The 72,089-nt window shown below is 36.0% G+C and overlaps 3 protein-coding genes across 3 annotated transcripts; all 3 read right to left on the minus strand.

Moving 5' to 3' along the window:
• Positions 1-19,031: 19,031 nt before the first annotated feature.
• LOC100030476 (olfactory receptor 10R2-like) lies at positions 19,032-34,287 on the minus strand. The gene is made up of 3 exons (XM_056814640.1): positions 34,213-34,287; positions 22,237-23,163; positions 19,032-19,121 (listed from the first exon to the last, which is right to left on the minus strand). Exons 1-3 carry the CDS (start codon positions 34,285-34,287, stop codon positions 19,032-19,034), a joined length of 1,092 nt encoding a protein of 363 aa, XP_056670618.1.
• A 10,754-nt stretch (positions 34,288-45,041) lies between these two features.
• Positions 45,042-46,016, minus strand: LOC100030486 (olfactory receptor 10R2-like). Its single transcript, XM_007481737.2, has one exon. The coding sequence runs from the start codon at positions 46,009-46,011 to the stop codon at positions 45,076-45,078; it is 936 nt and encodes a 311-aa protein (XP_007481799.1). The 5' UTR covers positions 46,012-46,016; the 3' UTR covers positions 45,042-45,075.
• Positions 46,017-62,515: 16,499 nt separating this feature from the next.
• On the minus strand, positions 62,516-69,693 carry LOC100030495 (olfactory receptor 10R2-like). Its single transcript, XM_007481738.2, has 2 exons — positions 69,634-69,693; positions 62,516-63,472 (listed from the first exon to the last, which is right to left on the minus strand). The coding sequence occupies exons 1-2, from the start codon at positions 69,691-69,693 to the stop codon at positions 62,516-62,518; spliced, it is 1,017 nt and encodes a 338-aa protein (XP_007481800.2).
• Positions 69,694-72,089: the final 2,396 nt, after the last annotated feature.

Raw genomic sequence — 72,089 nt, forward strand, 5'->3', positions numbered from 1 at the left:
ACTAGAAATCCTAAAAATTAAGGGAGAAATTAATAAAATCGAAAGTGATAGAACTATTGATTTAATAAATAAGACAAGAAGCTGGTACTTTGAAAAAACAAACAAAATAGACAAAGTACTGGTCAATCTGATTAAAAAAAGGAAAGAAGAAAAGCAAATTAACAGCATCAAAGACGAAAAGGGACATCACCTCCAATAAAGAGGAAATTAAGGCAATCATTAAAAATTACTTTGCCCAATTATATGGCAATAAATACACCAATTTAGGTGATATGGATGAATATATACAACAATACAAACTGCCTAGACTAACAGAAGAAGAAATAGAATTCTTAAATAATCCCATATCAGAAAATGAAATCCAACAAGCCATCAAAGAACTTCCTAAGAAAAAATCCCCAGGGCCCGATGGATTCACCAGTGAATTCTATCAAACATTCAGAGAACAGTTAATCCCAATACTATACAAACTATTTGACATAATAAGCAAAGAGGGAGTTCTACCAAACTCCTTTTATGACACAAACATGGTACTGATTTCAAAACCAGGCAGGTCAAAAACAGAGAAAGAAAACTATAGACCAATCTCCCTAATGAATATAGATGCAAAAATCTTAAATAGGATACTAGCAAAAAGACGCCAGCAAGTGATCAGAAGGGTCATCCACCATGATCAAGTAGGATTTATACCAGGGATACAGGGCTGGTTCAATATTAGGAAAACCATCCACATAATTGACCACATCAACAAGCAAACCAACAATAATCATATGATTATCTCAATAGATGCAGAAAAAGCCTTTGATAAAATACAACACCCATTCCTATTGAAAACACTAGAAAGCATAGGAATAGAAGGGTCATTCCTAAAAATAATAAACAGTATATATATAAAACCATCAGCTAATATCATCTGCAATGGGGATAAACTAGAAGTATTCCCAATAAGATCAGGAGTGAAACAAGAATGCCCATTATCACCGCTACTATTTGACATTGTACTAGAAACACTAGCAGTAGCAATTAGAGAAGAAAAAGAAATTGAAGGCATCAAAATAGGCAAGGAGGAGATCAAGTTATCACTCTTTGCAGATGACATGATGGTCTACTTAAAGAATCCTAGAGATTCAACCAAAAAGCGAATTGAAATAATCAACAACTTTAGCAAAGTTGCAGGATACAAATAAACCCACATAAGTCATCAGCATTTCTATATATCTCCAACACAGCTCAGCAGCAACAACTAGAAAGAGAAATCCCATTCAAAATCACCTTAGACAAAATAAAATACCTAGGAATCTATCTCCCGAGACAAACGCAGGAACTATATGAACACAACTACAAAACACTCTCCACACAACTAAAACTAGACTTGAGCAATTGGAAAAATATTAACTGCTCATGGATAGGACGAGCCAATATAATAAAAATGACCATCCTACCCAAACTTATTTATCTATTTAGTGCCATACCCATGGAACTCCCAAAATATTTCTTTACTGATTTAGAAAAAACCATAACAAAGTTCATTTGGAATAACAAAAGATCAAGGATATCCAGGGAAATAATGAAAAAAAAAACACAAATGATGGGGGCCTTGCAGTCCCAGACCTTAAACTATATTACAAAGCAGCAGTCATCAAAACAATTTGGTACTGGATAAGAGACAGAAAGGAGGATCAGTGGAATAAACTGGGGGTAAGAGACCTCAGCAAGACAGTATATGATAAACCCAAAGATCCCAGCTTTTGGGACAAAAATCCACTATTCGATAAAAACTGCTGGGAAAATTGGAAGACAGTATGGGAGAGATTAGGAATTGATCAACACCTCACACCCTACACCAAGATAAATTCAAAATGGGTGAATGACTTAAACATAAAGAAGGAAACCATAAATAAATTGGGTAAACACAGAATAGTATACATGTCAGACCTTTGGGAGGGCAAAGACTTTAAAACCAAGCAAGACATAGAGTCACAAAATGTAAAATAAATAATTTTGACTACATCAAATTAAAAAGGTTTTGTCCAAAAAAAACAGTGTAACTAAAATCAGAAGGGAGACAACAAATTGGGAAAAAATCTTCATAAAAACCTCTGACAAAGGTTTAATTACTCAAATTTATAAAGAGCTAAATCTATTGTACAAAAATCCAAGCCATTCTCCAATTGATAAATGGGCAAGGAACATGGATGAGCAGTTTTCAGATAAAGAAATCAAAACTATTAACAAGCACATGAAGAAGTGTTCTAAATCTCTTACAATCAGAGAGATGCAAATCAAAACAACTCTGGGGTATCACCTCACACCTAGCAGATTGGCTAACATGATAGCAAAGGAAAGTAATAAATGCTGGAGGGGATATGGAAAAGTAGGGCCATTAATTCATTGCTGGTGGAGTTGTGAACTGATCCAACCATTCTGGAGGGCAATTTGGAACTATGCCCTATGGATGATAAAAGAATGTCTACCCTTTGATCCAGCAATAGCATTGCTGGGTCTGTACCCCAAAGAAATAATGGACAAAAAGACTTGTACATAAAGATTCATAGCTGCGCTCCAAAAATTGGGAAACGAGGGGATGCCCATCAATTGGGGAATGGCTGAACAAATTGTGGTATATGTTGGTGATGGAATACTATTGTGCATAAAGGAATAATAAAGTGGAGGAATTCCATGGAGACTGGAATGACCTCCAGGAAGTGATGCAGAGCGAGAGGAGCAGAACCAGGAGAACATTGTACACAGAGACTAATACACTGTGGTATAATCGAACAGAGGAGAGACTCTAAAGGAACACTGTAATGCAAAAACAACATGACAATGGGTTCAACTCAAGAACACATGTGATACCCAGTGGAATCACGCATCAGCTATGGGGGGTGGGGGGTTTAGGAAAAGAAAATGATCTTTGTCTTTAATTAATAATGCTTGGAAATGATCAAATAAAATATTATTTTAAAAAAATACAATAAATCCATTACATTCATATATCACAATTTATTTAGCTATTCCTCAATAGAAGGATAACTCCTTAGATTTTACAGCTGAGGCTACCATGAAAAGAGCTACTGTAAATATTTGATACATATAATCATTTCATCTTTTTTTAATGTCTTAAGGGGTATTGACCCAATAAAATTAAAACTAAACCAAAGTGAATGAACTTTCTGGGCATAATTCCAAATTGATTCCCAGAATGAATTTACCAATTTGCAACTCTACCAACAGTGAACCTGTGTTCCTATAACCCCACTAATTTTTTGTCATTTTCTCATTTTGCCATATTTACCAGTCAGATGGAAGCTGATCTTAAAACATGGTGTAAGATGTTGGTCTAAACCAAATTTATGCCAGACAGCTATTTAGAAGTTCTATCCTAAAAGTTTATTATTATTATTATTATTATTATTATTATTAAGTGAATTCTTTCCTTAATTAATTAGGCATTTGGATTTGTTAACACTATGCAATTTTGTTAATTTCTATATATTAGGTGCCTAATGTTTGTCCCACTGAAGTAGTTCTTCCCACCTAGTGTTATGTATATAACATTTGTTCCACTGAACTTTTTTTAGAATACTAAATCACTTTAACAATTACAGTTTTATGAGATTTGATAATGATGGACACCTCTTCCCCTTCCTTCTAGTTTTTCTTATTTCTCTTGATATTCTTGATCTTTTGTTCCTCCACATGAATTTCATTATAAATTTTCTATCTATAAACTGTTCTTTTGGGAATATCATGCAGCACTGAATTGACAAATTAACTTGGGAACTTTTATCATCTTTACTATATTGGCTCAACCGCTCTATGAATAAGAAATGTTTCTCTAATTATTTAAATCTCTTAATTTCTACAATGATTGTTTTATATTTAGATAATACCCAGATATTTCAAGACTTCAGCAGTGACTTTGAATGGAATTTCTCTTTCAATCTTTTACTGTGTTTAATATAATTGATAATGATTTATGTGAATTTATCTTATCTACACTGCATCTCAATCTTTTTCAATTAATTTTAGTTGATTCTCAAGGGTTCCCCAAGTATATCATTATATTATATTCAAAAAGCAATATTTTTATTTTGCCTCAATTTCTTTTTCTTATCTTATTATGGGACTTAATGCTTCCAGAAGTATATTAAATAAGAGTGATGATAATTGGCATCTTTAACTACCTCATTCCTCAATTGCTAGCACCCTCCTATTTTCATCATCCCAGTGATTCTATCCTAACTAATTTGTTTAAAAAATCCTATTCCCTGTCTCCTACCATCATTAGTCTCATCTTTCTCAAGTTCCTCCTCCATTGTGCTTTCTAAAATGTCTGTTCCATTCAAGTTAAAAACTTGTTTTATCTGAAACCTTTTTCTTTTTTTTTTACTCCTTTTTACTCCATTTTTACTCCTCCCATTTTCTCGAACTCATTAAGACCTGAATCTCTTCCAATGACTAAATACCACTGGTCATCCCTTCAGCACTAGTTACACTCTCACTCATATCCTTAATTCACAGGTTGATATGGAAGAGTCTGAATACACTCTGTTCCCCATTACCATTTCCAGACTCTCCCTTTAGTATCTTCATTCAGTAACATCTCAACCTCATTCAATCCATTCTTATTTACCAATAGAGATTGTGGTAGTTGTTGTCTACTGACCTTGAGAACACCTCTTTCCTCAAAGAGTTTTATGATTAGCTCAAGGTTTTCTATCCTCATTAACATCTGCTCTCATACTAGGGGTCTTCATCAAATATGTTGATGCTCCCTCAAAAGTGATACATTTCTAGGGCTTCCATTTACTCATTTCCTGAGGTACTTCTCTTATATACCTCAGCTACACACACAGATAGCCATACCCTGGATCTTGGTGCCACCTAAAAGTTATCTATCTTGTCATCATCTACTTTTATATTCATGAACTCTGAAATTTCCTTATAGGATCATAATGTCTTATTCCATCATTACCTCTGCTTTACAACCATTAATTCTGTTCTTTGTCCTCACCATTATCTAAAAGACCTCAATTCTTTCATAACCCACAATTTCTGTAATACCTACATGACCCTCCTTTCCCCATTTTGATACCTGGTGAATCCATTCAACTTTTTATCATCCTTTTCTCTCAAGAGTCTGTCAACGTTTGCCCTATCATCAATTATACTTTTTCAATCGCTAAATATAAATTTCTGTTGTGTAATCTCAAGGAAGCTCTCAATGCAGCAAAGCAATCTTTAACATCTCCTTATTCAATTTGCTATCCCACCCAGTGAGCCCCAGCACACTTATTTTTATCTGTTTTTATTCCTCCTCAGATCTCCAATGGATTTCACCCTCTCAGCTGAGAACTTTGCCTCATTCTTCATTTAGTTTTAGAAACCAATCACTGTGTTTTCCTCTCCTTGTGGAAAGAATGCATTTTTTCCTTCTTTCTAAAATTATTATACTGTTTAAATCCAACTTTATGTGATTCAATATTGCTTGTTACATTAATTAGAATGTCATTTTGACCTCATCTCTCTAGGAATACCAAAGAAAGCTATAAAAATTTTGGATTTCCCCCAGTTCCTAGACCCACCCAAGTTTTTTTTTTTATTTAGGCCCCATAAATGTTACTTGTTTGGGGGTAACCCAAGCTTGTGTTTTGGGCTCTCTTCATGTGATCCATATGCAATAATTTTGTCAGATGATTCATGTGTGACTGTACCAAATCCTCTGTTAAAATCCTACATGTAAACCTTACAGAATGTAGGAAAAAGGAGTCGCTCCTTCTGTCTCTCTGCCTCTATCTATCTATCTATCTATCTATCTATCTATCTATCCATCTATCTAAAACATTAAGAGAATATGGCAGCTTAGAGACAGAAACAATTCAGACCTCCATAAACCCTTCCTCATCAGTCAAAATCACAGCACTTCCAGGGGACTAAAAACCAAATGTGACAACAGGAGAAAACTAGGGAACACTCCTTCTGGACCCAACTTAAAAAGTACACCCCCCACAAAAGCCTGAACTCTAGAAAATGTGGGTTTAAGGGGAAGGAAGAAGGAAGGTCCCAGGACCCCTCCCCCACCTACAGCTCTGACCCTCGAGTGGTGGATGGAATCTCTGGGTGGGCAAGGGCTCTAGTCCGAAGGGAGTACCTTGCTGCAAAGCAGTGCCAGGCTCAGGGTGGAGAATACAGGCAGCATAGAGGAAGCTGAAGGAGAAGCACAGAGCAGGTAGCCCAGTCTCAGTGGAAACACTCTATCTCCCCCACCCTTTTCTGAAGGTTTTGGTCTCAGGCAGAGCCACCTTTGCAGATAAACTCCTCCACCCTGGCTGAATCTCATCAATAAGTGCAAATAAGAAGCCTTCAGAGGGCAAAGAAGCTCAACCTCCAACATCCTCCCCCCACAGACTGATCTGAGAGCCTCGTTGACTGAGCTCCAAGGGGCAAAGGTAGCAATAAACTATTGGCAACAACACTGACCACAGGGCAGGAAGTTCAGCTCCTTCTCAGGTTCTGCTGTCAGCTGGGGAAGATCAGACTACCTGACCAATCATCAGAACACAGAAGAAGCCCGTTCCAGATAGAACATCCCAAACTCATGGATCCAGCACAAAATTAGAGGAACAAGACTACAGGCAACAACAGGGGAGAAACAAGGGGGAAATATGAGTAAACAACAGAAAAAGTAAAAAGAAATTACAATCTATAGCTTCTATCCAGACAATGAACAAAGAACAAATGAAAAAGAGGAGGATCAAGGAACACCAAGTAAAAACACAGAAACTCCAGTGAAGTTGGACACAGGCTTTGGAAGATCTCAAAATACAATTCAAAAAACAATTAAGAGAGACTGAAGAAAACTGGGAAAAGAATTTAAAAAGAAAAATAAATCATCTGGAAACAGAAAATAATGCCTTGAAAGCCAAAATTAATCAGCTTGAAAATGAGGCAAAGGAGATGAAAGATGAGGCAAAGAAAATAAAAGATGAGGTGAAGATGAAAGATGACCTCCAAAGAATATCAGACCAGAAGGAGAAGGATGACCAAAAAGTCAGGAATGAAATTCAGACTTTAAAAACTAGAATACAACAACTAGAAGCAAGTGACTTCACAAGGCAGCAGGAAACTATAAAACAAAATCAAAAGAATGAAAAATTTGAGGAAAATATGAAGCACCTCATCCATAAAACAGAAGATTTAGAAAACAGTTCAAGGAGAGACGACTTAAGAATCATGAGTCTACTGGAAGATCATAACAAAAGAAAAAGCCTGGATATCATTCCACAGGAATTTATCCAAAAAAACTGCCCCAACAATCTAGAGCAAGATGGAAAAGTGGAGATAGAAAGAATCCACAGATCACTTCCTGTACCTAATCCCCAACTGACAACACCCAGGAATGTTATAGCCAAATTCAAGAACTACCAGACCAAGGAAAAAATATCATAAGCTGCTAAGAAAAAGTCATTCAGATACCATAGAACCACAGTGAGGATAACACAGGATCTGGCTTAATCAACACTGAAAGACTGACAGGCATGGAATATGATATTCCAGAAAGCAAGGGAACTAGGTCTACAACCAATAATCAAATACCCAGCAAAACTGACTATATTCTTACAGGGGAAATTATGGTCATTCAATAAAATAAAAGACATCCAAGCATTCGTAAAGAAAAGACCAGACCTGAACAGAAATTTTGATGCCTAAACTCAGAACTCAAGAGAATCACCAAAAGGTAATTAAGAAAGGAGAAAAAAAACAACAACAACAGAACTTTTTTAAGGGACCCAATAAGTTAAAATGATATGTATCCCTACAAGAAAACAGGATATTGGTAATACTTAAAAATTGTTATTATCACCTGGGTAGCTAGAAGAATTATTCTTGGAGGGAACAGTGACTAACTATATATAGGCTAAAATGCCAAGACAAAAATATGTATATAGATATATGTATACATAAATATATATATGTATGTATATAAATAGAGGTAAAAAAGGTTAATACTAAGAGAAAAGGGGAAAGAAACAAAATGAGGTAAATTTATATGTCATAAAGAAGCACATGGTGGGAGTAGGAGAGAACACCAATACACTGGAAGGGTAAAGAGGATGGAAATAGGAAATATTTAGTTCTTATGTGCATTGAAATTGACTCCAAAAGGGAGACATTGGGGCAGAGAATTTATTTTAGCCCTATAGAGAAGTAGAAGGGTAACAAGCATACTGGTAGGGAGGGAAGCAATACAAGGGAGGGAGAGGGTGGGGGTAGTTTTTAAAAAAAGACTGTTACGAAAATAAGAGGGGAATAAGAATGAAGGGAGGTAGAAAGACCTAAAATAAGGGTAGGAATTAGGGGAATTGATTAAAAACAAAACAGTGGTGTAGGAGGAAACAGTGAAAGAAGAAAGGACAGGGCTAGGAGTGGAAATAAAAATATTGGAAAATACAGAGCTGGTAATCATAACTCTGAATGTGAATGGAATGAACTCACCCATAAAACACAAGCAAATAGGAGAGTGTCTTAGAAACAAAAAATCTTACCATATGTTGTCTACAAGAAACAAACACGAGGAAAGTAGATACACATAGGCTAAAGGTAAGCATATGGAGCAGAATCTATTGGGCATCAACTGAGAAAAAGAAGGCAGAAATCGCAATCATGATATCTGACAAAGCCAAAGTAAAAATAGATCTAGTCAAAAGAGATAGGGAAGGCAATTACATCCTGATAAAATGTAGTATAGACAATGAGAAAATATCAGTACTTAACATGTATGCTCCAAATGGCATAGCATGCACATTTCTAAAGGAGAAATTAGTAGAGCTCAAGGATGCAATAGAAAAATTATACTAGTGGGAGACCTGAACCTTCCTCTATCAGAAATAGATAAATCAAACCAAAAAATAAATAATAAAGAGGTAAAAGAAGTGAATGAAATCTTAGAAAAATTAGACTTATTAGATATGTGGAGAAAAATCAGTAGGGACAAAAAGGAATACACTTTCTTTTCAGCAGCAGATGATACATTCACAAAGACTGACCATGTACTGAGTCATAAAAGTATTGCAAACAAGTGCAAAAGAGAAGAAATAATAAAAGCAACCTTTTCAGATCAGAATGCAATGAAAATAATAATTAGTAAGGGTAAAATGGAGAGATAAATCAAAAATTAATTGGAAATTAAACAATACAATTCTCCAAAACTGGTTAGTGAAAAAACAAATCATAGAAACAATAAGTCCATTGAAGAAAATTACATCAAAGAACTCCCTAAGAAAAAACCCAAAGGACCAGATGGATTCACAAATGAATTCTATCAAACATTCAAAGAACAACTAATCCCAATATTATACAAGCTATCTGATAGAATAAGCAAAGACTGTAAACCTCAAAATTTCTCAGACTTATGAATGTTAGGGGTTTCCCCCATTGGGGAATCTTCTACTTTAAAAAAATTCCCTAGCAGATGGTGAGAACTCTACTTGAGTGTGGGGGCTCCTAGCTATGGGAATTTCCCTGCTCCACCCTACTTAAGACTGCTTTAGGACAGAAAACTGCTTGCTAAACAATGAAAGTACTTTGATCCATGCTTATGGAAGGGACAGGAAGTTCTTTGAGTCATGACTGTTTTAGAATTGATACAATGGGATACTAAGTACCTATAAAGGTGGGACAACTTGTAAACTACCTAAACCTAAAAGGGTGATAACTTATTCAGAGGTTTTTTCTTAACAAAATTTGTCAACACAGCAGCATTTTTTCCTGACTTACTAAAGAGATTAAAACTACTCAGCTGTGAATTCAAAATGGGCGGTCCTTTAGAAACATCTACAGTGATTGGTAAATGTAAGGACTTAGGGGAGATGACAGAGGAAATTTCGCCCTTAAAAATAAGAGCTTGGATCTCATTGAGGGATCTCAATTTCTGACTCTCATTTCTGGAGGAGAGCTCCTTGAGAAGCTCCTCTGAGGGGCTCTGTCCCTCTGGAGTAGGAGCTCTGGAGGCTCTTGAGAGAGGCCCTTTGAAACAATCTCTGGCTGGAAGACTCTTTGAGGAAGGACACTGGCCTGGTGTCACTAGTATCCTTGTTTAGTCAGACCTTGTGGTGAGTGTTAAAAAACTGACTGATTTCTCTTTTAAGACTCAGGTCTAGGCCATATTGGCTTGAGGCCCTTCATACTTATTCCTTTCTTACCCTCTCTCTCTTTCTTTGATTAGTCATTGTATTGTTAATTAAAATCTCTATAAAACCCAATTGACTTGGGTATTTGAATAATTGGGAATATTTCCCTGGCGACCACCTTATATTTGATTTTAAAACCCAAGATGCTGTAGTGAAACATATTTCTGCGGTCAAATTTACTCACCCTCTCTTATATCTATCACAATTTATATCTTCCACTATTTTAATCACTACAGTTTAAGACCTCAACCATTTTAAATCTCACATGTTTTTTCTTAAAGATACAAAACATTTTTTATTTCTTAAAATTTGAGAAATAATTTTCATATAGAACAGAAACGGGCAAAAACACCTATTTGTCCTTATATTTACATTAATACTATATTTGTCAAATATTTACATTATCCAACATTTTAGGCAGTAAGGTTAAGGCTGTTTCTTACAAGGCATCAAGCCTCGTAGTAGTGTAGACCATGGCTAAAGGCTCAGGGTGTAGTGCCAGCTACAGGCTGCCCAGGGTAGAGTCCAGTTATATATGTCACTTCACATGCAGGGAAAGGTGGTCAGACCCAGAAAAGGCTCGGTCATAGAGGTGACCCTGAAACGACTGGTGCCCTATGTGTTTTCTGTAGTACCAGGTTAGCTCATCAGATCAAGCAAACTTCCAACCGCAGCTATGCCAATTACAGTAATAGGGTTTCTCACCTGTGTGTGAACTCAGGTGTGCCTTGAGGTGCGCGCTTTCGGTGTATGTCTTTCCGCAGCCCAAGTTGCTGTACCTGAGCGTGGTGGTCTGCTTAAGAGGCCACGAACGCTGGCTGCTCTCGTGGTTGGCCTCTAGCAGCTCCAGGGGTGACGAGAGGGGCATGAGCAGCCCTGGGGGGGGGAGGGGGGGCGGGTCCCGTGGTGCTCAGGGCTGCCAGCCCTGGCCTCTGGTCGAAGAGCCCGAAGGGGCCCTCGGGGTAGTGCAACAGGGGGTGTGTGTCTAGGGAAAGTGGTGAGGCTGAAGGCGCCCTGGGGCCCAAAGCGGTGAGACGCAGGCAACCTCAGGTGGAGGTCCTGGAGTGGGCTAAGTTCGTCGGGGCTCGGCGGAGATTTGTCGGGGTCGGGCCCGGGACCCAGTATGCTGGGGCTGCCGCCTTCCCGCTTCACTCAACACGGGGACCGACCCAGGGTGGCCGCAAAGGCTCCGCTGTCCAACTCGGGCTCAGCCTTGATGCCATTGGCGAAGGCGCTGCGCGCCGGGGGGCCGAGGCCGACGGGGACTCCGGGGGCTCCCCTACAGGGGACGGCTGCTGCTGCTGTGGTAGCTGCGGGGCCATAGCTAGCTAGGCCGAGACTGGGATGGCTGGGCCGCGACCGAGGGGTGCTCTAGGTAGCAGCTGGGGGAGGGGGGGAGGCAGGGGAGGGGAGTAGAAAGTGGCCGAGGGCGAACCCTTCCGAGTCCAGCCTGTCCAGGCCCATGGAGAGGATGAAGTCGAGTACGGTATTGAGGTCTCGGTAGGAGCCGCCTGACTCGGGCTCCATGCGGGGCCAGAACTCCTGGAAGCCGAGCTCCAGGCATGGGCTGGTGAAGGTGGCGAAGTACGGTGGAATGGTAGTCAGTCAGTGCAGTAGGTGCTGGGCGTAGGGGGTGGTAGTGGATGGATGGATAGTGTTTGCAGGCCCTGCCCAGCTGCCCTTGTTGTCGGCTGGGAGGACTGACTTGACTGTCTCTGACTGACAGGCGCATGGCATGTGCGGAGCCCCACAAATTGATTGAGAGAGACTGAGGGACAATTGGACAGGGTGACAGCCTGGGCTAGGAACTGACCAGCTGGAAGTTGAGAAAATGTTTAATGCAAACGTGTGATCTTTAGAATTCCTTTGAGATAAGATCCCATCCCTATTCACTGCATCCTTTCTCCTCTATGATACACACCATCCGTGGCCATCCCATTCCATCATCCCTTTTCAAGTTCTCTCACTTCCCCGTATATAAATTAATATTTATAAAAGAGTGGATTAACAATCTTAGTGTAATTTTAAGCTACTAACTCTTTTTTTAAAAAAATAATATTTTATTTGATCATTTCCAAGCATTATTCATTAAAGACAAAGATCATTTTCTTTTCCTCCCCCCCACCCCCCATAGCTGACTCGTGATTCCACTTGGTATCACATGTGTTCTTGATTCGAACCCATTTCCATGTTGTTAATATTTGCATTAGAGTTTCGTTTAGAGTCTCTCCTCTGTCATGTCCCCTCAACCGCTGGAGTCAGGCAGTTGCTTTTCCTCGGTGTTTCTATTCCCATAGTTTAACCTTTGCTTATGAATAGTGTTTTTTTCTCCTGGATCCCTGCAAATTGTTCAGGGATATTACACCACTACTAATGGAGAAGTCCATTACGTTCGATTATACCACAGTGTATTAGTCTCTGTGTACAATGTTCTCCTGGTTCTGCTCCTCTCGCTCTGCATCACTTCCTGGAGGTTGTTCCAGTCTCCATGGAATTCCTCCACTTTATTATTCCTTTTAGCACAATAGTATTCCATCACCAACATATACCACAATTTGCTCAGCCATTCCCCAATTGATGGGCATCCCCTCGTTTTCCAGTTTTTGGCCACCACAAAGAGAGCAGCTATGAATATTTTTGTACAAGTCTTTTTGTCCATTATCTCTTTGGGGTACAGACCCAGCAATGCTATGGCTGGATTAAAGGGTAGACCTTCTTTTGTCACCCTTTGGGCATAGTTCCAAATTGCCCTCCAGAATGGTTGGATCAGTTCACAACTCCACCAGCAATGAATTAATGTCCCTACTTTTCCACATTCCCTCCAGCATTCATTACTTTCCTTTGCTATCGTGCTAGCCAGTCTGCTAGGTGTGAGGTGATACCTCAGGGTTGTTTTGATTTGCATCTCTCTGATTATAAGAGATTTAGAACACTTCTTCATGTGCTTATTAATAGTTTTGATTTATTTATCTGAGAACTGCCTATCCATGTCTCTTGCCCATTTATCAATTGGAGAATGGCTTGATTTTTTGTGCAATTGATTTAGCTCTTTATAAATTTGAAAAATTAAACCTTTGTCAGAGGTTTCTATAAAGATTTTTTCCCAATTTGTTGTCTCCCTTCTGATTTTAGTTACACTGGTTTTTTTGGACAAAACCTTTTTAATTTGATGTAGTCAAAATTATTTATTTTACATTTTGTGATTCTTTCTATGTCTTGCTTGGTTTTAAAGTCTTTGCCCTCCCAAAGGTCTGACATGTATACTATTCTGTTTACCCAATTTACTTATGGTTTCCTTCTTTATGTTTAAGTCATTCACCCATTTTGAATTTATCTTGGTGTAGGGTGTGAGGTGTTCATCTATTCCTAATCTCTCCCACACTGTCTTCCAATTTTCCCAGCAGTTTTTATCGAATAGTGGATTTTTGTCCCAAAAGCTGGGATCTTTGGGTTTATAGTATACTGTCTTGCTGAGGTCTCTTGCCCCCAGTCTATTCCACTGATCTTCCTTTCTGTCTCTTAGCCAGCACCAAATTGTTTTGATGACTGCTGCTTTGTAATATAGTTTAAGGTCTGGGACTGCAAGGCCCCTATCATATGTGTTTTTTTTTTCATTATTTCCCTGGATATCCTTGATCTTTTGTTACTCCAAATGAACTTTGTTATGGTTTTTTCTAAATCAGTGAAGAAGTATTTTGGTAGTTCAATGGATATGGCACTAAATAGATAAATAAGTTTGGGTAGAAGGGTCATTTTTATTATATTGGCTCGTCCTATCCATGAGCAGTTAATGTTTTTTCAATTGTTCAAGTCTAGTTTTAGTTGTGTGGAGAGTGTTTTGTAGTTGTGTTCATATAGTTCCTGTGTTTGTCTCGGGAGATAGATTCCTAGGTATTTTATTTTGTCTAAGGTGATTTTGAATGGGATTTCTCTTTCTAGTTGTTGCTGCTGAGCTGTTAGAGATATATAGAAAAGCTGATGATTTATGTGGGTTTATTTTGTATCCTGCAACTTTGCTAAAGTTGTTGATTATTTCAATTAGCTTTTTGGTTGAATCTCTAGGATTCTATAAGTAGACCATCAAGTCATCTGCTAAGAGTGATCACTTGGTCTCCTCCTTGCCTATTTTGATGCCTTCAATTTCTTTTTCTTCTCTAATTGCTATTGCTAGTATTTCTAGTACAATGTCTAATAGTAGAGGTGATAATGGGCATCCTTGTTTCACTCCTTATCTTATTGGGAATGCATCTAGTTTATCCCCATTGCAGATGATATTAGCTGATGGTTTTAGATATATACTGTTTATTATTTTTAGGAATGACCCTTCTATTCCTATGCTTTCTAGTGTTTTCAATAGGAATGGGTGTTGTATTTTATCAAAGGCTTTTTCTGCATCTATTGAGATAATCATGTGATTCTTGTTGGTTTGTTTGTTGATGTGTTCAATTATGTGGATGGTTTTCCTAATATTGAACCAGCCCTGCATCCCTGGTATAAATCCTACTTGATCATGGTGGATGACCCTTCTGATCACTTGCTGGAGTCTTTTTGCTAGTATCCTATTTAAGATTTTTGCATCTATGTTCATTAGGGAGATTGGTCTATAGTTTTCTTTCTCTGTTTTTGACCTGCCTGGTTTTGAAATCAGTACCATGTTTGTGTCATAAAAGGAGTTTGGTAGAACTCCCTCTTTGCTTATTATGTCAAATAGTTTGTATAGTATTGGGATTAGCTGTTCTCTGAATGTTTGATAGAATTCACCGGTGAATCCATCGGGCCCTGGGGATTTTTTCTTAGGAAGTTCTTTGATGGCTTGTTGGATTTCATTTTCTGATATGGGATTATTTAAGAATTCTATTTCTTCTTCTGTTAGTCTAGGCCTTTTGTATTTTTGTATATATTCATCCATATCCCCTAAATTGGTGTATTTATTGCCATATAACTGGGCAAAGTAATTTCTAATGATTGCCTTAATTTCCTCTTCATTGGAGGTGCTGTCCCCCTTTTCATCTTTGATGCTTTAATTTGCTTTTCTTCCTTCCTTTTTTTAATTAGATTGACCAGTACTTTGTCTATTTTGTCTGTTTTTTCAAAGTACCAGCTTCTAGTCTTGTTTATTAGCTCAATAGTTCTGTCACTTTTGATTTTATTAATTTCTCCCTTAATTTTTAGGATTTCTAGTTTGGTTTTCTGCTGGGGGGGTTTAATTTGATCGCTTTTGAGTTTTTTATTTGCATTTCCAATTGATTGATCTCTGCTCTCCCTAGTTTGTTGATATATGCACTCAGGGATATGAATTTATCTCTGATTACCGCTTTGGCTGCATCCCAAAAGGTTTGAAAGGATGTCTCGCCATTGTCATTTTCCTCGGTGAAATTATTAATTGTTTCTATGATTTCTTCTCAAACTAAACGATTTTGGAGTATCATATTGTTTAATTTCCAATTAGTTTTTTATTTGGTTTTCCATGTACCTTTACTGATCATTATTTTTATTGCCTTGTGATCTGAGAAAGCTGCATTTATTATTTCTGCTTTTCTGCATTTTTGTGCTATGTTTCTGTGACCTAATGTATGGTCAATTTTTGTGAATGTGCCATGTGGTGCTGAGAAGAAGGTGTATTCCTTTTTATCCCTATTTATTTTTCTCCATATGTCTATTAATTCTAATTTTTCTAAGATTTCATTCACTTCTTTCACCTCTTTCTTGTTTATTTTTTGGTTTGATTTATCTAAATTTGATAATGGTTGGTTTAAGTCTCCCACTAATATAGTTTTACTGTCTATTTCTTCCTTCAATTCTCCTAGTTTCTCCATTAGAAATTTGGGTGTTATATTATTTGGTGCATACATGTTGATTAGTGATATTTCTTCATTATCTAAAGTCCCTTTTAACAAAATATAATTACCTTCCCTATCCCTTTTGATCAGTCTATTTTTGCTTTGGCTTTATCAGATATCATGATTACCACTCCTGCCTTCTTTCTATCAGTTGAGGCCCAGAAGGTCTTACTCTATCCTTTAATTCTGACCTTGTGGGTGTCAACCCGCCTCATGTGTGTTTCTTGAAGACAACATATGGTAGGGTTTTGGATTTTAATCCATTCTGCTATTCGTCTACATTTTATGAGTGAGTTCATCCCATTCACGTTCAAAGTTATGACTGTCATTTGTGGACTCCCTGGCATTTTGATATCCTTCCCTGGTTCTAACCTTTTCTTCTTCGGCTCTACCTTTTAGTCCAGTGATTTACTTTAAATTGGTCCTCCTTGTCCCCTCCCTTGATACGTTTCCCTCTTTAGTCCCTCCCTTTTTGTTCCCTCCCCTCCCCCCTTCTTTTTCCCTCCCCTTTTGTTTTCCCTCTCCCCCTACCCCCTTGGTTTTCCCTTCTCCCTACCCTTGTTGGGTAAGATAGAATTCAAGATCCCAATGGATCTGGATGTTTTTCCCTCTCAGAGTTGATTTCCCTGTGAGTAAGGTTTCAGTAAAAATTCTCTTCCTCTCCTTCTTATAGGAGTTTTCTTCCACTTCCCTTCCCGTGTGAATCTTTGTGTGAGAAAGATTATTCTATTTGGTCTTTCTTTTCCCCCTATTTACACATTACATTTTCCCCATATGTTAGTATACATAGATTGATATAAATGTAGTCCTTATAGAAGAGAGTTTGAGTAAAAGAAGAAGATAACATTTTTCTCCTTTTCCCTTTCCTTCATATTTACCTTTTCAGGTATTCCATGCTCTTTGATTTTCGATATCAAACTTTCCACAGAGCTCTGGTCTTTCCATTGCAAAAAGTTGGAAATCTTCTATTTTGTTGAATGCCCATAATTTCCCTTGGAAGTATATAGTCAGTTTTTCTGGATAGCTGATTCTTGGTTGAAGACCCAGCTCTCTTGCCTTTCTGAAGATCATGTTCCATGCCTTATGATCATTTAGAATAGAACTTGCAAGGTCTTGTGTGACCCTGATTGGCATTCCTTTACATCTAAATCGTCTTTTTTCTGGCTTCTTGTAGGATTTTTTCTTTCGTTTGAGAGTTTTTGAATTTGGCAATTACATTCCTGGGAGCTGTCTTTTGGGGGTTTAGTGTAGAGGGTATTCTGTGAGCTCTGTCAGTGGCTGTATTGCCCCCTTATTCTAGAATCTCTGGGCAATTTTCTTTGATTATATCTTGTATTACGATGTCGAGTTTGCTGTTTATTTCTGGCTTTTCTGGAAGTCCAATTATTCTTAAATTATCTCTTCTACCTCTATTTTCCAAATCTGTCACTTTGTCAGTGAGATATTTTATGTTCTCTTCTAATTTCTTGGTCTTTTGGCTTTGCTTTATTAGTTCTTGCTTTAAAGCCTGGTTTTCTTTTACAGTTTGGTCAAACTGGTTTTATAGATGCGTGAATTTCTTTTGCATTATTTCCCACTTTTCCTCTCAGAAGGCTTCCATCTTTTTGATCATTTCAGATTCAAATTCTTCCTGGGTTTCTGGAGAGTTTCCATTTCCTTTGGAAGGTTTTGGAGCATTTGCTTGTGTTTCCTCTTCTATCTCCTCTGTGTTTTGTATTTTTGCTCCATAAAATGTGTACAAAGTCGCCCCCTTCTTCTTGTATTTTTTTGGAATTTGGGGGCTTTTGTGCTTCTGTGGAGTTTACCATCTCTATCTGAGTGGGGGGGGACTAGCTTTTCTTATCTCTGTCTGGCGTTCAGAGGTTTTAGCCCTAGGCAGATTGTCTGTTCTATACAGTTGTTGCTCTGTCTTCCCGGGAAGCCAGGAATTGCTGGTATGTCCCTGTTACTGCCCTCTTCTCCTCGGCACCCTCCTGATGCTTCTCCTTTGCCTTACTTCCACACTCTAAGCCTGGCTTGGCCCTTGTTTCTGTGCCTTAGCTGGCCAGCGGCAGCACTCTGCTGGGGGAGGGGCCGCAGCTTCCTGGAGCTCCGAGGGCTTCTAATGAGATTAGATTTCCCTGGGTTGAATTTAGTATGCCTTAAGGCAGGGACTTTTTTCGTGAGACTCCAATGGAAGGATCCAGCCAGGGGGTTACAAGTTCCCTCCTCTCTCTCTGTTTCCCTGCTGTCTGGGTGTCCCCTCAACTGGGTCAGGTTGTTTTCAGGATGTGGCCTTCAGAATAGCCGGCTCCCGAGGCCCTTTTACCAGCCCTGAGGGTTGCTGTTGTTCCAGATGACCCTGCTCTCTGAGGGGGAGGGGCCGCGGCTTCCCGGAGCTCCGAGGGCTCCTCCCAGGGGGTTACAAGCTCCCCTGTCTCTCTCTGTTTCCCTGCTGTCTGGGTGCCCCCTCGACTGGGTCAGGTTGTTTTCAGGAAGCGGCCTTCAGAATAGCAGGCTGTGGGGCTCTGAGGTTGCCTCTGCTGCCTTGGACTCGGACTCGGCGCTCTGGGTTGGGGGGGATGGGTCCTAGGACCTTCCTTCTGCCTACCCCTTAGGTCCGAGTGGTCTCGGGTTCTGGCTTTTGGGGGGTGTTGTACCTTTTGATCCAGGTCCAGGTCCAGGAGGAGGACTCCCAGGGTCTATGCTGTTGATCGTTTTGAATTTTGGTGCCCTAGGAGCATTCGGTTTGAGATCGGTAAGGAAGGGTTTCGGGAGATCTGGACTTTAGCTTTCTCTAAGCCGCCATCTTGACCAGAAGTGTAAGCTACTAACTCTTAAAAGGTATTATGTCCAACTATTAAAACTTAAAAATTTATTAAGACTTTTGAGCCATCCTGTGAGGACAGCCAGAGGCACTCATGGAGCAAAATTCTGGAAAGCCTAATGCTACATTCAGCAAAGCTGTGAAGAAGAACCGACCACAGTAGATCCCAGTAAAATCAAAGCCATAGCTTAGTTAAAGCCAGACATGTAGCCTCGTTACTTTGCTTGAGGTTTCTAACTCCTCCATGCTGTACTTTGTAGAAACTGGATTTCCTACAAAAACCTACTGAAGAAAGCATTCTCTGGGAATCTGGGTTGGGTGGTTACACATTGACATGTTGATTTATCAGCCTATATAAAACTCTGTCTAGATTCAATGAGGTAAACCAAATCCATTGTACCAATTTTGTAAACCATTAATATCCATTGTGTAAGTGAAAAGCTTACCTAATCCCTTAGCTTCTGTAACTTTCTCTAACACTAGCTGTGATCAATAAATTTTTGCTGTGGTTTGCTATCATCTTGGTTTTGGCCCTCCTGATCCCAGCTTATTACTCATCTCTCCCACTAAATAACCTTGAGAGCAAGATCTATCACCATCCTATGCAACCATTTAAAGCTTTCTAAGTACTTTACGTATATTATCTCATTTGAGTCTTATAACAATCCTGTGAAGAAGGTGATGGGAAGATCCCTTCTTTATAGATAAAGAAATTGTATCTCAGAGAGGTTAAGTGATATCTCTGTGATTACATAATAAAATAGTTATATTTTAACCCAAGTCTTCTTGACTCCTAAACTAGCCCCCTGTACCCTAAGCTAGTGTTCTCAAATGTGAAGAATCTCACCCTCTGGAGTTTTGGCACAGCACTAAGGGCTGTATGGACAATGGTTTTGGTATATCCTTGAAAGTTTAAAAAAAAACAACTTCATCAATAAAATTTACCTTCTACAAATCTTCATTTACTTTAGGTTTATATGATTATGCCTATGACAAACACTGTGAGGATTATTATTCTAGTTTTCTTTATAGATTATAAAGCTTTTTTTTCTATTCTCCCTGTTTTTCTATAATACTACAAATGAATCATAATGATCTGTCCCCAGATTAGATTCCTTCCTCTGGAGACCTTTGCTTATTTTGTACAGAAAACTAGGCTGTTTTGTAGCAAAAATTTGTCAGTTCTAAATATTTTTTCATTATCCATGGTATTTCTCTTTTCATTTCAGTATGATTGATCTTGTTTCATTAAAGTCTTGAATGATTACTCAAACACTTGACTACTTTATACCAATATCTGCTACACTAATAGGTATTAAAATGTGCTCTTTAAGAGCTATAACTTTATATTTATATATATTATTTATATATATATATATTTATATATTTACTTAAAACGTTTTTAATTATTTAACACCACAGAATCAAAAATACAACAAAAGAGAGCAATGAACATGTACATGTAGCATAAATTCCAAAACTCAACTGACAAAGAACTAAAGTCAAGAAAATCATCTCAATGTGATCTAGTCAGATGTTTTAGGTCAGTATAGTTATAGCAGAAGCACATATGCATGAACCTCATTTTCACAAAATAAATCAAAAGTTTCTTTGTTTTAGATAATACTTATTGAGGGCTTTACATCCTTCCAGTCACCAAAGTTCAAAATCTTAATGTTATCTTTGGTTCACCCATATAACATATACAAGCATTAGTCAAATCTTATTTCTAACTCTCTAAAGACTCTAATTTTAATCCCCTCCTCTGCATCAGCCACTGCCACAGTTTAGACCCTCATCACATCTCCTTTGGACTATTATATCAGTCTCTTAATTCATCTGCCTACATCATATCTCTCCCTACTTCAATCTATTGTCCCCATTCCTAAGAAGGTGATTATTGTAAAGCACTAGGATGACCATCTCACCTCTTGTGCTCTATATGGACTTCAGAGTCAGATATAAACTCTTATGTTTAAAGTCCTATATGACCTGGTTGCAACCTACTTTTCAAGCCTTAGTATGCATTTTACTATTTCCTGCACTTACAGATCAAAGGAGTTGACTTCTTTCTTGTCTTCCCACTCATACAGAAACACAAGTAAAATATTCAAATATTAATAAGAGATGTGATAGCATCCATTAAGCAGAATTCTATAAGGAGGGATAAATTCATATTCAAAAATATTTTGCTGAAGTGAAATAAAAAATTCACATTTCCTTGTTGTTTTTACATTGCATACAATGAATATATAAACAGATATGACTCCTGTTGAAAAGCTGTTATTTTAACTGGCTACTCTTCAGTTATTTGATTGTTTTACTGAATATATTTAAATTTTTTATATATCTAGAAAAAATGAATTTACTTTTCACAAATTACAATTATTTAAACATTTACCCAAACCTTCAATACATTCATGAGAATTTTTCAAAACTAATAGGTTCAATTAATTGCACTGATCATTGGTGTCACTAAAATTTTTAATTATTTTAGTAATGATTTTAATGAAATAAAAAAATTTTCCATGGATGTTCCTCCTCAACCTGAAACATACCTAGGTTCCTACATCCCCCTTGTCCCAAAAACTCCATTTTGAAAAAGAAAAAGGCTTAGGCCTGTCATCTTTCATTTTTCTCAGTATAGAAGTTCCTTCTCATATTGAAACCTTCCTCTATCCCTGAATCCTTTTTACCCCTCTAATGAACTCCTTCTGGAGCCTCCATTTTAAAGAAGAGCCTAGGCTAGTCATCCTTCATTCTTCATTCAGCTCTACTTCTGATTCCAATATTCACCACAGTATACTTCCATTTGGGTATTTTCTTTTCCCTTTGTTTTTTAGCTCCTTTATATATGTATGCCCTCTCTTGAAAATATAAGTTCTTTGAGGGCAAGAATTATGTTTTTGCATGTATTTGTATATCTAGTACTTAGACCAGTGTCTTGCATATGATAAGCACTTTATTTAAAAAATATTGCTTTTTTACATATACTATTAATCCACAAAATAAAAAATATATTAGTGTATAATTCTTTATCTCTTTTTAATTTCTATTTTATATTCCACATAATATTAGTATACTATGTCAATAAATATACATATATTAGGCATGCATACTCAAAAACTCCTATAAAGATGTGATTTTGTTATAAAATTGGACAATGCTACTTTACAACCTATCATCCCATAGTATGTGGTACTCTTATCACTGTTAATTACTCTCCATAGATTTCTTAAAATCCTTAAACAAGTTTTTAAAAGCATGTAGCCATGGGAGTAGCATATAACTCATAGCTCTGTCAAAATAAACAATATCTCTAGTACAACTGTTTATCCACAATTATGTGAATTAGAAATTATATAGTTTTAAGGGAAAACCCTTCCCAGCTAATTACTTTCCGGATGGCTAGCTGGACATCCCTATTCCTTAGGCTATAAACCATGGGGTTCAACAAGGGAGTGACAATGGTGTAAGTCACTGTCACCAACTGGTCTTTACTTGATGTGATCCTGGATGTGGGCCGTAGGTAGACAAAGGAGGCACATCCATAGTGGACTACAACCACAGTGAGATGGGAGGCACAGGTAGAAAAAGCTTTCCGCTTCCCCTCAGCAGATGGAATCTTCAAGATGGTGCTAATAATGAAACCATAGGAGATGCAGATGAAGGACAGAGGGAATACGAGCACCAGGATGCCACAGATGAATATGATGAGCTCATTGATATGAGCATCACCACAGGCAAGGTGAATAACAGGTGAAATATCACAGAAGTAGTGTTCAACCTTGTTGGAGTTGCAGAAGGGTAAAATGAAGACCAAAGTTGTGCCTATCAATGAGATTAGGAAGCCACTCACTCCACAAGAGGCTGCTAACAATCTGCAAACCCTCCAGTTCATGAGGATTGGGTAGCGCAAAGGGTGACAGATGGCAGCATAGCGATCATAACCCATCACACCAAGGAGTAGGCAGTTGGTGACACCAAAGCCAAGGAAGAAGAACATCTGGATAGCGCAGCTAGTGAAGGAGATGGTCCTGAGCACAGAGAACAAATTGATAAGCATCTTGGGCAAGACAACAAATGTATAACAGGTCTCTGAGACAGAGAGGACCCCTAGGAAAAAGTACATGGGAATGTGGAGGCTGTGCTCTAGGCAGATGACAGTGACAATGATGATATTCCCACAAAGGATGAGTAGGTAGAGGCAAAGGAAGATAGGAAAAAGTACAAGCTGCTTTTCCTGGAGACTGGAGAATCCAAGCAACAGAAATTCGTTGACTGTGGTGAGGTTCTCTGAAGAAAATCGTTCCCAGGGAATAATCTGCAGAGAGGAGTGGGGGGGGGGGGGAAGGATACATAATTCTATGATCTAGAGAAGCTGAGAGATTTTGTTCTGAATTTTCTAGATAATTGTTTGTTTTCTGATTTATTTTAATAATTATTTAAGGGGGGGGGGGGTGCCAAGATGGTGAAGAAGGTATACCGACCCCTTGATCTCTACCAAATTACCCTCTAAAAAACTATGACATAAAATGAATTTTTTGAATTCTAAATTTTGAATTCTGAATGACATCAGAATGAATTCTTGAGCAGCACAACTCATAAAAAGATGAAGTGAAATATTTTTTCATACCAAAACAACTTAAAAAGGCCAGCAAGAGGGATAGAGTACACTGGGTTGGAGGTGGAGCACAAAACAGCATGCCAGGGCAGACCTCACCTCAGCAATAGGTCCTGGGACGGCCAAAGCAGCAACAAAGGTTTCTGGAGCTCCCAGTCACAGATGGTAAGGGGGATCAGACAACTGATCAGAAAAATATTACAGGGGACCCTTTGTTGGTTCTCTTGTTGCACTACTCATACATAGAAACCAGAAACAGTCCTAGGGCATGCTCACAAAGGAGGAGGAGCAATAGCACACACTAGCACTTGTGGCCATAGGGGACTATAGGACCCTATTCAGTTCCAGGGAATAAAAGAGTGCTTGTGGTTACCCTCAGACTGGAGCATATTAAACACACTTCTCCTTATATGTTACCTTGGAAGTATTAAAAGCAGATACATTCCCAGAGCCAGCTCTTAAGGCAGCTTCTCAAAGAACCTGAAGCTGGGAATGGTGCTCCCTTTAAATCAGTTATAGATTCCAACTTTAGGGTTTTTTTAATTAAAAAATAAAAAATTATTAATAATATAATAAAAGAAAAAATGGGGAAATTATCAAACAACAAAAAACCCTCAATATAGAAAGCTATTTAGATGAAAGAGAAAACCAAAATGCAAATTCAGAAGAAAACAAAAACTAAACTCCTGTATTCCAAAGCCTCAAAAAAATGTTAATTGCTCTTAAACCATAAAGAATTAATGGAGGAGCTCAAAAAAGATTTTAAAAATCAAATGAGAGAGGTAGAAGGAAAACCTAAACATAGAAACAAGAATAATATAAGAAAATAATTAAAAAAGAGCCAGTAGGTTGGTAATCAAGGCACAAAAAAATACTGAAGAAATTAACAATTTAAGAAGCAAAATAGACTAATTGGTAAAAGGGCACAAAAATCCAATGAAGAGAAGAACTTCTTTAAAAGCTGAGTTCATTAAGTAGAAAAATATACAGTTGATGATAAAAACTTCTTAAAAGGCAGAATTGGTCATGTGGGAAAAGAGGAATAAAATTTTACTAAGGAAATAACTTTATACAAAGTAGAATTAACCAAATAGAAAAGGTGGTTCAAAAGTTCACTCGAAAAAGAAAAAAAACCTGTCTTTAAAATTAGAATTGGGTAAATAATGACTCCATGAGACACTGAGAAAAAAAATCAGTTAAAAGAATGACAAAATAATTGGAAAAACAAACAACCTGGAAAATAAATGCAAGTCAGATAATCTAAGCATCATTAAGCTTATCTGAAATCCATAACCCAAAAAAAAAAGAGCTTAAACATTATCTTTCAAGAAATTATCGAGGAAAACTGCTCTGATAGTCTAGAACAAGAGGGCAAAATAGAAAGTGAAAAAAATCCATCAATCACCTCCTGAAAGAGATCTCAAAAGGATAACCCCCAGGAATATTGTAGCCAAATTCCAGAACTATGAAGTCAACAAGAAAATATTGCAGGCAACCAAAAAGAAACAGTTCAAATATCATGGAGCCACAATCAAGATAACAAATTTTAGCAACTTTTACATTACAGGATCAGAGGGTATGAAATGTGTGATTCCAGAGGACAAAAGATCTAGAACTTTAACCAAGAATCATTTACTCAACAAAACTGAGCATATTCCTTTGGTGGGGTCGGGAGGGGGGGAATGGATATTTAATGAAACAGAAGATTTTCAGATATTCATAATGAAAAGACTAAAGCTGAATGACTCACAAATACAAGACTCGAGAGAAATATAAAAAGGTAAATGAGAAAGAAAAATCAAGACATTCAGTAAGGTACATTTCTGTGTACTTTTCTATATGGGAGATGATTCTTGAAACTCCAAAGAATTTTGTCTTTATTAGAACAGTTAGAAGGAATAGATATAGAGAGAGGGAAAGGGTATGAGTTGAATGTGATGGGATGATATAAAAAATAAAATTGAATTAAGGCATGAGAAAGAGGAATTCAGTGAGAGGAGGGGGAAGGGGAAAATATAATGGGTTAAATCATCTCACCTAAAGGAGGCATGAAAGATCTATTTTATATAGTAGAGGGGAAGACGAAGAAGTGGGAAGGGGTGTATATGAACTTTACTGTCATCAAAATTGACTCAGTGAGGGAAGAATATACACAATCAGTTGGGTATAAAAACTTATCTTGCCCTGCAGAATAGTAGGAGGGGAAGGGGATAAGAGCATGGGGTGTGAGGCTGATAGAACAGAGGGCAAAATGGGGGAGATGTTGGTCAGAAACTAAATAGGGAAATAAGATGGAAAGTGATACACAGTAATCATCATGGTGAAAAAATGTACAAGTCTCTAAAACAGGCCCATTTCTCAAATACATAGAGAAATGAGTCAAATATATAAGAATACAAGTAATTCCCCAATTAATAATTGGTCAAAGGATATGAAAGGGCAGTTCTCGGAAGAAGTAATTAAAGCTCTCTATAGTCATGCAAAAATGCTCTAGATCATTAATTAAAGAAATGCTCATTAAAACAACTCTGAGGTACCTATCACCTATCAGATTGACTGTTGTGATGGAAAAGGAAATTGACAAAACTCAGAGGGGATGTTAGAATATTGAGACACTGATGCACTGTTAGGGGAGTGATGAATTGATTTAACAATTCTAGAGAGCATTTTGGATCTGTGCCTAACAGGATACAAAACAGTATCTATCCAGCAACACCATTACTACATTTGTATCCCCAAAAAGATAGAAAGCAAAAAGAGGAAGGACCTATTTGTACAAAAATATTTAAAGCAGCTCTTTTTGTTGGAGGCAAAGAACTGAGAAATATCTCAGTGTTTTATAGTATATGCCTGTATTAGGATACTACTGTGCTATAAGAAATGACAAGCAGGAGGAGCTCAGAAAAAAATCTGGAAAGATATAATGAACTGAAGGAGTTTTAAACTGAAGCAGAACTAGAACACTACACAGTGACAGGAATATGGTACCATGGACAACTGTGAATAACTTAGTAGTCTCAGTAATACAATTCAAAACTATCCCAAAGGACTCATGATAAAAAAAAAATGTCATCTGCTTCCAGAGAAAAAGAATTGGTAGAGCATAGATCCAGACCAAGGTAAACTTTCTTCACTTTCTTAATTTTTTTGAGTTTCCTTCCACAAAAAGAATATTTTAAAATAGTTTACATTACACATGTAAAATCTGAGAATGCTTATCATCTCAACATGGTGGGGGGAGGTAAAGAGGAAGGGAAGGAGAGAATTTGAGACAATATACTTTAGAGAACATTGGGAACTGTTTTACCAGTAATTGGAGGTAAAATTAAATTTAAAAAAATTATTCAAGGAGAAGGAAGCAGAGCAGAAAGAGTCAGGTGTGCTAAGGAGGGAGTATACTCTAGCAGCAACATAATTAGAACATGATTAACATAGGGGCATCTAGATTGCACAGTGGAGAGAGTATCACATCTGGAGTTCAAAAGACATGGGTTCAAATCTAGCCTCAGACACTTTCTACCTCTGTGACCCTGGGCAAAGTACTTAAACCCAATTGCCTAAACCTTACCACTCTTCTGCCTTAGAATCAATATTTACTACTGATTCTTAGAAGATAAGGATTTGATAAAAGAGAGATAGTGACATATATATAAAACTATATACCTTTTGACCTAGCAATATCACTATTAGTTTTATTTCCTAAGGTGATCATGGAAAAAGGAAAAAGAACTTAAAAGTTCTAAAACACAATAACAGCTCTCTTTGTAATGGCAAAAAAACTAGAAAGTGAGGGGATGTCCATCAATGGGGAATAGCTAAACAAGTTTTAGTGTATAATTGCAATGAAATACTACATACTATAAGAAAGGATGAACAGGTTAATTCTTTTAAAAACATGGAAAGATCTATGTGAAATTATAAGGGGCAAAATGAGCAGAACCAAGAGAACATTATATACAGCAACAGAAATATTGTTTGTATATCCACCTACAGAGAAAGAAGTGATAAAAATAAGACATATTTTTACATATAAAGATCTTTTTTGACAAATTGTGCTTTCTCTATTGGTGAGCCAGGAGAGGAGATAGTACCTAGGAATTTTAATTAACAAATACATTTAAAATTAAAAAGATCGTGAACAAGAGAGCAGTCAGGATGATAAAAAGGGGTACATGTGGACCATGCTAGAGGTAATCATTTTTAATAATTAGAAATTTTTATTCAGGAGGAGAGATTATCTAGTGAGAGAACATGAAGCCTATCTTCAAGAGTCTGAAGTATTATCATATTAAAGACATGTTAGATATATTATTTCTTATTCCAAAGCAAGGAATTTGGAACAATCAATATATGCTGTGTCAGGTATCTGTTTGTTATAGGGGAAAGGGCTCCTAATAAAACTGTAAATGTAATAGAAATAAATGTAGTATCCTACATTTGGGTTCAAGAATTCAGCTTCAGAGAAGCAAAATGGTAGAAACTTTAGTAGCCAGTCAATACATTTTAGGGGACTGAAAATGTAATACATCAAGTCCACCCTCCCATCAAATTCAGAAAGACCTTCACCAATCTATCAAAGGCTACTGGTGGTGGAAAGAGTACTAAACCTGGAATCAGGAAGACTAGAGTTCAAATATAACTTCAACTACTTCCTATTTGTTTAATCTTGATTGTCACTTAACTTTCCTTATCCTCACTTTCCTCAAGTATAAAATGGAGATGATAAAAGCATCTATCTTGCAGAGTTTATTATGATGATAACATGAAAAAAATATTTACACAAAGTACTTAGCAGAAAGAACTATATAAGATAAGAACCAGATGAATATTATACACAGCCACAGAATTAATGCTGCAAGAATAAACTGTGAATGTTACCTCTGGAAAGTGAACAGAAAGGTGAAAAATGAAAGAATTTATATGTATATGTTGGTCTCCCTGATGATACCTTCTGTAATTCAGGGAGCATGGGGAGGGATTAGGATACCTGTGAATGGAATCTATTGTATAGATAGGAAGAAAAGTAATCTAATCATATAGAAGATTTATTATTTCATTTGTGTTCTGTCTTTTTCTTTGTATGTAGAAATGTTTTTTCTTTTGTAAAATTTGGGATAAAAATAATAACAATAAAGATTAAATCACCCACAAAGCAAAAAAAATCAGAGGAATTAGGGATTAAAGCTATAATTTCATTAGTAAAGAAAATTCTTATCACTGCAAATTGTCATCTCCCATGCAACTTATGATCAAAGGAATTGCTTAAAACAAAAGTATGAAATAGGTACCCCCTGACACTTTCCAGTGTAGCCTGAAGCAAATTAAAATGGAAACAGAAAACATTTGATAAAATAAATCAAATAAATAAAAATATAATAATACATAGATAACATCACATTTTAAAAATTGTCAGTATACTACCATAGGTTCAAATATTTTAAATATTTAGCACAGTATCTGATATATCATAAATGCCATATAAATATTTATTCCCTCCCTCCATCTCTATTGTCAATGACAGATGGTCAAATAGATTTTCCTTGCACATGTCTAGTGATATTCTTTTCTCTATCCACATCACTTATTGCAGCATCAGTAACTTTATTCAGTAGGTAAGGTAGAAGTTGATCTAATTTCCTACCTTATTTTTTCTTTTATTCTTTTTCCACCTGTGTACTATTTTTTCATTGACACAACATATAAAAAGCATGTTGAAAGCCTTAAAGATCTATGTAAATACTAGCTATTATTATTATATTTGCTCTAAAAAGTTGGTGATTTGATTAGATAGATGGATAAATGGAGAGAGAGAGATTGGATAGATAGATAGATAGATAGATAGATAGATAGATAGATAGGCAGGTAGATAGATAGGTAGGTAGGTGATTCAGAAATGACTCCCATAAGAGTAACAAATCATTTCCTGTCTGTTAAGAAATTTTACTTGTTGCTCACCATATCCATAGCCTTCTGATTCTTTTCTCAGAGGAAATACTTATGATTCTAGGTCTCAGGATTTTTTAATTTATATATCTTTAGCCATCATCATGACTGATTTCTCAAATTTTTTATCATTCTCCCCAATGTCAATCTTTGCTTTGAAGTTGCTGAATATCAAAATATATGTTAATTTAATTTAATTAATTAGTTTAATTAATATTTAAATGAGCTTCATCAAGTTCTTTGAAACATTTCTCCATGTGTGGGCAGCTTTTGTAGGAGGATTAAATCTGATCCATGAGCTTAGAATGTTTGTTGACTGCATAATTTTACATTTTTCAATATGTTGTTATAAAATGTTAAAATCATTTTTAACTAGGAGTCGTAAAAAATGGCAGTGGGTAGGATTTGGTACTATAGACTATAATTTATGGACCCCTGGTCAACTTCTTCATACACTGCCAATACTACATAGGAAGGAATATAAGAGAAAAAATTGTGCATGATTAAAATATATACAACCTGGTCAATTTCAGCTGTGTACCAGTGGAAAAAAATGAATGAACTCTTACAGTAACCTAATTAGTCTCTCAGCTTCACATATTTCTCTCTTCTAGGCCATCTTCTCCATATATGTAGTGGAGAATTTCCTAGAGTACAGATCTGAATATGACCCTCTTCTCAATAAACTGTTATGGCTCCTTATCTCCCCTAGGATGACATAGAAAATCTCTATTTAAAACTCTTACTAAATGACTCCTTTCTTTATCTTTCTTGTATTATCACATTTTACTCTCTACCATCCAGTAATACTTATTATTGCATATGGCGCATTCCATCTCATCATACCATTGCACTGGCTGGCTGCCAAGCCTGGAGTGATGTGCTCACCTCCAAATTTTAACTTTCTTTAAAGCAGCTCAAATATCATCTTCTGCAAGAGGTACCTGCCTCAAGCCCCCATGAACTTGCAACTTCTCATCTTCATCTTCTTCAAAAATTTCTTTTTTTACACTCTGTATATATATGTATGTATATATATTGCATATTCATTCATTCATCTATTTAGTTAGCTTTTTACATATTTGTTTATACATTATGTTGTTTTTTAGAATGTAAACCTGAGGACAGAAACTGTTTTTTTCTTGTAATTTTGTCTTCCTTTTTATCCATAGAGATTATCACAGTACCTGGCATGATGTAAATACTTGATAAATGTTTTCTAATTCATTAAATGATTGATTGAAATAGGATTTTTGGATTTCTGATGTATCATCTCAATCTCATGAAGTCATTGCTTATTAGCTAGCTAGTTTTGAATGACTTTATTTAAAGGACATCAAACTTTAGAGATTTGAGATTTTTAGAAGGCACTTTTAAAAAATAAATTTGCCTGTTTTCAGAATTTCAGTAGTCCCAAGCAAGCCTTCAGATATTAATGAAAGAATTGCTGTTCATTCTTCCTCCTTCAAAGCCTTTATCCCCTTATAACACCTCCCAATATAAATCCACTGATCCCCTCTAAAGCAAAAGGACCTCACAGTTGGAAGAAATTTTAGGGATCACCTGAAACAACCCCAGGAGTCCCCACTACAAAATCTTCAACAAATGATCATCCAAATCTTAGCTTACAAATTTCCAGTAACAGCTGACTCACTTCCTCATGAGGCAACCCGTCCCATATTTGGGAAAATAAATTGTAAGAAACATCTTCTCAGTAATGAACAGAAAACTATCTTTCTGGAATTTCTATCTTTGGGTCTTAATTCTGCTTCTAGTCCCAGGAAGAAGTCTAATCCCTCTTTCACTAGCTAGTTTTCATATACTTCAAGATTGAAACCATATACACCTAAAGGCTATGTTCTACATCAGTTTTGACTCTGAATCCATCTATATCACCAAACCAGATAGACTTCATTGTATTCTGGAGTTCAATAGTAGAGTAGAAAGGGAGAAAACTAGTCATTAAGTCCAAAGTCGAGAACTTCAATTCCAATTCATTCCATCACTTAGAGGCTTGCTATACCTTGAACAAATCTCTGAGCCTTTCTGGACCTCTGCTTCTTCATTTATAAAAAAAATATACTTATACTAAATATACCAAAATCCTTTAATTTATTTCATAGAAACACATATCTATGTTGGAAAGGATTTGTAAAATGTATATCAAGGTTTAATTCAAATGTCACCTCCTCCAGGAAACCTTCCTTGACCTTCTAATTTGTTTTTCCTTCATATATATATATATGATATATATATGTATGTATGTATGTATGTATGTAGGTATGTATGTGTGTATATAAAACCTCCAGTGTTTTCTTCCTTAATAAATAAAAGAAGTGAAGGACTTAGATATTCTGATTACTACAATGAGTCAATTCAATTCTGAAGGAAGAATATTTATATAGCACTTTAAAATTTGCAAAGTGTTTTATGTATATTATCTCATTTGATCTTCATAACAATCCTAGAAAGTAAGAGCTGTTATCCCCATTTTATATATAAGAAAACTGAAGCTAAATAAGGTTAAGTGTCTTGTCTAGGTTCCACAGCTATTAAGTGTTTAAGGTCGGGTTTGACCACATATTTCATGCTCTATGTCCTGTCTGGCATGCCATCTAACTACCTTTGTGGCTCTTACAATATATTCGCTTGTATATGTCTTTGTGCATGCCTTTTCCATATAACAGCCCATAAATACCTTATATACCAGTCTTATATACCTGTATCCTCAGTTATTGGCAGAGTAACTGGCAGATAATAGACCTGCACAAATATTTGTTAAATGAATGTTTGCTAATTTAACTCTAGGATCAAATCCTACCTACCATTTCTATTTCCTAAATTTATGACATCTGGAAGCTTCAGGTTCTATGTTACATGTAGTAATGTGAGGAATATATAATCTCTAAGGTCACTTTCAAATGAAAATCCTGTGATCCTTTGGTTCTCAGACTAATGACACTAAATTAGATAAGAGAAAATGCAAGACTCTCTCTCTCTCTCTATTTCTCTCTCTCTCTCTCTCTCTCTCTCTCTCTCTCTCTCTCTCTCTCTCTCTCTCTCTCTGGACTACTGCTTTGTAAAAGTACCACCTAGTATTTTGCTTAAATATCCTGTCACTTCAAAAAGATGGCAGACATCCCAAGGACAGAGATGAGACCTTTTTTATCTGATCTTCCTTCCAGCCCATTTTGATATTAAATTATGAGAAAAAAAATTATACTCATGTAGTACTTTGGAGTTTTTAGACAGGACTTTCAATTCTATCATCTCAGTTTACAATCCATTGAGAAAAATATCATTCTTTGCCAAGTAAACCCTACCAATTTTAAAATTATGTGATTCCATGTTCCTTTAATTCTTTGATCTCCATTTTACACTTAAAGCAATTGAGGTGACTGAGTGAGTAAGTAAATTACTAACACTTAGACTACTACTAGAGTAGAGTCAGTGCAGAAATACAAGTTTTCTCACTCCCAGGCCCAGATTCTCTCCATTCCATCTCAGAACCAAGGACCAAAACTGCTTATTCAGTGAGCGCAGCTTCCCCAGGTTCTGAGACCGTGGAATGTAAGTCAGTCCATGCAATTGCCTGAAAGCCTAAGTGACTAATTCTGACAAATGGGCTAATATTACAAGTATTACCAAGACTTTCCTCAGCCTTACCTCATCCCAGCTCTGAATCTTCATCTCTGGTATTGGTACTGTGGCAAATCACCCCCAAGATAAGACAGGAAAGTATTGTCCAAGGAGAAAAAGTCTTTCTAAATGGGAACATGGTCATGTTATAAACACATTTCTTCACCATCTTCACAGATTTTTTTCCTTATCTATATACTTTTGGACCCTGAGTCTTCTTTCTTGTGGCTTTTGAATACAATAGAGAAGGTGGAGGGGATGCAATTAATGTACTAATACATTTCAGGTTGGGGACTAGGAGGACTCCATCTCAATTCAAATCAACCTAGGGTACAGATGGAGGGGGTGAAGAGAAGGTGTATAAGGGAGATAAGTGTAGATCTGAGACAGTGAATTTTATATACATAGTTTGGAAGAAAAGATGCTATAAGAGAGGTTAATGAAAAATATTAATAAAGCAACTTGCCTGAAAGATGAAAAGAGTGAGACAAAGGAAGAAAAGAGATGTGTTTTCCTCTGGGTCTAGAAAAGGTTCCAAGGGGGACATAAAGTTAGAGTAGCCTTAGTCCCTGTGATTTCCCTACATTTATCCTACTGTTTATTGTGATCAATAAACCCTGTGATTATTTCAACAGAACTGCCTCTTGTCTTTCTACATTCCCCACTATTTGGACTCCATTATCTCCTTGCCTCCCCACCCTAATCCTCAAGTTTTCTTTAAGCACTTTAAGCTCCAGTCCAGGCTATCTCATAATCCTCTTCCTTTTTTACCCATAGAATACAGAAAAGCAGATTACAGCTCAGAGGAGACCTAAAGTCAACCATGAAGTGAACAGACCTGGACCCAAATATGAATTTTGCTTTCTTACTCCCCATGTTCAGGAGTCATGATCCCTCCCTTAAGAACATCTTCTCATTTCCTACATAAAGAACTCCAAAACCCTGACTCAGGTCCTGCATTAAATATAAGTGCTTAAGCCCATTAGCACTGGTGTCCTGTCTCTCAGTTTCTGGTCCCCCTATTCCAGGGATCTCCCAACTGACATTCTCCATAAAAATCTCCACTTTCCATATACTCTGGGAGTGCCTCTATACTTCCTAGATCCTATGACTGCAATGAAGAAGACGAAGATAATTTCAAATAAATTTATATCCTACTAGCCTCACCTTACTTCCTTTTTGTATAATCTCCTCAGCCTCCTCTCCATGAGCATTTCTCTGAAGGCCTGTCCCAATGAGCATTATTAGTGGACTTTTCTTTTATCTCTCTCTCAGCTGTGGCCCCAGAGCTGTTATCAGAGATTTTGTTATTATGACCTTAGAGGACCATTACTATACTACAGGTCCTTGTGCCCATTTTATTTAATGAGCACAGCTAGGTCTGGAATGGTGAGCTCAAAGTTCTATGGCCATGTTGAAGAAATCAGGACATTCATAGGGAGAATTTTCTGATCTCCTCTCCAGAGTTCCCTCTGGACTCATTAAGGAGCTAACAGCTAGAGAGGACCTTCATCAGAAACAACAATTCATTTCCCTCAGGTTTCCCTGCCCCTAAGTTCCTACTTTTTCACTATCAAGGTTAGATATATAATTCCCTGGGTTGGTCTCTGTCACCCTCATCCTTTCCCCTATTTCCTGTCTCACCCTCCAAGGGAGAGTGAATTATGAGGAATCAAAGAGAGACAATTCGGACTACCAGATACAATAGCTGAATGGACATGGGTGGAAAAGAGAAAGGAAAAGGAATATGTTTAGATGCAAGGCACAAAAAGACAACAGAAAATATCAGTGTCTTCATTAATTCAGGGAGCTAAAGAATTCTTTGACCTATGAACTCTTCATGAGCATTTAGCTGAGTCTTCTTAATGGAATCAGAAAGTCTCCCATTGACCCCTTATCTTCATAGGGACCAAGCCAAAAGCTATGTCACAAGAGCAACTGGGATAAGTTTTAGGGAAAAAGACCCCAATTCCACTTGAAAAAGGATTGTCAATTCATCTGGTAACACAGTCACAGAGAACAAGTAAAACTAAAGCTATTCCTTGGATTATGTATGTGCCTTATTCTATGGGAGTCTGAAAAGTGTTACCCTCTATTCATTTGTACCACTGAGAAGAACACTGATCATTAAGTCCAAAGAGCAGAGCTTAAGTCCTACTTCATTTGTTCACTTATGTGGCAATATACAAGGTCCTGAGAGATTTGGAAATTCAGTTTCTTCATCTTTAAAGTGGAGATAATAAAATAATAATGAGGTCCCCCCCCCCCATCACAAGGTGATTTATAAAGCTGTTTCTTAAAAACTTGAGTCATTATTAACTGCTTTCTCAAAGCCTTCCAACTGTGGGTATCCAGGCAGTAACAATCCAGGAGACCACTTTGGAAGAATTCCTCAAAGTGAATCTCTAGTGAAATCGAAGTTTGAGTTTATTGGTCAGTATTGGCTGGCCTGCATGACTTGTGATGTAGGTCTGGTGTATACTTACCATGTGTTCACTAGTTGATAATTGCAGCAACACCTGCTCCTGGATGGTTTCCTTCTTAGTTCACACCTTAGACCCTAAGGCAAGAATGCAATATATTCAACTTTTGCATTTCTTCCCATATCCAAAAATGTTTAGTTCTCAAAAATAATCATTCATGATATATAGTAAATTCCCACTAATAAAAAAAATTGTCTTAATAATGGAGTATACCACTTGACAGGCTGCATAAGTAACTTAATATCTAAAATGTAGCTAGAACACAGTAGACATAAACATCAGAATAGTATATGAAAGGAGAAAAAATACTAATGGTAATAATAATATAGCAATACTATATTAATAGCATAATGCCGTATTAATATTTCATATATGCATGACACCACATATGCATATATGTATACATAAAAAGACATATACCAATAAAACATCTAAAAGTAACCATGACCTATTGTTTAGGACAACATGAAATTCATAAAAAATACATAAAACCTCATAGGCTGAAATTACAATGAAATATATAAATACTAAAATTATATATAAAATACTACATAAACAAACCCTTCTAGCACATCATCTTAGCTCCCCAACTAGCTTTAGCGTGACTAGGAATATAATGTATTCATAAAGGTAAATATATATGGTATTATGCATGTTCACATGTACATATAACATATGAATGTATTTTTATCCATAGAATTTCAAAAATTATAAAAATAATCATTGTCTTTATAAGAATATAAAGCCAAAAGGAATTTTAAGAAATACAGTTGGTATTGATAATATAGAATCAGTTGAAAAAAAGGTTTATGATGAAGACCTTCTCTTTATAGAGTCAGGATGAAGGTGTAATTTTTTTTATCTCTTATCCATGATGAGATATAGGGAATATATGGAGAAGATAAGGAGGCAAGGAGAAATGTTTTCCTTGTCAGAACTACTTTTACTGTGGTGATAAACATTATGAAAAATGTACAATAAGAAGTTGGAGAGGAGCTGACAAAATCAGTATATTTTGAAAAGATGTTATTTGACTGTCAACGTTGAAGAGAAGTCAAAGAAAAGTAAAAAAAAGAAATCAAAGAAAAAATTAATTTATTTCCTAAGAAGCTGAATTTAATTATAATGTTGTGCAATCATGAAAAACATTTCTATATTAGTCAAGTGAGAGAAAATACAGACTGAAAAAAAGAAAAGAATGCTTTGATCTGCATTCAGACTCCATCAGTTCTTTTTCTATAGGTTAAAGGCATCTTTGATCATAAATCCTTCAAATTGGCTTAGAATATTGTATTGCTGAGAATTGCTAAGGCATTCATAATTGATCCTATGATACTGCTGTTATTGTGCATAATTTTTTCCTGGTTCTGTTCACTTCTCTTTGCATGGTTTTTTTCCAGGTTTTTCTGAAGACATTCCCCAAAATAATTTCTTACAGAACAATAATAATCTATCACAGTCCTATACCAGAACTTGTTCAGCCATTCTCCACCTGATGGGCATCCCTCAGTTTCCAATTCTTTGCCACCACAAAAGAGTTGCTATAAATATTTTTGTACATATAGGTCATTTTCCTTATTTTTATCTCTTTAGAATATTGACCTAGTACTTGTATTGCTGGGACAAAAGGTAGGCACAGTTTTATAGCCCTTCAGCCATAGTTCCAAATTGCCTGCCAGAATAATTTGAACAGCTCATAACTCTACCAAAAATATTAGTTTCCCAATTTTCTCTCATCTCCTCCAATATCTGTCACTTTCCTTTTCTGTCATATTAGCTAATCTTATAGTATGAGGTATTAAGTTACTTCAAAAGCATTTTAATTTGCATTTCTTTAATAGTGATTTAGAGCATTTTTATATTGCCATAGATAGCTTTTGTTTCTTCATTTGAAAACTGCTTGTTCATAACCTTTGATAATTTATCTATTGGGTAATGACTTGCACTCTTATACATTTGATTCAGTTCTCTCTATATTTGAGAAATGAGGTATTATAGCCATTCCCCAATTGATAAATGGGCAAGGGACATGAATAGGCAGTTTTCATATAAAGAAATCAAAACTATCAATAAGCACATGAAAAAAGTGTTCTAACTCTCTCATAATTAAAGAAATGCACATCAAAACAATTCTGAGGTACCACCTCACACCTAGAATAATGGACAATATGACATTCAAAGGAAAGTAATAAATGGAGGGGGTTTGGCAAAATTGAGACACTAATGCATTGCTGGTGGAGTTTTGAATTGATCCAACCATTCTGGAAGGTAATTTGGAAATATGTCCAAAGGGCTTTAAAAGCCTGCCTGCCCTTTGATCCAGCCATACCACTGCTGGGTTTATACCCCACAGAGATAATAAGGAAAAATACTTGTGCAAAAATATTTATAGCTGCATTCTTTGTGGTGGCAAAAAAAATGGAAAATGAGGGGGTGTCCATCAATTGGGGAATAGCTGAACTAATTGTGGTATATGATAGTGATGGAATACTGTGCCAAAAGTAATAATGAACTGGAGGAATTCCATGTGAACTGGAACGACCTCCAGGAATTGATGCAGAGTGAAAGGAGCAGAACCAGAAGAACCTTATACACAGAGACTGATACACTGTGGCACAACCGAATGTAATGGACTTCTCTACTAGTAGCAATACAGGACTTATGTGTGACTTATGAAAAAGAAAGTTACCCACATCCAGAGAAAGAACTGTGGGAGTAGAAACACAGAAGAAAAACATATTATTGATCACATGGTTCAATGGGGATATGATTGGAGATGTTGACTCTAAATGATCACTCTACTGCAAATATTAATGATTTGAAAATAGATTTTGAACATTGATACATGTAAAACCCAGTGGAATTGCTCATCATTCCAGGAGGGAGAAAAGGGGAAGGGAGGGAAAGAACATCAATCCTGTAACCATGAAAAAATATTCTAAATTAAATACATAAATTTATTTTTAAAAAGAAATGAGGCATTATAAAGAACATTTTTGAGACTTATTAGTGATTGGAATTAACTAAGCTGTGTGCAACTATCTTTACAAATGAATTTTAAAAGTTACCTATTTTTATATAGAATGGTCTCTGAGAGTAATATAAATATATGAACATTTGTATTATAAATTCTATTTGTTAATTAGTAATCTATTTGTCTATTTTCATGTTTAATTCTAGAGAAATAGAAGCTTTAAAATAACAAGAAAGGAAACTTCTCAAGTAATTAAATAATTAACTTTTAATAAACTTGGGTTGGAGTTTAGTTAATTAATGAAAATAATATTGCAGGTTTGCCAGTGAGAATACCTAATCAGTCAAGCAATGAGTCATCAAGTATTTCTTAAGAATCTATCATGTACAGAACCATTTTTTTCCCCCCGGGGACACAAAGAGAAGCAAAAAGCAGTCCTTTCTCCCAAGAAGCTCACAGCCTAATTGTAGCATACCAGGCATGTTGGCATCTGGGAAGTATGGTTGATGTATTGATATTGTATTATATATATTCATTTATCAGATACTTGGTCAGATCAGTTAATGATCTTTGTATAGAAAGTTCAACAGAATTCCTGAGCCACCACAAAGGCTTAGTTCTCACCTTGTCAAACCACATTCCTTTGAAAAGCGCATGTCAGGTGAATCTCCACCTCCTCTGATCTATTCAACCAATGTTAAGACCTATGCTATGTTATCATTGATCACCTCTCAATCCACAATAAATGCTGGAGTGAGGGGTGCTGCTCTTTCTTGATTCCTGCATCCTCAGAGTTCTTTCTCCTAATTTCTTCTTACTTGTCCTAGCGACACTGTAGCCCACATGCTTTCTATCTAGGACTTCTTACTGCCACATGTTTTCTTATTTCTCATGTTTTCCTTTAATTAATTTTCCAAGGAAGACATTATAAGGAGATAGCGCCTCTCCCAATATCTTTTAACTTGTCTTTGAGTCTTCATTTAGCATCCATTTCCCTCAGGCTCCCTTCTCCTTCTCAAGTTATAAGCCACAGGAAAATTTATCTAGCAATCACTGGACGATTGTTATACTAATGGGTGAGGCAATATGAATAGAAGGAGAGAGAGAGAGAGAGAGAGAGAGAGAGAGAGAGAGAGAGAGAGAGAGAGAGAGAGAGAGAGAGAGAGAGAGAGAAAGAGAGAGATGTATATGCATGATTAAGTATATATGTGTGTATAATCATATATATATAGATATATATGATAATGTGGCGATAATTAACAAGGGGAAGAAGGTGCTATTATTGAGGGGAACCAGAATAGGTTTCTTTAAGGTGAAATTTTAGTTGAGACTTGAAGTCAAGAAATACAGGAAGCAGAAATGAAGAGAGCAAATTCCAAACATGAGATACAATCAGTTAAAATATAAGAAGTTGGGCAACTAGGTAGCACAGTAGAGTGACAGGCCTGGAATCAGGAGGACCTGGGTTTAAATTTGGCCTCAGACACTTCCTACCTGTATAATCCTGGAAAAGTCAAAACTCCAATTGTTGAATCCTTACCACTCTTCTGTCAGAATTGAGACAGAGTATTTTTTTTAATGCAAGGAATGGGAAAATGGGGTGTCATGTAAGGAATAGCAAGAACATTGTCACTTGACTGCAGAATGTGAAAGAATGTATAAAGTGAAAGAAGAATAGAAAAGTTGGAAGAGGAAAGATTATGAAGGCCAAATAGGATCTCTTATATTTGATCCTTGAAGTAAAAGGGAGTTACTATGTGACATAGTCAAACATTTACTTTAAAAAGATTAATTTGACAACTGAGTGGAAGAATAGAATGGACTGGGAAGAAACTTGAAGCCAGGGGGTCACATAGCTTACTAATGTAATAATCTAGACATGAAGTGATAATGATCTCCATTTAGGTAATAGTAGAGTCAGAAGAGAGAAGTGGGTATATTCAAGAAATTAAATAAAAGTAAAATCAATAGGATGTAGCAACAGACATGATATTGGTATAGACAGATAAGTTGAGAATGACATTTGTTTTGTGAGCTTGAGGAACTGAGAGAATAATATGTACCCTTAACAGTAATGGAGAAGTTAAGAATTAGGGTTTTAGGGAAGAAAGTTAATGAAGTCAGCACTGGATGTGCTAATTTTGAGATTTTCATAAGACATCCAGCCTTGAGATATCCAACAGGCAGTTGAAGATATGAAATTGGAGATCAAGACCTTCAGGATGAATAAGAAGATTTGAGATTTATTACCATAGAAGTTGATGCCATGGTAGCTGATGAGATTGTCAAGTGAAATAGAGTAAAGGGATAAGAGAAGAGGGCTAAGGACAGCACTAGAGGACATGATATGTCCTCTAGATATGACTTCAATGAAGATCCATCAAAGGATATGGAAAAGAAGTGGTCAGATATAGAGGAAGACAACCAGGATAAAGTCACAGAAATCTAAAGAGAAGATAATATGAAGTTGAAGTGAGTAGACAATGTCAAAGGTTGCTTGTAAAAAGTTCAGGAAGGAGGCATCCTAACTAAAGACAATTAGATTGGACAACTATGCGATCCTTGATTCTTCATTCTCTTTAACCCTCCTCTGTATCCAATCTGAGATTTCTAAGACCTATTGATTTTACCTTTGTAACATCTCTCAAAAATATCTCTCTTCTCTTTTCTGACACTGCTACCATCCCATTGTGGGACCTCAGCCCTAGACCACTGGAAAAAAAAAAAGATTGGTCTCTTCACTACAAGTCTCTCCAAATACTTCAATCTTTCATTGGATTATCAAAAGGATCTTCCTAAAGCACAAGTCTGACCATGTTACCAGCTACTCGTTAAATTCCAATGGGTCCTCCTGGATCAAATATAAGGACTTTTAAGTGTTCAAAGCCTTTCTTAACTTACTTCCCTCTACCTTTCCAGTCTTTTACACTTCACAACTTATCACATTTTCTGTGACCCCATGACACTGGTCTCTTTCCTCAAGGAAAACACTCCATTTCCCAATGCCAAATATTTTTACTGACTGTCCTTTACTCATCGAATGTTCTCCCTACTGACATCCCCGGCCCCCCTCAGGTCTCAGCTGACATCTCAGCTTCTACAGGAAGCCCTTCCCAATCCCTCCTGAATTTATACCCTTCTTTCTGTGTATTATCTTCAATTCATCATGTATAAAGCTTGTTTGTACATAGTTCTTTATATGTAATCTATCCTGTTAGTCTGAGCTTCTCAAAGGCAGGAACTGTCTTTTACTATTCTTTATATCCCCAGTACTTACCAAAGTGCCTAGAAAATAGTAGTTTATTGACTGACTGACTGACTTTATTAGAATAATTTCAATTGAATGATGATATCAGACTCCAGAATGCAGAGAGGAAATAGATGCATCAATTGTAGGCATTCTTTTCAAAGAGTTTAGCCATCAAGGATCTTGAGATTAAGAAAGATACCTAGTAGGGGTGGATGGGTCAAATGACCATTTTTGAGGATGAGAGAACCTTGGTCATATATGTAGGAAGTAGGGAAGGAGCAAGGAGAGAAGAGGAAGTTAAAGATAATTAAGATATTAAGATAATACAGGCAGTATCTGTTGGAGGAGGCAGATTAGAAACCACTTATATAGGTAGGTGGCATGCCTTGGCAAAATGAAGAGCTATATTTTCATGTGAAATAGAATGAATTTAGTGATACTTGCAGAAAACATCAGAATATGAGAGAAAAGGGAGCTCACAGTGAATGGAAGGCTTGAGGGAAATAGGAATAAGGGAGTAGATAGTGAGTGAGTGAGTGAGTGAGTGAGTGAGTGAGTGAGTGAGTGGAAGAACAAAATTTGAATAATGACAAATGAAGGTTCAGAATCACTGAGATGAGAAAGGTATGCTTGGATTGGAATTTGTTGTTCATTGAGAAATTATTAGATATATTAAATCCTTAAGAGTATGGCCTCAGGGTAGAGTTCTCTTAGGGCAGAGATGGGTAATAAGGAAGGGAATAAGCCTTTATTAAGTGATTATTATGTGCTAGACATTGTGCTAAATACTTAATAAATTTAATCTCATTTGATCCTTCACATCAACCCTGTGAAGGAGGAAAAGAAATAATCATTTATATGCTATCTACTACCTGCCAAGAATGATGGAAAACACTTCATAATTATTATTTTCATAACACAACAATCTAGATGCTTTAAGTATCCCTATTTAATATTTGAGGAAACTAAAGCAAATAGATATTAAATGATCATACAAGGACCATTCATATCCAGGATGATACAAATAATAAGTGTCTGGCATTGGATTTGAACTTAGACCTTCCTGATCCTAGACACAGCACTCTATCCACTGTTACTGGGCATTAGGCAACCAACGGCTATGAACTACTGAGGGCATATGATGCAATGTCATTTCTTTCCTAGGAAACCAAGGTAAGGAGACGGGGGAGGGATCAAACTCCTACATACATGTGTGTATACATCCACACACATGCCTAATATACAAATAAAAACAGATATAAAATACACCTATATAAATATCTACCTTTAAATGTGTATATATATTACATATACATAGAATATGTATTATAATATATGTATATAACATATGTACCTGATATATAATACATGTATACATAATTTGTATACATATGAAAAATCCACACTGACATCTTTGACAGAGATGAAGCCAGGCTTTGGCCGAGTTATCCTTTATGATTAAGCAAATTACAAAGGACCAAGGCATTAAACACAATTTTTATCTTTCTAGATAGACTCCGAGATTAAAACTTCTGGTAACTGTTTATATGTCATCCCCTGGGATATCAATCAGGAATGTAGAAGTAATAAGAAGGCAGGAGTCAGTGATTAGACTTCTTTCAGAAAGTAAAACTTGATCTCTGTATAACAAAACATTCGGAGAGGCTTCAATATAATAGTGGGGTTTTATTTTTTTTTAGTTAATTAATTTATTTATTTAGTCAATTTAGAACATTATTCCTTGGTTACAAGAATCATATTCCTTCCCTCCCTTCCCTCCCCCCACCCTTCCTATAGCTGGCAATTCCACTGGATTTTACATGTGTCCTTGATCAAAACTTATTTCCATGTTGTTGATGGTTGCACTAGGATGTTCATTTAATTTTTATCCCCAATCATATCCCCTCGACCCATGTAATCAAGCAGTTGTTTTTCTTCTGTGTTTCTACTCCCACAGTTTTTTCCTCCAAATGTGGATAATGTTCTTTTCTCATAGATAAAATAGTGGGATTTTAAATGGACATTGAAAAATGAGTAGGATTTTTTCCAAATTTTATTATTTTTTATTATTTCAAATATTTACAAAATCGAACAATATAAACATTTCCATATACAATGAAAAAGAAGGTAGAATACAAAAGAAATCTCCTATATGTTTAATTTACTTTTCTTTATATCTAAAGAAAAAATCCTGTCCACAAGTTGTCTAGCCCCTCCATATCCTCCCATATTTCAGAGGATATCATAAGGATATAAATTATTCTTTCATATTTTATGTATTTCATATTTTCTTTTCACTTTCTAGTTACAAATTATTCTTCCAGCATTAGTACTGTGACTGTATATGATGTTCTCCTGGTTCTAATGAGTAGGATTTGAACAATCAGAAAAAAATAATAGAAGGCATTCCAAGTGACGAAAATGCTGTGAGCATAGCCAGGGAACCAAGAAATACAAATCATATTGTGAGTATAGTGTTCGGTTAGACTAGACTAAATGGAGGGAAGGATAAATGTGATTTAAAAAAATAACTTTCATAAAGGGAAATAATTGTGAACAATTCTTGCAAAAAAAAGATTAAGAAAGGACTACAGAATCATGTCAGTGACAGAAAACATAACGTGGGATTTATCCTATGGGCATAGAGAACATGAAGAACTATTGGTGTTTTTTTTAACAAATGATATAACAATGGTATTTTAGCAAAATTTATCTGAATGATTGAATGAGAGAGAATATTAGCCTAGGAACCAATCAAGAAACTTTTATACTTTTCCCACCATGCCATGATGAGAGCTAGAATTGTTTTAGAAAGGAATAGTTTTAGAAAGGAATCATTCATTCAAAAGACAGTGAAAAATGAATAAACAAGTCTTGGTGACTTATAGAAGGGTGGCAGAGAAACAGATGGAGACAAAGGTACTTCTGAGACTAGATACTGGGAGAATGATGGTGTCACTGACAGAAACACAGTTGAGCTTCATCTGATATTCTGTTTAATCTCAGGTTTAATTCATCATCCTTCCTGAGCCAAGTCTCCAGGGAAATGCCTTATTCCACAATTCCAGACAATCTTTTTGGTGACCTTATCTTGGCCCACAGCCCCTGTCAAGACCAATCTCTCTGGCTCCAATATCTTTTAAAAATTATCTAGACTTCAAGGTGCCTAAGAAGCATGTCCTCATAGCCACATTGAAAAAAAAATATTTTAGTTAATGTTTGTTAATAGCAGCAAAGGGTAGAATCATAATACAGGTATAATTGGGGAAATTATTCAATACTAAGGCTGAAATATCAAAGGGGCCTATCAATTTGAGCCAATTTCAGCAAAATTTCCTGGATAACACTTTCCTGATGGCTAGTTGTACATCCTTATTCCTTAGGCTATACACTATGGGATTCAACAGAGGTGTGAGGATAGTATATGTCAGTGTAACCAACAAGTCCTTGTCAGAGATGTAGCTGGCTGTGGGTCTCAGGTAGATGAAGGAGGCACAACCATAGTGGATGAGGACCACAGTAAGATGAGAAGCACAGGTAGAAAAAGCCTTCTTCTTCCCCTCAGTTGAGGGGATTTTCAGGATAGTTCTCAGGATGTAGAGGTAAGAAATGCAGATGAAGGAGAAGGGGACCACGAGCACAAGGACTCCACAGATGAAATTCACAAACTCACGGGTCTCTGAGTCTGTGCAGGCAAGCCGAATGACAGGTGAGATGTCACAGAAGTAGTGGTTGACTTTGTTGGAATTGCAAAAGGGGAGACTAAAGACCATGTTAATCATAATTAGTGCAATAATGACACCTGCAATTCCACAAGAGACTGTCAGCTGCCCACATACACGCCAGCTCATGAGGATTGGGTAGCGCAGAGGGTGGCAAATAGCAACATAGCGGTCATAACCCATCACCATAAGCAATAGGCAGTTGTTGACAGCAAAGCCAACAAAGAAGAACATCTGGACAGCACAACCAATGAAGGAGATGGTCCTCAGCACAGAGAGGAGGTTGAGGAGCATCTTGGGCAGGATGTCAAAGGTATAGCAAGTCTCAGAGAGAGAAAGGACACTCAGGAAGTAATACATTGGGGTGTGGAGCCTGTGTTCCAGGCGGATAGCAGTCACTGTGGTTATGTTCCCACTTAGAATGAGCAGATAGAGGCAGAGGAACACTGGGAAAAGCATAAGCTGCTTTTCCTGGAGGTTAGAGAAGCCCAGCAACAGGAACTCAGTAACCATAGTAAGATTGGCTGAAGGAATCATCTTGTTGGGATGTTCTAAAAAAAAAAAAAGAAGAGGGAAGAATGTTCAGTTCTGTAGACCTAGGGAGCAGGGGATATTCATTCTGAATGATAAGTGAGAATATAATTGGATCAACCCTGAATTGTTTACAGGATGGGCTTGGGAGAAGAAGCAATGAAAAGTTACAGATGTATTCTAGCTACAAATGAATTGACCTAGACTATGACTCTTATTATCACTTGAATCAGCAGTTCTTTGAACATTATTTAAATGGGCAGCCAGTTTCTGTACCATCATTAAGATCCTCCATGCAGTTAATCTCATTCAGTTTTGGAAATCAAAGACCTACATGAACGGTTTTCTTTTATTTTATCTACCTCCTCTGGTGTCAATGCTATTATTAGGAATAAATAGTCTCAGTTTGAAATTTGAGGCTTTTCAGATTTGAATATGATCCTCACTGTAACCCATACTTACAAAGTCAAAGGAAGCATACTGGTAGCAAAGGAAAGAAAGAAGAATATCACCTTATTGGCTCCAACCCAACCTAATATTACAGGAAATATTTCTGGGTTTGGTAACCATGACAAATAAATCTTTTCTCCCCCCTATCCCTGCATATGTTCTTCAGCTAGAGTGAACACAACCTGTGGTGATCCCACTCATCTTAGCCTGGCAACTGTATGAGAACTGAGCCAATCACATCTGCCACCTAGATGTCAAGACACCTTCCTTGTCAAGATAGAGGTTAGAAACTTCAGAGACTGCCAGATCCAACCCCTTTATTTTACAGATGAGGAACTGAGGCTAAGGGAGGTGATATAACTTCCCAAGGTTGCACAGATAGGAAACGGCAGAGCTAGGATTTGAACTCATGTCCTCTGACTCCAAATCAGCACAATACTAGCATTTATAGACAGCATATCTTCATACCACCTCCATAACCTGGGATGGTCTACCATAGTTTCTACCAGCAAGAGTCCAAACTCTCCAAATGTTGCTAAAAACTCAACCCCCTCGACAAAATCTATACAACTGACAAAATTTATACAACCTATTTACTTACTTATCATCCTTAGTCATATATGTACATATATATGTATGTGTATATGTGTATATTTCCATTCTCAGGACATATATTTTCCCATCACTTTTTGGGTATATCTTACCTTTTTAACCAGATGGTTAATCCTTTGAGAGCAGGAACTGCATTCTATTTTCTTATTGCCCATATCCCCTTTGGCCAAGTCTCTCCAAATAGTTCAAAACTTTATTCATTGATTGGGAGGATGAATAAGTAAATGATGGAGAAGTGGCCACCAAAAGTGTCATTATGTAGCTAATGCCCCCTTCCATTCCTAGTACCACCTACCTAGTTAAGGTTTTCATTATTTTTGACTACTACTAAACAGGCACTTTAGTGTTTATAATAGCAAATATAATTCTTACCAAAGTGAAATTACACAAAAAGAATTATGTGTTTAAGCTAATGGTTACTCTTTCCATCTGTCTATGTTTATGAAAGAGGAATAGCTTATTCTAATTTCTCTTTTTGTTGTTGAGGGCACCACCATCCTTCCAGTAATGTAGGTTTACAACCTTGGAGTCATCTTTAACTCTAAGAGTTGAACTGAGTATTAATTTCTGTCAAATCTGACTCCACAACATATCTCTTATCAATCATTTTCCTTCTCACGCAGCTAGTATCTTAGATCAGAACCCCAACATCTGCCTCCTGGACTATTCCAATAATTCCCCAATTTATCTCCTTAACTCCAGGCTCACCCATATTTAATTCATTTTCACAGAGTTGACAATATGACAACACTAAATCAGTTCTTAGTCATGACATTTCCCTACTCTACAAGAGAGAGAATGAAGAGAGAGAGAGAGAGAGAGAGAGAGAGAGAGAGAGAGAGAGAGAGAGAGAGAGAAGCATAGAGAGAGAGACAGGAATAGAGAGAGAAACAAAGTGAGACAGACAGACAGACAGAGACAGAGAGAGAGTTGGATTCAGTTTAATTTATAGACCACCAAGAGAAGCAGTTTCTTGAATGAGCCTCAGCCAATTAATTATTCAAATTTGTACTCTGACATAAGATGTTACTAAACATCTTTATCCTCCTTGGAGAGGTATCCTTCATATGCCTCTTAGAAATGTCTCACAGTCTATATCATCAACATGATTTAAGAACTCATTAAATTGATTAGTGATTCTTCTGACAATTTCCACGTCTGTTTGTACATTTGAAAAACAACAAAGAACCTCAAAGAATTCATCGTGAAAGAGAGGGTACTTAATGAGTTCTTTTAGGTAATTAGTTGGATTATTCTGAAGTATTAATGTCCTAAGAACGATTGCAACTTTTCAAATGTATTTAACTATTAAACATAAGGCCTTCCACAGTGATATTAAAAAAGGTACCTGGCTAAATTACCCAAAGAAATAATTCCAACTGAAAAGAGAAAAAAGGAGATAAAGCTAAGATGACAGAGTTGACAGCAACCCAACTAAAATTTCCCAAAATTCCCTCTCAACCAATTTTAAAATATCACTTTAATTTGAATTTTGAGGGGCAGCTAGATCACACAATGGTCTGCAATTGAAAAAAAAATCAGTTCAGATCTGGCATCAAACACTTCAAGCTATATGACCCTGTTCAAGTCACTTAAGCCTAATTATTTAATCCTTGCTAGTCTTATGTTTTACCATTGATACTATAACAGAAGGCAGGGATTTTTTAAATTGAATTTTGAAGGAGAAAAGCCAACAAAAGATTGAAGTGAGACATTTTTATAGCCCAAGACAACTTAGGAATCAGTATGAAAGATCTGTGACATAGGATGAGAGCCTGCCCAGAGCATACAGGTGAGAATGCCTAAACTGGGCAGCAGTAATAGCCTAGTTTTTAATTCAATTTTTAAATAGTACCTTCAGGAGCTCTCACCCCAGAGTAGTAAAGGAAGTCAGAGAACTGGTCAGAAAGAGTTTTCAGGGGACTTTACTGGCAGTAGATACAGGATCTGTCAGGATTTGGCTACTTTATTACCCATAAGCAGTTCTGGGTCATAATTCCAGGGTAGTAAGGAATGATTGAGATTGGTCACAGAAGAACAGAAGCCCTGGTCATGGTTCCAAATTTTGTTACACTGTCAGAAAAGACAAAAACAAACTCAGAAGATAATGTGTGAAAACATCTATAAAGCTTTTAATAAAAGTCTTAAATAAAAATCAAAATAAACACAAATCCAACAAGAATTCCTAGAAGAGTTAAAAAAAGAGATAAAGAGTGAAGGAAAAATTGGGAAAAGAAATGAAAGTGATGCAAAAAAATAATGAAAAGAGAGTTAACCTCTTATACAAGGAAGCATACAAAAAATATTGAAGAAAATAATACTTCCAAAAAATCAGAATTATCTGAATAGTAAAAGAGGAATAACAATTCACTGAAGAAAAAATTTTCTTAAGAAGACTATACAAATTAGAAAAAAAGAAAAAGAATAGACCAATTAGGAAAAGATAAAAGCATTTAAAGAAAATGATTACATGAAATTCTGAATTGGGCAAATAGAGCTAATGATTCCATGAGATTTCAGAAAACAATTAAAAAAATATGAAATATCTCATCAGAAAAAAACCTGACATGGAAGTGAAATGATTGAAGTGAGATAATCTAAGAATTACTGAACTGTCTTAACATGATAAAAGAAAGAACCTAGGAAAAGCTAGGTGGCTCAGTAGATAGAAAGTTAGGCTTATAGATAGGCAGTTTGAGGTTCAAATTTAGCCTCAGATACTTCCTAACAGTGTCAACTTAGGCAAGTCACTCAACCCCAGTTGCCTAGCCCTTACTATTCTTCTGCCTTGGAATTGATATATCAATTCTAAGATAGAAGCCGATATGTTTTTCAAAGAAAGAGCCTAGACATCATATTTCAATAAATTGTTAATGAAAACTGCTCCCAACATCTTAAAGCCAGAGTGCAAAATAGAAATTGATATGCTCTCTATATATTGCCTCCTGAAAGATCCTGAAATAAAAATGTCCATGAACCAAAATTCAGAGATCCCAAAATAATGCAAGGAGTCAGAAAGAATCCATTCAAATATAATAGAGCTACATGAGGATTACCCAATATTTAGCAGCTTCCACATTAAAGGAGCAGAGGAAATAGAATATGATATTCTGGCAAAGTAACTAGGATTATGACCAAGAATAACTTAGCCAGAAAGTCTGAGTAAAATCCTTCAGGAGAAAAAATGGAAATATATTTTACATTATTTCATACTGTTTGCCTTCTCAATGAATGTGGGAGGAATTGGAGAGAGTGAAAAAATTTGAAACTCAAAAAGATTTTTAAAGAATGTTATAATAAATAATAATTCTTTCATGTGTTAAACCTTTTTCTAGTATGGGAGAATATAGCTTATTAACTAAAACATCTTGCCATATCCATCATTCCAATAATATTCCAATCCACATCTTTCTACAATAAATAATAAAAATCTGTGATTTGTTATCTCAAGAACAGGACCAATTTTTTTAAACAATAGAGGTTGGGAAAAAGAGGCAAAAAAGAGAAAAAATAAATTAAATAAATATAAGTCTAGAACTAAAGGAACAATTTGATTTTTAAAGGAAAGGGAAAAAAGAGAAGAATAAAGAGGATAAAGAGCAATAAAAACACATGAAACCTTGGAAGATATAAAAAATCAAAAAAGAAAAAGCAGTGTGATAACTGACAATGAAAACACTCTCATATCTACCTTAGTTACAAAAGAAAAGGGCTACAAAGGAAAAACCACAGTATTGATGGTACTGTGAGGGGACCAATACCATTTTACATAAGAAAGGGGATGTTATATCTCTTTGGAACATCAATTTATATAACCATAGAGTTTTAAAGTCGAATGGGAACTCCGCAGTCACCTGTAAAAGGAATCCTCTCCAATAATATAATAATATTATTATAATATTTTATATTATAATTATATATATTATACATCATATATAATATAACATGATCAGGTTTATTATTATATCATATTATATCATATCATATCATATCATATTATATTATATTACATTACATTATATGATATGATATGATATGATATTATAATTATATATAATTATAATATCATATCATATCATATCATATAATGTAATGTAATATAATATAATATGATATGATATGATATGATATAATATGATATAATATAATATGATATAATATAATATAATATGATATAATATAATATGGTATAATATGATATAATATAATATGATATAATATAATATGATATAATAATAAACCTGATCATGTAGTCCTCTAGCTTCTGTTTGAAGGTCTATCTGCAAAGAGAAGGAAATCACTATCCACAAAAGCACTCCATTTCTCTTTAAAACAGCTCTATGTGTTGACAAAATGCCCTTGACATCAAATCTACACTTGCCTTTGTGGGGACATATGGAGCAAATATAATCTCTTTTCCATGACAATTTTTCAGATATTTGCATAGGTATCATGTCCCCTGTGAGTCTTTACTGATCTAAAGTACTTCTACACAGTTCCTTCAGCCAGTCTTCATATGGCATGGACTCAAGGTCCTTCATGATACTGTGATGTCCATCACCACTAGTACATCTCTTGATATTCTCCAACTGATCAATGTTCTTTCTTAATTACAGTGCTTCAAATGAATAAAGTAGTTCAGATGAGGCCTGACCAGGGCAATAAATAAAGACTATAACCTCCTTATTCTTTTTGCTCCTAATGAAGTCCTTATTTACTGAGAATTTCCTTTTACATGATAAGTTAAAAAATAATGAAATGTTATGAGGTAGTGGTCCTAAGATCAGGGCTATATTGAAAGGATCTTAAAATGTTGAAACTTGAAGTTTCAACAATTTTTTAAATGTGAATATTCGCTGGACAGGTAAAGATTATAATTATAAATGGTCTTTTAAAATGGCCATATTGATGAGTTTTTCAAAAGTTAAGTAGGATCTACTTCTGATGATAGACATACAATCCATCACGTAGCCCATAATCTGAATTTACATTGCCCCAACAGAGCTTTCAAGAACCCAGAGTCACTTCCATGCTAAAGGAAGCATCAGAGAACTTCACTGGAAGGTTATTGAAAAGAAAAAACCTTTATGTATAAAATATTATTTGTGTTAAAAGTGTCTTATTCTGTTCCTCCAACCCCCTCTTCCTTTTTTAGTCAGTGTTAGAAGTTTATAAATAACCAATATAAAGAAGCAATAGCAGAAAATAAGACTGCAAAAAGGAAAATGGAAGTTACCTACAAACTGTCACAAAGATCAAAGCAGCATAATTTACAAGTTGTATAATGAATAAATTAAAATGCATATTCTGGTAATGTGTGCCAAATCAGGGGAAACCATCTGGTTGCTATTGGTCAAAGTTCTGGTCCTATGAAATATAAATTCTAGACCCAGTCCAGACCTTCACAGTTCCAGACCAGCATAATATCAAAAAAAAAAAAAGGTTTGAGAATTGAGTTATTTGCAAATGCCTCTAAAGTTTTACTGATATCTTTGACATGATTTGGATATGTTAATAAACTGATCCCAAGGTGGCAGAGAGTGATTGGATTATTTTCAAAAAAAAGCACCCCCTATAAAAATGAGAACTCTATCTCCTGCCCACCCCTCTCCAGCACTCTTCCATGACCATTAGATCCATGCTGCCTAGTTAGTGACCACAATTCTAACCCCTGGTTACTGAATTATATCCTCTGCCTCTCCTCACTTGGCTATCCTCTTCAAAATACCACCTTCCTTCATCACCCCATGCCCTATCCTCATGCCACCTTGTCCTCTATTTCATTTTTCACCTCTTATCTCTGCTTTTTCTGGGCTTTTTGCCCCCACACCTTCTGGGTTTAATTAAAGTGTGATTGCCACCCCATTTCTCATTCCCACTTGTGATCTTTCCTGGCAAGTACCCAAAGAACTGGACATGCCTGACCCTATTTCATAAATTATCTATTCATTTTGTAGAAGTGAAAAACTAGAAACAATGCAAACTGAAGCACTACAATTTAGTGAAAAGGACAGGGAGGAAGAAATGTTACATTCTGCTTTCTGCTCAAGCCTTGTGCTAACTGGTTTTTGCCAGGGACCTGTACTCATCCCAAATGACTCCAATTGTTGCTTTCTCTGAGTCTAGTGAATTGAAGACTCATGCTTCCAGCTGACATCAACCTGGATGCATTTTTTCCCAATTATTCCACCTTTCTCTTTTCAAAAGACTCACAGGTAGCACTCCCTTAGCCAGTCTAATCTTTACTGTTTTTATACAGGAGAAGGGTGCTAAAGAAGGGACTATATAGCCATATAATCTGTACATTTTTAAGAGGAGGACTGCTTTCTTTGATTTCCATTAAGTTTCAGCAAAAGTCTAACTTTCTGCTTGAAGCCTTTTTCAGTCCTTCTTAAATTTACTGCCTTCCTTCTGAACTCAACATCAGTTTATACTGTCTATTTTTGACATATTTGTTTGCCTTCTGTCTCTCTCTCTCTCTCTCTCTATATATATATATATATATATATATATATATATATTCTATTTTCTTTTTTTAATTGTTTACTTAAGACATTAAAAAAAAGAAACCCAAGGATGCAGTTAGGTGCCTTAGTGAATTGAGAGCCAGACCTGGAGATGGGAAATACTGGCTCTCAATTTATTAAGGCACCTAACTGCATCCATGGGTTTCTTTTTTTTTAATGTCTTAAGTAAACAATCAAAAAAAGAAAATAGAAAAGGGTCAGGAACAAATAAATTATTCTTATTCTAATAAGATAATATTGCTTTCTTTTAAAATTTGAATATGATAATAGTAAATAAATAATGTAGGAATACATAATTTTCTTTTTTCCTCCATTTCCTCTCTCCATTTTTGTGCACTCACCAAGCTAGATTCTCTGAATTCAATATTAGCATCTAGGGCAGCACTTTCTCCATAAAACTTTCCTAGATCCCTTAAGCTGAAAGTTTTCTCCCTTGCCTTCCTTGGACACTTTGTATTTTTCTGTGACTCATTTCACTACAACTTGTATCATATCTTTGTATGCACATATCATTTCATTTCATCCCTAGTAGACTGAAAACTCTGAGAGCAGAGCAATGTTGTTTTTCTTCTTTTTCATCACATCCAAGACTGTGCTTTGCATGCAGTAAAAATCAAATGAGATAAAATCACTGTGAAGTTGTCTAGCACTTGTGCCTACACAAAGTAAGACATATACATTTTATCCATCATTATTATTCTGTGCTATACACTTATAACTCTTATCTAGCTTTATCTTACAATTTCTTTCTCTACACCTCTCCTCTCTATGCCCTTCTCTATATTTACACAGCCACCACCCTTGTCATGCCATCAGCACTATATGCCTAGACTATTTCAACAGCCTTCTAACTGGTCTTTCTCCCTCAAGTGTCTTCCCTCTTCAATCCATCTACCACACAACCACCAAAGTAAGTTGCCCAGAGCACAGGTCTGCCCATGTCACCTTGTCCCAGTATTTCATGAACTCCAGTGGCTTCCTTTCCATCACCTATTGGACATTTAAAGCTCTTCATAGCAAGATCCCTTCCTTATCTTTCCAGTATTCTCTTAAATTACTCACCTGACCTTCTCCATCTCTCATCACCATACCATCGCACGGGTTATTCCCCAAAGCCTGCATTGCTCTCCTCACTTCCATCTTTCAACATCTCTGGCTTCCTTTACAACACTACAATTGCCTGTTTCCATAGGAGGTTCACCTCTAAGCTTAACTTCCTTGTATTCTGTATAACTTGGAGGGGTAAATATGTGTGTATGAGTATATATGTATGAGTATGTGTATATATGTATATAATAACATATTGACATAAGCATGGTTATATGGAAATGTGCATACATATATGGATATTTGAATAATATACATATATATTTAACTTATAAATATGTTATCTTCCCCTTAAATTTGCAACTTCCTTAAGGACAGTGATTTTTTAATCACTTTCTTGTTTTGGTCTTTCTTGTTATCCCTCATGGAGATTATTATTGTGGCTAGCACTTGGGAAAGACTTAATAAATGTTTATTGTTGATTTCTTGAATAGCTGAACAGTTTATTAGATGATATGAGACCCCTGGTCCATCATTCACAATGGCTAGGTGGACCTAAAGAGCTTTAAAAGAATGCATGACCTTTGATCCATTGATAGCACTACTGGGTTTATATCCCAAAGAGATTTTTTTAAATGGGAAATATTTTGTAGAGTAGAAATACAGAAGAAAACATATGATTTATCACTTGTTTATATGGGTACATAATTTGGGGGCTTGGTTTTAAAATATTACCCTATTACAAAAATGAATAATATGGAAATAGGATCGGAGTATAACACAGTGAAATTACTTGTCAACTCTGGAAGGGGAAAGGGAAGAGAGGCAGATGACAAGAATCAGGTAACCATGGAATTTTTTAAATTTAATTTAATTTAAAATAAATAAAAAATAATTTTAAAAAATTTAAAGATAGCTAGGTGGGCAAGTGAGTAGAGTGCTGGAACCTATAGTCAGGTAAATCTGAATTCAAATTCAGCCTCAGACACTTTCTAGTTAGGCAAGTTACTTAAATTAGCCTGAGTTTCCTCATCTGGTAAATGGAGTTAATATCAGGACCTACTTCCCAGCATTTTTGTGAAGAGTAAATGAGCCAAAATGCAAAATGATTTGAAAACTTCTATGTGCTATATAAATGATAGCTATCATTATCATATGGTCACTGTTGATTGACCAAAAGGCTCTTACCATGTCATTTTAATTTTTTAGTCAAATTTTTGGCAGCTAGAACTTGCTTTTTTAAAAATCTGCACCTATTCAGACTTCCAGTAACTCTTCTAGATCACCTCCCAAAAACAGACTATTGGTTCCTGAATTCCCACAGAACTCTAAAATAATTATTCCTTGTTTCTATGATGCTAGGATGCCTATTTTACAGATAAAGTTATTGAGGCACAGAGAATTTAAGTGATTTGCCAAAACCTGGATTATTAGACAATTGTGGAACAAGGATATAAATTAGGTTTTTCCCATTCCCAGTCCCACCTTCTCACAACAGAACCATGGACCACAGGTACATATTTAGTGAGCTCATTCTTCATAGGCTCTGTGCTCACAGAAAGTTAAGTCCATCTTCCTCCAGGCTGAACAACTAAGTGGTCAAAATCACTACTATGAACTTCCTTGGCCCACTAGGTTCCCTTTCCTCATCACTACTCTGGCTCTTCATCCTTGACATTGACTTTGTGGACAGACCCATTTCCTGAATGAGATATGGAAGTGAGGTCCAAGAAGAGCACAACTTTCTAGTAGGAAACATAGACATGATGTTAACCCACTTCACCATCATCTTCATTGTCTCTTTCCTTTTTTAAAAAAATATACCTTGGATTTCTATGATTTCCTCATTGTGGGATTTGGATACAATAAGGTAGGTGGGCAGGAGGGATGAAATGATTAACTAATGCATTTTAGACCAAGGATTGTGAAAAAGTCATCTCCTAGAAATAAGATATGGATTTTTATTGGTGGGTGGGAGAAGGGTAAAAGAGGAAAGTGTGGCCTTGATAGAGAATGAGAGATTATTTTATACAGAGAAATGAGGGCAATATAGGCATGCAGGCAGTTTGGAGGAAAAGGGGCAGGGAGAGAAGGCATAGTTGAAAAAAGAGGTTAAAAAGGCAACTTGCCTGAAAGATGGAGGTCTGAGATGGAAGGAAGAAAAAAATGACATAGTATCTTCTGGATGCAGAAGAGATTCTAAGAGGAACACAAAATAAGGATTGCTGTGCTCCCTGATTTCCCTATACATCTCTTCCCTTCCTGACTGTCTATATTCTTGGCCCCATTATCAGCCAGCCTCCTCTAACTTTCTTTTAAGAATTTTATGCCCCTCTTCAGTACTTGCTACCACATAACATCTTTCCCCAGTGACTCTGGAAAAGCAGATTATTGCTCAGAGAAGATCTAAAATAAAATTAACATACCAGTTCTCAGGTATGACTTTTGCTATTCCATTCCCCTTGGTCAGGAGTAATGTTCCACACCCTTAAAAGTGTCTTCATCTTCTATCCCAAATAAAGAACTTCCAAGACCATGCCTCAGGTCTCAGTTCAAATACAAGAGTTAGGGATCATTGGCATTAGTGTCCTATGTTAGTTTTTGCTTAATCTATTCTAGAGATTCCCAACTGGCATTCTAATTAGAGTTTCCACTTTCCATATGCTCTAGTAGTGCCTCCATACACCCCAGGTCATATTGCCTAAATAAATGAAGCCCAGATCATTTCAGATGGACCTACATTCTACTAGCCTCACCTTACTTCCTTGTGTGGGGTCCCTTTAGTCTCCTCTCCACAGGCATTCCTCCAAACTCTTATCCCAAGGAGCATTATTAATAAACTTGTTTTTCTCTCAACTCTGGTCCTAATGCCTATATTAGTAATTTTGTTACCATGACCCTAGAGGTGTCATGGTAACAAAATTATTACACTACGTTTCACATTATTACACTACGTTTCACACAGGTCCTTCCACCCAAATTGTATAATAAAATCCAACAAAGATTACCAGATCTGAGACAAGGACTTTGAAGGTCTATGCCCAAGTGGAAGAAATCAGATCATTCATAGAGAGAATTTTCTGGTTTCTTTTCCATAGTTCTGTGTGGGTTCATTAAGGATCTTATAGTTGACAGGAAAGTTCAATTCTACAAGCAAACAAACAAACAAATCCCCTACTTAATATTTTCTTATTCCTAAATTGCTGTTTTCTTATTTTCAAGAATAAATATAGATGTCCTTGAGTGGTTGGTCTCTGTCACCCTCACACCTTCCCCCTTTACCTATCTCCACTCTCAAAGAGGAATTAATTATGAGGGATCAAAGAGATACAATTCAGACAAGGAGAAAGAGAAGCAAGCCTACATTTATAGCCTCTGAGATATTTCTTATTCTGGTCTCCCTTCTTCCTTTAAGCCCAAAAGTCATATGAGCACTGAGCTTCAATACTCCACTCAGAGTAGTTCTGTTATAGTAACATTTACTCACCCATCAAGTGGAGCCATGCTCTAAAATCTTAAACATGAAATACCAAACATCCCATATATGTCCTGCAAAGGAGGTCTGCTATATGCTTTCTTGGTGCATACTAGTAATGACCACACCACCCCTTAGCCTTCTCTGCCTTGTCCTGGATCATTTCCCCATTTGTTCACATCTCAGATTCTGTGACAACCATGAAGTTTACTCTGCTGTTGCTTTTCTTCTTCCCCCAGCCAAAATTTCTCAATCTTCAAAAATGATCATTCATAGTATATCATATTCATATTGATAAAAAAAAATCAATGTCACACTGGAGAATACCAATTGACAGGCTGCCTCAATAACAAAAACAGACAGAACATAATGCATATAAACTTTTTTTTATTTGCAAAGAGAAAAATGTATCATTAGCAATAATAAAAAGAATATAATAATAAATCCATGACACAATATATGTATACATACAAACACACATGAAAAAGATATATATCAAAGAAATATAAAAAATAATCACATCCACATTGTATAGGACAATATACAATTCATTTTATTCCTAAATACACAAAAATATGTTTCTATAATATATATTATCTATTACACATAAAACATAACATTGGTTGAAATTACAAAGTAAAATTATATCTAAATCAACAGACAGTACATCCGACTATCTGCATAAATACTCTTTATTACCTCATTTTATTATCTTCTATGTTGTGGCTAGGAATGTATAGGAATAAGTATATGCATATAAACATATGTGTGTTATTTGTATATGCTTATGTGAACTTATACATGTATATAAATATATTGTGTGTATGTGTGTGCATACATAAATATACATGTAATTCCAAAAAGTATCTTCTTCAGAGACTAGAGAAACTATTATTGTCTGGGGGTAGTTAGAGGACTCAGTGGATTGAAAGCCAGGCTGCATGACCCTCGGCAAGTTACTTGAGCTTCATTGCCTAGCCCTTACTGATCTTCTGCCTTAGAAATAATACAACAGGTTAGGGTTAAAAAAGAAAAAAGAAACTGTTATTGTCTCTTTAAGAGCATAGAATCAAGTGGACTATTGAGGCATGCAGTTGGTATCGATAGTTTGAATTCAATTAAAAATGACATGATGAAGTGATTCTCTTTATATATTCAGGGAAGAGGGGCATGCTTTATCGATTATCCATGATAAGCTATGAAGAATCTATGGGGAAGACCAGTATGAAGAAAGCAAAGTTCTTGTTCTTGTAAGTTCTTGTAAGAACTACTTTCATTATCGTGTTATAAAGAAACTTAAAAAGTGTACAATAGTTTATTGGGAGGAAAGCTAGAGATGGGATGTCCTGCATTCAGATTTGGCCTCAGACACTTCCTAGCTGTGTAATCCTATGGAAGTCCCTTAACACTCATTTTCTAGCCCTTACTGATCTTCTGCCTTAGAACCAGAACAAACTATTGAATCTAAGATGGAAGGTAAGGGATTCAAAAAACAAAAATTATATGAAGAACTGGCAGATATGGTGGAAAGATTTTTTCCCTGTGATTACTGAAGAGAAATTTTAAAATTTAGCTTATTTCCTAAGAAGTCAAATAATGATTTTGAGGGAAAATATAAAGAATATTTTTAAAGACTAGAATTAATATTCAGAGATAACTAAATTGTGTGAAATGATGTTTCCAAATAAATGAAGAGAAGTCGTTTACTATTAGGTTGGGGATTTGAGGTATCTCTCTTAATGATTTTTGTCAAAGTCAAAATATAATATATATATGCATTCATATTTATAATCAATTATATTTGTTCATTACATAATTCTAGAGAAATAAAAGAACATACTATTAGGAAGGAAGCTTCTCTAGTTAATTAAATGATTGGCTTTCAATGAACTAGTATGGGGGCTTAATCTAATTAATTAGTGAAAATAATATTTCAAGTTTGTTAAAGATTAAAAAAGCTTAATCAGTTGATCAGTAACTCATAACTCAATAACAAATGACAATAGCTGCTCTCAGGGAGCTCACAGCTTAATGGGAGAGATAACACACTAATAACTATGTACAAACTAAATAAATGCAGGATAAATTGGAGATAATTGACAAAGGAAAAGGAATATTATTAAGAGGTTTTAGAATAGATATTTTTAAGGTAAAGTTTTAGCTGAGACATGAAGGAAACCACAGAATCCAAGAAGCAGAAATGATGTGAAGGATAATTCTATATGTGGAGAACAGTATGTCAAAATTCAATAAGCTGGGAGGTAGAGTATCTTGTAGAAGAAATAGCAAGGATCAGTGTCACTGCATTGCAGAGTATATAGACATATGTAATGTATAAAAAAAAAAGGTGGAAAGGGAAAGATTATGAAGGCTTTGGGCTAACAAATAGAAAAATTTATATTTGATCCTTAAGGGAATTTTCTGAATAGAGTGTGGCATGATCAGATGTTTGCTATAGAAAGATTAATTTGATAGCTTACTGGAAGGAAAGATTGGAATGAGAAAAGATTTGAAGAAAGTGGAATGAATAGTTCACTGCTATAATAATTCTCCAGACACAAGGTAATGAGGACCTACCAGAAAGAGAAGAGGATATATATGGAGAAGAGAGAGAGAGAGAGAGAGAGAGAGAGAGAGAGAGAGAGAGAGAGAGAGAGAGAGAGAGAGAGAGAGAGAGAGAGAGAGAGAGAGAGAGAGAGAGAGAGAAGCAATGTTATAAAGGTAAAATTAATAGGGCTTAGCAACAAATGGGATAGTGGGATTGAAAGAGAGTGAAAGAGTGAAAAGTTGATGATAGCACAAGTTGTGAATCTGGGTAACTGAGAGGATGGAGGTAACAATTTGGGGTAGGGGGAAGCTAAAAAGTTCAATATGGGACTTGTTAAGCTTAAGATATCTATAGGAAGTCTAACTTGAAATGCCTAATGGGCAGAGATGTGAAACAGGAGGTCAGAAGATAGAATAAGTAAATAATATCCATCCAGGATGGATAAGTAGTTTTCACTAATCACCATTGACGTAATAATTAATGTTACAGAAGTTGGGGAAAGAATATGAGGAAAGAAATCGAGGTATCTATTGTAGGCAGTCTTTTCAAGCAGTTTAGCCATAAAAGGAAATTGAGATTAAGAATGCTATCTAACAGAGACAGATGAATCAAATGACTATTTTTGAGGATGGAAGAGACTTGGTCATATTAGTAAGCATTAAGGAAAAAGCAAGTGGGGAAGAAGAAGTAAAATATAATAGAGTAAGAATGATAGTGGGAGTAATCTACTACAGAAGGAAAATTGGAATTCAGTCACATATAAGTATGTTGGTTTGTCTTGGCAAAGAGAAAGATCAAGTCTTCATTTGAGATGAGCGAAGGTGATGATCATTGCAGGAGTTATCTAAGTGATGTGAGCTGAGGAGGAGGGGAGAAAAGGAGCTTATAGTAAATGGAAAGGTTGGGAGAAACAGGAATAAGGGTGTGGATAATAAGAAAAAGAACAAAGTTTGGATGACAAAACAGGAGTTCAAAATGACTGGGATAGAGAGGTTATGATTGATTGTACGTGTGTTATTCATTCAGGAGAGTTCAAATAGGTTATTAAATACCTAGGGGTATGGTTCCAGGGTGGAGTCCTCTCAAGGGAGTGAGAAAAGAAAATAAGCAACTATTAACTGCCTACTATGTGCCAGACCTATAAACAATAGAGAATATATGAAACATTTTTTAGCAAATGATGTGATAACAATGGTATTTTAGTAAAATTAATCTGGTAGTCATGTGTAGGATTGATTCATCATGAAAGAGAAGATAGCCCAGGGATTAATCTAGAGACTTTTGTAATTGTTCCACTATGTCATGGTGTGAGTTAGAACATTAGAATAGTAACACAATAATTTTGGAAATGAAGGATTCATTAAAAAGATGTTGTGACAAAAAGTAAACAAATCTGGGTGACTTATTGAAATGAGGTAGAGAAAAAGATAGAAATAAGCATGCCTCTGAAACTAGACTAGGAGAATGATGGTGTCACTGACAGAAACACAGTTGAGCTTCATCTGATATTCTGTTTAATCTCAGGTTTAATTCATCACCCTTTCTCAGCCAAGTCCCTTGGCAAGTGCATTACTTCACTATTCCAGACCATCTTTCTGGTGATTTTGCCCTGGCCCCACAATCTCTGCCAAGACCAATTTGTCTAGCTCCAATATGCCTGTAATGCCTTACTTTTTATCACATTTCCCATTCTTCTAGGTAACCAATTGAGAACCATTTCCAAATATTGAATGACAAAAATCTTTTCGTTAGCATTTGTCAATATCACAATAGGAAGAATTATAATATATGTATAATTTGGGAAAATATTCATCATAAAACCTGAAATATCAGAGGAACTTGCAAATTATGTCAATTTAGGCAAAATTTCTGGACCAGCACTTTTCTGATGGCCAGTTGTACATCCTTATTCCTTAGACTATACACTATTGGATTCAACAGAGGTGTAACGATAGTGTATGTCACTGTGACCAGGCGGTCCTTGTTAGAGATGTAACTGGCTGTGGGTCTCAGGTAGATGAAGGAGGCACAGCCATAGTGAATAATGACCACAGTAAGATGAGAAGCACAGGTGGAGAAAGCCTTCTTCTTCCCCTCCATTGAGGGAATTTTCAGGATGGTTCTCAATATAGAAATATAGGAAATGCAGATGAAGGAAAAGGGAACCACAAGCACAAGGGCTCCAAGGATGAAGATGACAAACTCATGAGTGTCTGAGTCTGTGCAGGCAAGCCGAATGACAGGTGAGATGTCACAGAAGTAGTGGTTGATTTTGTTGGAATTACAAAAGGGAAGACTAAAGACCAAATTAACCATAATTAGTGAGAGAAGGAAACCTGCAATGCCACAAAAAACTGACAGCTGCCCACACACACGCCAGCTCATGAGAACTGGGTAGCGGAGAGGATGGCAAATAGCAGCATAGCGGTCATAACCCATCACCCCAAGCAGCAGGCAGTTGGTGACAGCAAAGCCGAGGAAGAAAAACATCTGGACGGCACAATTAGTGAAGGAGATGGTCCTGAGCACAGAGAGGAGGTTGAGGAGCATTTTGGGCAAGATGACAATGGTATAGAAGGTCTCAGAGACAGAAAGGACAGTCAGGAAGTAATACATTGGGGTGTGGAGCCTGTGTTCCAGGCGGATAGCAGTCACTGTGGTGATGTTCCCACTTAGAATGAGCAGATAAAGACAGAGGAACACTGGGAAAAGTATAAGCTGTTTCTCCTGGAGGTTGGAGAAGCCCAGCAACAGGAACTCAGTAACCATAGTAAGGTTGGCTGAAGGAATCATCTTGTTGTGAATGTTCTGAAAAAAAAAAAGGAAGGGGGAAGAATGTTCAGTTTTTCGGACCTAGGGAGCTGGGGATATTCATTCCAAATGATTTATGTAACTGTCCTACCCTGAATTGTTTGCAGGGTGGGCTTGGGAGACGAAGCAAAGAAAAGTTACAGATGTATTCTAGCTACAAATAAACTGACCTAGAATGTGATTCTTATTGGCACCTGAATCAGGTGTTCTTTGAACAAAATTGAAATGGGCAGCCAGTTTCTGTATCATCAGATCTGCTATGCAGTTAATTTCATTCAGTTTTGGAAATCAAAGACCCACAGGAACTGTTTTCTTTTATTTTGCTTACCTCCTTTGGTGTCAATGCTATTAGTCTCAGAGTTTGGGATTTGAGTCTTTTCAGATCTGAGTATGATCTTCACTGTAACCTCAACATCTATGGAGGAAGAGGAAGAGAAGCAGCCCTATTGCAAATGAAAGAAAAGTAACTGCTGGGCTTTATCATTCAGAACATTGGCTCCAACCCAACCCAATATGTCAGGAAATATTTGTGGGTTTGGTAACTATGCTAAATAGATCTTTTCTCCCCTTTATGCATGCTCATGTTCCTATAGAATTGACAGTCCTTAGCTAGGGTGAATATGACCTATGTGACCTCATTCATCTCAGCCTGGCAACTGCATAAGAACTGAGCCAATCACATCGCACAAAAATGACATGAGGTCTTCCTAGTAAATATAGAGCTATTAAAAACTTCACAGACTGCCAGATACAACCACTTCATTTTACAAAAATGAGACTGAGTGGTAATATAACCTGCTAAGATCACAGATAGAAATGTCAGAACAAGAATTTGAACTCATATCCTCTGACTCCAAATCAGTACAATGTGTATTTGTGTATAGTATACACAAAATGTGTATACTATATATATATACATATATATGTATATATATATATAGTATACACATTTTGCATAGATATATATAACCTAGGATGGTCTCCCCTGGTTTCTACTAGCAAGAGTCCAAACACTCCAAATGCTGCTAAAAACTCAACCCCCTCCAGAAAATCTATAATTTATCCAACCTATTTAATTGCTTATCAACTTACTCATATATATTTATATTTTTTGTTGTGGATATATATATTCCATCATTTTTATGTATATCTTGTGATGGCAAAGAATTGGAAACTGAGGAAATATTCATCAATTGGGAAATAGCTGAACAAATTGTGGTATATGTTAGTAATAGAATGCTACTGTGCTATAAGAAATGATGAGCAGGATGCTTTCAGAAAAAGAGGGAAAGACATAAACTTATAAAGACTAAAATAAAATAAGCAGAACCATAAGAACATTATACACAGTAACAGCAAGACTATACAATGTTCATACATGAAAGACTTAGCTACTCTCAGAATATAGTGATTCAGGAAAATTCTGATGGACTTATAACAAAAAAAAAAATGCTATCCACATCCAGAGAAAGAACTGTTAGAGTCAGGATACAGATGAAAGCATACTACTTTTCACTATTATTTATTCGTGTTGTAATTTGGTGATTTTGTTTTTATATGAGTATTCTCTTACAACAATGACAAATATGGAAATACGTGCTGCAGGATGAATACATGTAAAACCCAGATCAATTTGCTTACCATCTCTGGGAGTAGGAAGGGAAGGAGAGAAGGAGACAAGTTGGATTTTATAATTTGGGGAAATGTATATTAAAAATTGTTACATTTAATTGGGAAAATAAAATACTTAATAAAAAAGGAATGAAATTAAAGTGATGCAAAAATATATAAAAAGGAATTAACCACTTGTTTAAAAAAAACACAAAAAAAACCTGAAGAAAATAACTTCATAAAACATAATTGTGCAAATGGTAAAAAAAAGGCATAACAATTCACTGAAGAAAAATTCTTAAAAAGTAGACTAGATCAAATAGAAAAAGAGGTATAAATTTTTTTAAAGAAAATAATTCTATAAAATTAGAATTATGCAAGTGGTAGCTAATGACTCCATAAAACTTAAAAAAAAAACCAATAAGACAAAGTCAAAAGAATGAAAAAATGGGGAAAATGGGAAATATCTCATTAGAAAAACAACTGACCTGGAAAATACATTGAAAAGAGATAATATAAGAATTACTGGGTTGCAAAACATCATGTTCAAAGAAAGAGCCTAGAGAAAGCTAGGTGGCTCAGTGGACAAAGAGCAAGGCTTGGAGATAGGATATCCTAGGTTCAAATATGACTTCAGATACTTCTTAACTGTGTCAACTTGGGCAAGTCACTTAATCCCAATTGCTTTTCCCTTACTACTCTTCTGCCTTGGAACTGATGCATAATATCAATTCTAAGACAGAAGGCAACTATTTTTTTAGAGAAAGATCCTAGGCATCATATTTCAATAAATTAATAATGAAAATGTCTCCAATGTCTTAGAAACAGAGGATAACAGAAACTATAGGACACCTCCTGAAATATCCCCAAATGAAAGTTTACAAGAACATCAAGAACAAATTCCAGAACTCCCAGGTCAATGAGAAAATATTGCAAGAAGCCAGAAGGAAACAATATAAATATACTGGAGGCAACAGTTAAGATTATCCAGTATTTAGCAGCTTCCTTTTTAAAGAGACACAGGACTTGGAATATGATATTCTGGCAAAGGAGGTAGGATTAAGACCAAAATTAACTCACCCAGGATGACTGAGTAAAATCCTTCAGGGGAAAAATGAAAATATGTTTCTTATTATTTCATATTGCTTGACTTTTTAGTGGATGTGTTGGAAGATGTCAAATGAGTGAGAGAATTTGGAACTCAAAAAATAGTTTTAATGAATGCTATAATAAATAATAATTCTTTACTGTAAAAAATCTTTTTTCTAATATGGTAGACTATGGTTTATTACCTAAAGTACCCTGCCTTGTCCATCATTCAATTAATATAAATAGCAAGATCTTTGTAGAAGTGATAAATTTTTATGGTTCTTTATCCCAAGAAGGAGACCAATTTTTTTTAATTAAGGAGTTTAGAAAAGAAGAGGGGAAAAAGAGGGAAAACAAATTAAATACACATGATATAATTAATACATATAATTACATACAAATACTACATATAATAATTAATACATATAAAAATAAATGCATACAAATAATTAAAGGAACAATTAAAAATTTTTAAGGAAAGGGAAAAAAGAAAACTCAAGAATAAAGAAAATGAAGGGCAATAAAAACATTAAGAACTGTGAAAATAAAAACTTACAAAGGGAAAGTAATATTATCACTAGCAAAGAAATATAATCTCACATCTACCTTAGTGACAAAATTAAAAGTCTAAAAAAGATAAACCACAGTGTTGATGGGACTGTGAGGAGACCAATACCATTTTACATAAGAAATGGGGATATTGTATCTCTTTGGAACATCATTTTATACAACCGTAGTGTTTTAAAGTCAGATGGGAACTCAACAGCCACACAACAGCCAACAGAAAAAGGAATCCCCCCCCCCATAATATACCTGATCATGTAATCCTCTAGCTTCTGTTTGAAGTTCTGTCTGCAAAAAGAAGGAAATCACTATCCACAAAAGCACTCCATTTCTCTTTAAAACAGCTCTATTTGTTGACAAAATGCTATTGACATCAAGCCTAAACTTGCCTTTGTGGGGACATATGGAGAAAATATAATCTCTTTTCCATGACAATTATTCAGCTATTCAAACATAGGTATCATGTCCCCTGTGAGTCTTTACTGATCTAGAGTACATATATATAGTTCCTTCACCCAGGCTTTATATGACATGGACTAAAGGTCCATCATGATACTTCATGATGTCCTTCATCACCACTAGTACATCTCTTGATATTCTCCAACTGATCAATGTCCTTCCTTAATTATAGTACCTCAAATGAATATAGTAGTTCAAATGAGGTCTGACTAGGTCAATAAATAGAGACTGCCACTTCTGTATTCCTTTTGCTCCTAATGAAATCCTTATGTATTGAGAATATTTCCTTTTACATGATAAGTTAAAAAATAATGAAATACTGTGATATAGTGGCCCTAAGATCAGGGCTATATTGAAAGGATATTAAAACATTGAAGCTTCAAGGATTTTGTAAATGTGAAAATTCCCTAGACAGATAAATATTATAAACATAAATGGTCTTCAAAATTGCATATTGATGAGCTTTTCAAAAGTTAAGTAGTATCTACTTCTGATGATAGACATACAATCCATCACGTAGCCCATAATCTGAATTTACATTGCCCCAATAGAGCTTTCAATAACCCAGAGTCACCTCCATGTTAAAGGAAGCATCAGAGAACTTCAGTGGAAGTACTGATAGATGTGGTCATTGAAAAGAAAAAACCTTTATGTATAAAATATTATTTGTGTTAAAAGTGTCTTATTCTGTTCCTCCAACCCCCTCTTCCTCTTCTAGTCAGTGTTAGAAGTTTATAAATAACCAATATAAAGAAGTAATAGCAGAAAATAAGACTGCAAAAAGGAAAATGGAAGTTACCTACAAACTGTCACAAAGATCAAAGGAGCATAATTTACAAGTTGTATAATGAATAAATTAAAATGCATATTCTGGTAATGTGTGCCAAATCAGGGGAAACCATCTGGTTGCTATTGGTCAAAGTTCTGGTCCTATGAAATATAAATTCTAGACCCAGTCCAGACCTTCACAATTCCAGACCAGCATAATATAAAAAAAAAAAAGGTTTGAGAATTGAGTTATTTGCAAATGCCTCTAAAGTTTTACTGATATCTTTGACATGATTTGGATATGTTAATAAACTGATCCCAAGGTGGTAGAGAGAGTGATTGGATTATTTTCAAAAAAAAGCAACCCCTATAAAAATGAGAACTCTATCTCCTGCCCACCCCTCTCCAGCACTCTTCCATGACCATTAGATCCATGCTGCCTAGTTAGTGACCACAATTCTAACCCCTGGTTACTGAATTACATCCTCTGCCTCTCCTCACTTGGCCATCCTATTCAAAATATCACCTTCCTTCATCACCCCATGCCCTATCCTCATGCCACCTTGTCCTCTATTTCATTTTTCACCTCTTATCTCTGCTTTTTCTGGGCTTTTTGCCCCCACACCTTCTGGGTTTAAATAAAGTGTGATTGCCACCCCATTTCTCATTCCCACTTGTGATCTTTCCTGGCAAGTACCCAAAGAACTGGACATGCCTGACCCTATTTCATAAATTATCTATTCATTTTGTAGAAGTGAAAAACTAGAAACAATGCAAACTGAAGCACTACAATTTAGTGAAAAGGACAGGGAGGAAGAAATGTTACATTCTGCTTTCTGTTCAAGCCTTGTGCTAACTGGTTTTTGCCAGGGACCTGTACTGATCCCAAATGACTCCAATTGTTGCTTTCTCTGAGCCTAGTGGATTGACAACTCATGCTTCCAGATGACATCAATGTAGATTCATTTTTTTCCCGATTATTCTACCTTTCTCTTTTCAAAGGATTCACAGGTAGCACTCCCTTAGCCAGTCTAATCTTTACTGTTTTTATACAGGAGAAGGATGCTAAAGAAGGGACTATATAGCCATATAATCTGTACATTTTTAAGAGATATGCTTTCTTTGACTTCCATTAAGTTTCAGGAAAAGTCTAACTTTCTGCTAGAAGCCTTTCCCTGTCCTTAAATTTACTGCCTTCCTTCTGAACTCAACATCAGTTTATCCTGTCTTTTTTTGGCATATTTGTTTGCTTACTGTCTATATATATTTATGTATGTGTATATATACATAAAATTTAGTTATAATTATTATTATTATTAGGTGCTTTACATTTACCCCTCATATCTGTTTTTATCTTATAATTTCTTTCTCTACATTTCTCCTCTCTATGTCCTTCTCTCTCTATTTGCACAACCACCACCCATGTCGTGCTGTCAATATTACAACAACCTTCTAACTGGTCTTTCTCCCTCAAGTGTCTTCCCTCTTCAATCCATCTACCACACAACCACCAAAGTAAGTTGCCCAGAGCACAGGTCTGCCCATGTCACCTTGTCCCAGTATTTCATGAACTCCAGTGGCTTCCTTTCCATCACCTGTTGGACATTTAAAGCTCTTCATAGCAAGATCCCTTCCTTATCTTTCCAGTATTCTCTTAAATTACTCACCTGACCTTCTCCATCTCTCATCACCATACCATCGCACGGGTTATTCCCCAAAGCCTGCATTGCTCTCCTCACTTCTATCTCTCAACATCTCTGGCTTCCTTTACAACACTGCAATTACCTGCTTCCATAGGAGGCTTTTCTCAGTGCCCCACACAGGTGTAGGTTCACCTCTAAGCTTAACTTCCTTGTATTCTGTATAACTTGGAGGGGGTAAATATGTGTGTATGAGTATATATGCATGAGTAAGTGTATATGTATATAATAACATACATGAAGGTATGCATGATCATATGGAAATTTGTGCATATGTGTGTATATTGCATGGATGTGTCTATATCTTTGATGGATAAATATGTAAATGTGTATATATATATGTCTATGTGAGTATATGTATGCATTATAGATGGATATGTGTATGTTACATTCATGTGTATATTTATATACACACATATTTCAAATTCATTAACATGTTTTCTTCTCCTTTAGTTTGTAAGTTCCTAAAGGACAGTGATTTTTTTAAAGCATGTTTTAGTCTGTCTTATTATCTCCCTGGAGATTATTACTGAGGATGGCACTAAGAAAATGCTAATGCTTATCTATTCATTCAATAGATGATCAGTTGATGAGATGGTATTAGACTGATTAACTTATGCTCTTAATTCCACCCCTGATCATCATTCAAGGCACTGAATAGAATGCTGGACCTGAAGTCAGGTTAAAGCCAAGCTCAAATCCAGCCTCAGATACTTTCTAGTTAGGTAAATTACTTAATCTCTCATCTGGTAAATGAAATTAATAACAGGACCTACTTCCTAACATTGTTGTGAAGGGTAAATGAGCCAAAATGTAAAATGATTTGAAAACCTCTAAGTGCTATATAAATGATAACTATTGTTATTATATGGTCACTGTTGATTGGCCAGAAGGCTCTTCCCTTGTTTTGATTTTTTAATCAAAATTTTGACATCTAGAATTTACTTATTTTTTTTAATCTGCACATTTTCAGACTTTCTTCTGGACCACCTCACAGAAATTGACTAAATGGTTACTGAGATCTCACACAACTCTAAAATTATTTAATTCTTTGTTTCTATGAATTCTAGGATCTTTGTTTTATAGATAAAAATATTGAGGGTGACCCAGAAAATTTCAGTGATTTGCCAAAGCTTGGATTATTAGTCAATGGTGGAACAAGGATATAAACCAGAGTTTTCTCATTCCCAGTCCCATGTTCTCACAACAGAGCCAGGGACCAGAAGTACTTATTTAGTGAGCATAGGATCTGTGCCCAGGGAAAGTTAAGTCCATCCTGCTCCTGGCTAAAATACTAAGTAATTGATTAATGACAAACTTAATGTTAAAGTTGCTACTATGACCTTCTTTGGCCCACTAGGTTCCCTTTCCTCATCACTGCCTTAGTTCTTCATCTTTGATACTGTTTCTCTGGCAGACCCATTGCCTAAATGAGATAGGGAAGTGAGGTCCAAGGAGAGCAAGACTTTCTAATGATATAAACCCACTTCTTCATCATCTTCATTCTCTTTCCATTTTTTAAAATATATCTTGGGATTCTGTTCTTTCCTCATGGATATTGAATACAATGGGGCAGGTGGGGGAAGAAGGATGCAATTAATGGATCAAATGTACTTCAGATCAAAGGCTTGGACAAAGCCACTGACTAAAAGAAAGCTGTAAATTTTTATTTGGCAGGGAAAGAATAGAGGAGGATGACAGAATGACAATTTTTTTTAGATACAGAAATGAAGCAATGTAGGCATGCAGGCAATTTGGAAGAAAGAGGACAGGAAAAAAAGACACTGTTAAAAAAAGAATTTAATGGGGGCAGCTAGGTAGCTCAGTAAATTGAGAGCCAGACCCAGAAATGGGAGGTCCTGGGTTCATATCTAACCACAAACATTTCCTAGCTGTGTGATCCTAGATAATTCACTTAACTCCCATTGCCTAGCTATTACCACTCTTCTGCTTTGGAACCAATACCCAGAATTGATTATAATATGGAAGGTAATGTTTTTTTTTTTTAAAGAAAACAAAGAAAAAAGAAGTTAATAAGGCAATTTGCCTGGAAGATAAAAGGATGTCTGAGATAGAGGATGGGGAAAGTACATAGTATCCAGTGAATATAGAAGAGATTCTAAGAGTGGCACAAAATTGGGATTGACATAGTCTCTGATTTCCCTGTACATCTCTTCACATCCTGACCCCCTATTTTACAATTGTCACCATTCTTTGCCCCATTATCAGCCAGAATCCTCTAATCTTCTAGCTTTCTTTTAAGAACTGTATGCCTCTCTCCTGATACCACATGATTTCTTTCTCTTATTTGCCCAGTGACTCTGAAAAAACATATTATTGCTCAGAGAAGACCTAAAGTAAAATTAAAAGATCAGTACTCAGGTATGAATTTTGCTGTCCCACTCCCCATGGTCAGCAGTTGT

Source organism: Monodelphis domestica, chromosome 2, assembly GCF_027887165.1.
Source record: "Monodelphis domestica isolate mMonDom1 chromosome 2, mMonDom1.pri, whole genome shotgun sequence".
Classification (NCBI taxonomy): domain Eukaryota; kingdom Metazoa; phylum Chordata; class Mammalia; order Didelphimorphia; family Didelphidae; genus Monodelphis; species Monodelphis domestica.

Excerpts from the sequence above, each read along its gene's own strand:
- LOC100030486 (XM_007481737.2), bottom strand. The coding sequence starts at position 46,011 with ATGATTCCTTCAGCCAATCTTACTATGGTTACTGAGTTCCTGTTGCTG.
- LOC100030495 (XM_007481738.2), bottom strand. The coding sequence starts at position 69,693 with ATGCAGGCTTTGGGGAATAACCCGTGCGATGGTATGGTGATGAGAGAT. Across the intron at positions 63,473-69,633 it reads TGAGAGATGGAGAAGGTCAG|AACATTCACAACAAGATGAT; the intron begins GTGAGTAATTTA and ends TTTTTTTTTCAG.
- LOC100030476 (XM_056814640.1), bottom strand. The coding sequence starts at position 34,287 with ATGCTCATTGGGACAGGCCTTCAGAGAAATGCTCATGGAGAGGAGGCT. Across the intron at positions 23,164-34,212 it reads TTATACAAAAAGGAAGTAAG|ATTATTCCCTGGGAACGATT; the intron begins GTGAGGCTAGTA and ends TCCTCTCTGCAG. Across the intron at positions 19,122-22,236 it reads TCCAGCTAGCCATCCGGAAA|GTTTTTGTAGGAAATCCAGT; the intron begins GTAATTAGCTGG and ends TTTCTTCAGTAG.